This window comes from Equus quagga, chromosome 13, assembly GCF_021613505.1.
Source record: "Equus quagga isolate Etosha38 chromosome 13, UCLA_HA_Equagga_1.0, whole genome shotgun sequence".
Lineage (NCBI taxonomy): Eukaryota > Metazoa > Chordata > Mammalia > Perissodactyla > Equidae > Equus > Equus quagga.
The window spans coordinates 68,028,014-68,088,961 of NC_060279.1; the positions used below are offsets into that span (position 1 = coordinate 68,028,014).

General features: G+C 42.1%; 2 protein-coding genes across 3 annotated transcripts in view; one reads left to right on the forward strand and one right to left on the reverse strand.

Annotated features, from left to right (window-relative positions):
• The window catches only part of LDHD (lactate dehydrogenase D), a 5,866-nt gene extending 2,710 nt beyond the window's left edge, over positions 1-3,156 (reverse strand). Inside the window, exons 1-8 of the mRNA XM_046683984.1 lie at positions 3,035-3,156; positions 2,045-2,157; positions 1,663-1,804; positions 1,294-1,435; positions 1,005-1,164; positions 478-677; positions 255-383; positions 46-173 (exon numbers count right to left, since the gene is read on the reverse strand). Coding sequence (XP_046539940.1) covers positions 46-173; positions 255-383; positions 478-677; positions 1,005-1,164; positions 1,294-1,435; positions 1,663-1,804; positions 2,045-2,157; positions 3,035-3,106 — 1,086 coding nt within the window. The 5' untranslated portion in view covers positions 3,107-3,156. The remainder of the gene's footprint in view (positions 1-45; positions 174-254; positions 384-477; positions 678-1,004; positions 1,165-1,293; positions 1,436-1,662; positions 1,805-2,044; positions 2,158-3,034) is intronic.
• Positions 3,157-22,779: 19,623 nt separating this feature from the next.
• ZFP1 (ZFP1 zinc finger protein) lies at positions 22,780-46,752 on the forward strand. Of its 2 annotated transcripts, none has more exons than XM_046684233.1 (4): positions 22,780-22,999; positions 27,123-27,181; positions 41,961-42,087; positions 43,763-46,752. In XM_046684233.1, exons 2-4 carry the CDS (start codon positions 27,167-27,169, stop codon positions 44,836-44,838), a joined length of 1,218 nt encoding a protein of 405 aa, XP_046540189.1. In that variant the 5' UTR covers positions 22,780-22,999; positions 27,123-27,166; the 3' UTR covers positions 44,839-46,752. The 2 variants fall into 2 exon arrangements, with proteins under 2 accessions (XP_046540189.1, XP_046540190.1); XM_046684234.1 differs by lacking the exon at positions 22,780-22,999 and adding an exon at positions 23,162-23,518.
• Positions 46,753-60,948: the final 14,196 nt, after the last annotated feature.

Here is a 60,948-nt window from a genome sequence, read left to right on the forward strand (position 1 = left end):
CATGGGCTGGGCCGCAGGTCCCACCTCCACCCCAGCCCGGCTTACCTTGCAGCCCGGCCGCAAGGCCAGGACTGCGTACCAGGCGTTGTGCCGTGCTTGCCAGAGCCTGCTGCGCTCCTCAGCATCCTTGGCCCAGGAGAAGTGGGAGGCTCCATGGTGCTGGGTGATTTCCTCTGCGGGGGACAGGGGGTTGACACTGGACCCTACTCTGGGACAGCCCATCCTCGCCCCCTACCAGCCGCCCCACAGCACACCTGCCCGCTGCAGCTGCTCTTCCAGTGCCTTCTCAGAGCCGTGGAACTCAAGGAAGAGCGTGGGTGCCACGGAGCAGTTCAGCTTGCTGTATCTGTTGCAGGCGTCCATCGTGATTTCATCCAGGAACTCTGGGACCAAGGAGAGGGCAGGCGAAGTGAGGCCTGGCCTTCAAAGGGGGCTTCTTCTAGGGAGCCCACTTCGACTGCCCAGTCCCTAGCTCACCAATGCGGGCCACAGGCACTGCAGCCTGGAGAATGTGTACAGTGCTGTCCACTGCTGCCTGGACACTGGGGAATGCACAGGTGGCAGCCACCGTGGCCTCAGGGGCAGGGTGCAGGCGAAGGGTGGTGGCTGTGATGAGGCCCAGCGTCCCCTCGGAGCCCACGAAGAGCCCAGTGAGGTTGTAGCCAGCTGCACTCTTCCTGGGCCCAGGGACACACAAGGTAGGTGAGTGCCCAGGTCATGTGACAATGGATTTCTGGCCAGAAGCCTGGAGCTAAAAGCAGGGACACTGTCCCCCAGGCTCCTGCCAGGTAGGGAGCTGAGCCCGAAGTCTGGGTTGGCCCCCTCAGCCCAGACTGCCATCAAGGCAGATGTTCCCTTGCAAGGCCCAAATCAACCTCATGCGGGAAGAACAAACCCCAGTACCATCGGCCTTGGCCCACCTGACAGAGACTCAGACCCCTCAGAAGCTTGGCCCACTTATCCAGGAGGATAGGAAAATGGTAGAAATGATAGAGGGTGCTCACCGGAAGTGGCGGCCTGGCCCCGCGGTGTGAAGCAGCCTCCCATCAGGCAGAACCACCTCCAGGTTTAGCACGTTGTCCCGCATGGTACCATAGCGCACGGCGTTGGTGCCCGAGGCCCCAGTGGCAGCCATGCCACAGAGCGAGGCATCTGCACCTGGGTCTGGAGGGCAGAGTGCAGACAGAAGGCAGCCTGGGTTGGGCAGGCACCCAGGGACAGGGGGGTCCCCTTAAGTCCCAGAAACAGCCCTGCCACCAGGGTCCCAAGGAAGGCCCTTGAGTCCCAACCTACCCACAGGAAACCAGAGGCCGCTGTCCCGCAAGTGGGTGTTGAGAGCTTTGCGTGTGACGCCGGGCTCCACCACCACAGAGAAGTCTTCTGGATTCAGCTCCAGGATTCGGTCCATGTGGGTCAGGTTGACACAGACACCGCCCTGGCAGGAGGTGTGCCAAGGGGCCAGCTGCCCTAGGTTTCCTGCCAGGCCACAGACCCCAGGACCCTACCTCATGGCTGACATCCTAGCAGCCAGACCAGAGCCCTGGGATGACAGGTAAGGAGGGCCGGACCTAATTGACCAAGCTGTGTATGGTGGAGGAGGCAGGCACAAATGTGACAAGTGTGATGGGACCAGAACCTGACTAGGGGAGGGAGCCACCATACCTGCACAGCACAGACTCCACCCTCAAGCCCGGTGCCTGTGCCGAATGGGATGATGGGCACGCCTTGGCTGTAGCATAGGGCTGCCAGCCGGCTGACCTGCTCCACATTCTGGGGCCACACCACGGCGTCCGGAGGTTGGCACCTAAAACCAGACCCTCAGTGGTTTAGGGGTATGTGTAGCCCTCTGGATCTGCTCATGTTTCAAGGAGCCTGGAGGTGTTTCAGAGCCTGAGGCTGCACAGTGGGAGAGGGGCAGGGAGCACTCTTCTAGCTGGGTGTGGAGGTGAGGCAGAGCACCCCAAAACAGATGGGCAGGAAAGAAGACAACCCAGGACCCTCACTCCAGTCAGGGGTTCTGACCCGGGAGGGGGCCCCCCCACACCTGTGCACCGATTCATCATGCCCATGATGCTCTCGGACCACAGCAGCGGTGGACACGTGGGGGCTGCCCACAACTGCCTTCAGAGCCTCCACGAAGCCCTTGCTGAGTTCACCCTGCAGGGGAGAAACACATTGCTGGGGTCGATCAAAGACACCACAGCCCTGTCCGGTGGCAGGTGGGAGGAATAGGGGCTGGAGTGGGAGAGCGGCTGTCAGCACCTCTGGCCTCCTCCGCCTCCCACTGACACCTGCCAGGGCCAGCACAGCTGGGCCTTGCCAGTGGGCCCACTAGACAAGCCCACTCTACAGAAATGCCCCTTTCCAAACAGAATGGTCAGGGTCAGCGTTTCACTTCAGGAAACCTGCCACCCAAATGAAAATAAAACCAGACACACTCTACAAAAGGGGTGTGAGCAGAATTCCATAAAGTAGCCAAACTTGTCTTGTGACTTGGAAAGGTTACTCGTCTCTGTCCTTCCTCCAAGGCCAGCCAGGCACAGGAGGGGCACAGAGCTTGATAAAGAAAGGACAGGAAGGAAAAACTTCCGCTGCCCCTCCACTGAGTGCCCCTCCACTGAGGCACCCCGCCCCTGACTCCGTCTGGCAGCCTTGGCCTTGGCCCAGGGCTTGTAGGTCTCTTGGAGCCCTTCTGGGGATTTCATCCCATTTTACAGTTGGAGAGTGGAGGCCAGCAAGTTAAGAGGACAGAGCCTGGCCTAGAACCCAGGTCCTTGGCTCCCAGGCATTCTTTCAAAACATGTATATTCAGGAGCCCCAAAGGGGAGCCCTGGAGCCCACAAACCTTTCATTTGACAGCACCACCTGTGGCAGCTGTGAGGGACTCGTCCCACCTCACTCAACACCCACACTTGACACAGGGTGAGCTCAGTGTTCCTCTGCTCAAGTTCACATGGTGCTAGGGCAGCACGAGCTCGCTGGGAACTTGGCATCACGCACCACCTTCCGGGGGTCTCCCCCTACCCCAACCTACCTTCCTACCCCTGGAGCAGTAACCCCTCCAGGGGAACAGCCCCCAGGTCGCAGCCCTGAGCAAGGAGGCCATGGCTGGCAGCCGCCAGAGGAATGTAGTCACCAAGGCGAGGTGAGGTGGGGTGTTAAGTGGACGCACCAGCCCATTGGCTGTGCCGGGGGTGGGGCCTGCTTAAGGTAGTGCCGTCTTAAGGTGGTCCTGCCAGACGTTGCTGAGTCAGGTACTTCTGTGGGCACTGAAGTCAGTGCTTCTAAAAGAGAGGTAAGGCTTGTCTGACACAAAAGGAAACAGGATAGTGGCCTCTCCCTGGCTTAAAGCTCTGCCATTCAAGGACCTGTGGTCCTTGAAACAAATGCATACTCCTTGTCATGGCCTTAAAGGTCCTTCCGGTTCTTGCTGACCTCTCCATCTACCCCACATCCTTCCAATCTCCTCTTTGGCCTCCAAGCTCCAGCTTCCCTTTCAGTTCTGAACACCCTAAGCTCCAGCCAGCTCTGGGCCTTGGCACATACCCTCAGCCTGGAGCAGTCTCCAGATTCTCCTCCCAGTTGGTTCTTTCTCACCCTGCAAATCTCAGCTCCAGTGTCACAGTTACAGTAGGCTGTGACTAGGGCTGTGAGGAGGCAAGTGCAGGGAGCCCCTTCAGGGATGGAGGGAGTAGGGCAGTGAGGCAAGCCAGAAAGGCTTCCTGGAAGAGGAGAGTTAAGAATGAGCAGCAGGGGCCGCCTGGTGGCGCAGCAGCTAAGTTCACACATTCTGCTTCTCGGTGGTCTGGGGTTTGCCGATTTGGTTCCCAGGTGCGGACATGGCACCACTTGGCAAAAGCCACACTGTGGTAGGTGTCCCACATATAAAGTAGAGGAAGATGGGCATGGATGTTAGCTCAGGGCCAGTCTTCCTCAGCAAAAAGAGGAGGATTGGCAGTAGTCAGCTCAGGGCTAATCTTCCTCAAAAAAAAAAAAAAAAGAAGGAAAGAAAAAAGAATGAGCAGCAGTTCACCAGGTAAATGAAGGAAAAGTCTGTTGCATCCTTTTCATTTCCACTCTCCCACTGGGCAGGTCTTGGGACTATCCTGAAATGATGTGGCTGCTGCTCTTGAAGTTATTGCAAGCTCAGGTTTCCTCCCATAGCAAATTTGAAGAAACATATTGCTAACATTACTGAGATAAAGCTATTTCTAGGTTTATTTTTCTTCCCAATAGAATCAGGAATACAAACTCCTACTAGGGTCCTTCTCCCCAACCCCATTTGAATGAATTCATACTTCCACTCTCAATACGTTGCTTAACGGGCTTGTCTCAAAAAAGTCTCTTTTACAGCTGCTTATTTCAAATCAAGAGCCAGTGAAAGTCCACACAATGCATTTGGTTAATGTGTCTCGTAAATCTCTTTTAATCCACAACAGTTTTCCTCTCCCCATTTTTTTCCATGCCATTTATTTGTTAAAGAAACAGTCACTTGTTGTGTAGAACTTTCCACATTCTGTATTTGAATGATTGCATGCTTGTGGTATTGTTTAATATAGTTCTCTAATCTCTGTATTTCTTGTTAATTGTTAGATCTAGATGTGGCACTATCCAATACAACTTTCTGCACTGATGGAAACATTCTATATCTGCACTTCCCAATATGGTAGCCATTAGCCACATGTAGCTAATGGTACTAGAGGTATCTATGACTGGAGGAGAGATGCCAGCTAGAGTTTGTGGCAAACCCTAAAAGAAGAACCACAATGTAGATCCCTAAGGTTTGGAGCACGGCCATGATGTCTATGACAGAGAGCTGTACACTATTCAAAACACTTCCCTTGGCCTACTACTGGGTCCCTGTTAAGGTAGTGAGTGTGACCACAAGACATCAAGTGACCATGTGCCCAGAGCTGGCCATCATGAGCTGCATTCTATCAGACCCGCCAAGTCATAAAGTCAGATGGGTCCAAAACAATCCATTTCTAGACGAAAGGGGAACAAACAAAATTGGGCACCAGCAGGGCCAAGGGGCAAAGTAAGCTGTGTGAGTAGGTGGTCCCGACCCTCATGTCACCCACCATCGCTTGGCCAGCACCTCTCCCTCAGCTCACACCTATGGCCTTATGGGGGAACTTATGTCCAGGTGATAGAGGAGGAAAAAGTTCAAGCTTGGTTCACAGGTGGATTGGCTTAGTACAAGGGCGTAAGCTGAAAATGGACTGCTGCTGCACTGCAGCCTCACTTAGGGTGGCCCTGAAATCCTCCCAATTGACAGAGCTCCAAGTCATGCATCTGGTCACCCCCTTTTGTAGAAGGAAAATTGGCCTAAGAGAAGAATATGTGTGGGTCCATGGGCGATGGGGAATGGCTTGGCTGGTTGCTCAGGGATCTATGAGGAGATTGGAAAATCAGGGTCAAGTAGGTTTGAAGAGGGCTGTGGATGGATCTACAGGAGGAGGCACAAAGTGAGTTCTATCAGATGTATCACATGTTAATGCCCACCAGAGAGCATCCACCCTGGAAGAGACTAAACGAAGTAGATAACATGATTCAGCCACTTGTCATCAGCCAACCTCTATCAGTGACCACCCCAGAGCTGGCACAATGGTAGTAGGGATAGGGGCTAAAAATGGGCCCACCAGCATGGGCACCCACTCACTAAGGCTGATCTAGCTACTGCCACTGCTGAATATCCAACTTACTTTAACACAAACCAACACAGAATCCCCCACATGGTACTCTTCCTCAGGGAGACCAGCCAGCCACTTGGTGACAAGTTGATTAGGTTGAACCCCTTCCACTCTGGAAGGGGAGCGATTTATCTTGACTGAAATCGACACAGCACATGTTATGGATATAGGTTTGCCTCTCCTACCTGCATGGCCTCAGCCAACACCACTGTCTAAGGCTCACAGAGTATTTGATCCACCACATAACGTCACCTCATGCCAAGCGACTCACTTTTTAGTAAAGCAGGTGCAGTAGTGGGCAAATGATCATGGGATCCACTAATCCTAATGTATACCTCACCATCCAGAGGCCCGACCTGACAGAGCAACAGGAGCAATGGCCCCTGGAAGGTGCAGCTAAGGCACCAGCTTGGCGATGTATCTGATCAGCCCTAATGCCAGAAGAGGAAGATATTTTTATATGAATGCCAGATAAAGGGTGAATATCCAGATTACTTTCAACTTTTTATTTCTTTTTAAAGATTTTATTTTATTTTTTCCTTTTTCTCCCCAAAGCCCCCTGGTACATAGTTGTATATTCTTCGTTGTGGGTCCTTCTAGTTGTGGCATGTGGGACGCTGCCTCAGCGTGGTTTGATGAGCAGTGCCATGTCCGCGCCCAGGATTCGAACCAACGAAACACTGGGCCGCCTGCAGCAGAGCGTGTGAACTTAACCACTCGGCCACGGGGCCAGCCCCTTAACTTTTTATTTTGAAATAATTTTAGACTTACAGAAAAATTGCAAAAATAGTACAGAGTTCCTATAAACCCTTCACTTAGTTTTCGCTAATGCTTACATCATACATAGCCATGGTACAATTATCAAAATTAAGAACTGGTAAAATACAATTGGTCCAGTTAGAGAATTGGTACAATACTAAACTGCACATTTGATTTTGCCGATTCTTCCTCTTAAGTCCTCTTGCTTTCTGAGGTGTTTGTCCATTTGTTTGTCTGGTCTAGGACCTAATCCATCGTCCCACACTGCATTTAGTTGTCTCCTTTGCCTCCTATAATCTGTAACAGTTCCTCAGTCTTTACTTGTCTTTCTGATCTTGACATTTTGAGGAGTACTGGTCAGTTACTTTAGAGGATGTTCCTCAGTTTGGGTCGTCTGATGTTTTCTCATGAGTAGACTGAGGTCAGGCGTTTTTCGCAAGAATACCACAGAAGAGATGTGCCCTTCTCGATATATCGTATCAGCCGTATAAGATGTCACTATGTCTTATCATTGGTGATGTTAACTTTGATCAGTTAGTTTAGGTGGAGTCTGTGGGTTTCTGCACTGTGAAGTTACTATTTGTATCTTCATAATAAATAATATATATTGGGAGAGATACTTTATGACCATGCAAATTCTGCTTCTCTTCAAATTTTCACCCACTGTTTTTAGCACCCATTGGTGGATCTTGCCTGCAATGGTTGTTATTGTGGCTTCTAATGGTGATTTTCCATTTCTCTTATTTCTTTTATATTATCTAATTAGACTTATTCTCTAAAGAGGAGCTGTCCCTTCTCTCTCATTCATTTATTTACTTAGTGATTACGTATTACCAATATGGACTCATGGCTATTTATTTTATTCCATAGGTTATTATCTAATACTATCATTACTTATTTTCTTGCTCAAATTGTTCCAGCTTTGGCCATTGATGGCCTCTGTCATGTAGGTGTCTCTGCAGTTTAGACTGGCCTTTACCTTTTTTGGTGCACTGTCTTACTTTCTAGTACCTAAAGATGCTCCAGACTTATCTTGTCTTTTCTCTGCCCCAGCCCTGTAATCAACCACCTTTCCAAGGAGTTCTGGTTCCTTTTAGCAGAGAATAGTATTTAGAAACCAAGATCTGGGTGTTAGAAGCGCTTTTTTTTTTCTGGCTGAGGAAGACTAGCCCTGAGCTAACATCTGTGCCAATCTTCCTCCACCTTATATGTGGGTTGCTGCCACAGCATGGCTAACGAGTGGTGTAGGTCTGCACCTGGGATCCAAACCTGCAAACCCAGGTCACTGAAGTGGAGCATGCCAAACTTAACCACTACGCCATGGGGCTGGCCCCTAGATGTGCTTTTAAAGCTCCACCATTGGCCAGCCCTGGTGGCCTAGTGGTTAAGTTTGGTGTGCTCTGCTTCAGTGGCCCAGGTTCAGTTCCCAGGCATGGACCTACACTACTTGTCAGTGGCCATGCTGTGATGGCAGCTCGCATACAAAATAGAGGAAGATTGGCAACAGATATTATCTCAGGGTAAACCTTCCTTAGCAAAAAAAATCAAAATTAGAAAAAATAAAACTCAACCATAAGAAGACATGATTAATAAATGGGCAAAAGATCTGAATAGACACTTCACCAAAGAAGATATACAGATAGCAAATAAGCATATAAAAAGATGCGCAACATCATATGTCATCACGGAACTGTAAACTAAAACAACAAGATGCCACTACACATCTATTAGAATGACTAAAATCCAAAAAACTGACAATATCAAATGTTGACAAGGACACAGAGCAATAGGAATTCTCATTCGTTGCTGATGAGAATGAAAAATGGTATAGTCACTTTGAAAGACAGTTTCTTACAAAGCAAAACATAATCTTACCATTTGACCCAGCAACCACATTCTCAGATATTTACCCAACTTGAATTGAAAACGTATGTCCATACAAAAACCTGCATATGAATGTTTGTATCAGTTCATTGATAATCACCAAAAAACTAGAAACAACCAAGATGACCATCCAAAGGTGAATGGATAAACTAACTGTAGTCCATTTACACAGTGGAATATTAGTCAGCAATAAAAAGAAATGAGCTAAAGCCAGCCCCGTGGCCAAGTGATTAAGTGCATGCACTCCACTTTGGCAGCCCAGGGTTCTGCCCGTTTGGATCCTGGGCACAAACCTGGTACCACTTGCTCATCAGGCCATGCTGGGGAAGCGTCCCACATAGCAGAACAGAAGGATCTACAACTAGAACATACCGCTGTGTACTGGGGGGCTTTGGGGAGAAGAACAAGGAAAAAAAAAAGAAGAAGATTGGCAACAGTTGTTAGCTCAAGTGCCAATCTTAAAAACAAAAAAAGGAAATGAGCTATCAAGTCACAAAAAGACATGGAGGAACCTTAAATGCACATTGCTGAGTGAAAGAAGTCAGTCTGAAAAGACTGCATACAACTGTGTGACATTCTGGAAAAGACAAACTATAGAGATAGTAAAAAGATCAGCGGTTGCCAGGGGTTTGAGGTGGAGAGGATGAATAAATGAAGTGCAAGGGATTTTTAGGGTAGTAAAACTATTCTGTATGATACTATAGTGGTGGATACATGACATTAAGCATTTTTCAAAACCTATAGAATTTTACAACACCAAGAATGAACTTACTGCAGGTAAATTTTAAAGTCACATAGGACGTAGGCAGATTGCAGGAAAGAATGCAGGCTGTGACAAGAGAATCAAACTGTGTCTTTCTAAATGTATGAAACAACCTCACTGAAGGAGGGCGAGGAGGAGGCGCTGACCTAAGTAACTTTGGAAATGAATGGTGTCTGTAAGATTTAAGGCAAAAGGAGCCGCACCTAAGTTCTCTACTCTAGCCAGTGAAGTTATTTTCCACAGGGGTTCAAGTTAACAATTCTGATACGACTATGTGTGTGTACTGGATTGATTGACTAAATTAATGAATGAGGAGAAGAGACGAGCCTCTCGTGCAGAAGAATTCCAGGTAAATTATGTTAATATATGAACAAATTTTTCCACCCTAAAGGTAGGGGAGCACAACTTCCCACTCCTTAACAGTGGGCTGCTCATAGTGACTTCTTCCAAAGAGTGCAGTGTGGGAAAGGGAAAGAAAAAGAGTCACTTTAAGGTGGAGAAACCTGATAAACACTCCTTCTGCCAGATGATCAAGGGCAGTATCAACAGTCGTAAATCATATTGATAGTATGTAGCTGTACTGGGTTGGGTAGTATCCTCCCAAAATTCTTGTCCTTCCCAGGACTTCAGAATGTGACTTTATTTAGAAATTGGGTGGTTGCAGAGGTAGTTAAGATGAGGTCATACTGGAGTAGGGTTGGCCGTACTCCAATATGACTGGCATCCTTATAAGAAGAGGCGAAGAAGTGGGGCCGGCCTGGTGGCCGAGCAGTTAAGTTCGCACGTTCCGCTTCGGTGGCCCAGGGTTCACCAGTTTAGATCCTGGGTACAGACATGGCACTGCTCGGCAAGCCATGCTGTGGTAGGCATCCCACATATAAAGTAGAGGAAGATGGGCATGGATGTTAGCTCAGGGCCAGTCTTCCTCAGCAAAAAGAGAGGAGGATTGGAAGCAGATGTTAGCTCAGGGCTAATCTTCCTCAAAAAAAAAAAAAAAGAAGAGAAATAGACATGAAGGGAGAATGTCATGTGACAATGGAGGTGGAGATTGAAGGGCTGCAGCCACAAGCCAAGGAAGCCAGGCCAACAGCCAGAAGCTGGGAAGAAACAAGGAAGGATTCCCCCTATGGGTTTCAGATGCAGCATGGCCCTGCCAACGCCTGTATTTCAGACTTCCAGCCTCCAGAACTGTGAAAGAACACATTCATGTTGTTTTAAGTCACTGAGTTTGTGATACTTTGTTACAACAGCCCTAGGAAACTAATACACTACTCTTGATATGACATGATGAAAATGGCACTTTACCTCTGAGTTCTTCTCCCAAAAATCCATACCCCAGTCCAATCATGAGAAAAGCATCAGACAAAGGCCAGTAGAGGAGCATCCTGCAAAATACCTGACTAATACTCCTCAAAACTGTCAAAGTCATAAAAATAAGGAAAATCTGAGAAACTGTCACAGCCTAGAAGAGCTCCTTAGTCCATTCGAGCTGCCGAACCCATTAACAACAACATTTAGTGGCTTAAACATCTATTTCTCATAGTTCCTGAGGCCAGGAAGTCCAAGATCAAGGTGCCAGCAGATTTGGTGTCTGGTGAGAACTTGCTTCCTGGTTCACAGACAACCATTTTCTCACTGTGTCCTTACTTGGTGGAAGGGGCAAGGGAGTTCTCTGGGGTCTGTTTTATAAGAACACCCATCTCATTCATGAGGGCTCTGCCCCCCTGACCTAATCCCATCTCAAAGGCCCCCCCCTCCAAATACCATAACACTGGGGATTAGGTTTTAACATATGAATTTTGTGGGGTCACAAATGTTCAGTTTGCAGCAGAGCCTAAGGAGACATGAGGACTAAATGTAATGTGGTATCCTGGATGGAATCCTGGAGCAGAAAAAGGACCTTTGGTAAAACTAAGGAAATCTGCATAAACTATGGACTTTAGTTAATAATATACTAATATTGGTTCATTAATTATAACAGATGAACCACACTAATTAATATGAGATGTTAATAATAGGGGAAACTATGTGTGGTTGTAGGGAAAGATATGGGAACTTTGTACTGTCGGCTCAGTTTTTGGTAAATATAAAACTTTCCTGAAAGAAATTAATTCTATTAATAAAAAAATAAATAAAAATGAGGATCAGTGCAGGAGGATTGACTCCACTAGATAATAAAACATGCCACAAAACGTGATAATCAGATGTGTGGTATTGTTGCATGAATAGAAAGACAGACCAATGGACCAGAACAGAAAGTTCAGAAACACACCCAAATACACACAGAAATTTTATGTACAATAAAGGTGGCACCTTAAGTCAGAGCAGTAAAGACAGACTTATTAACACATGGTATCTGGGAGAAAAAAAAAGTGGATCCACATCCAAGGTAAATACTAAATAGACAAAATATTTAAATGTAAATATACGGAATCATAGAAGTGTTAGAAGAAAATAGTACTCCTTGGATTGATGTGTTGATCCAGTAGATTGCTAATCACAAGTACAAAATTTCAGTTATGCAAAATCAATAAATTCTAGAGATCTACTGTAAAACATTGTGCCTATAGATAATGATACTGTACAGTATGCTTAAAGATCTGTTAAGAGGTTAGATCTCATGCTAAGTGTTCTTACCAAAATAACAGGTTTTTTTAAATCTAGTAAAGAAGTAAAATGATGCAAGAATCTTTTTTTCTAAACAACAAGTATTGCTGGTGCTCCACTGTCACAGTCCTTAGAATTGGTGATGTTTGGCTGGTAGCAGTATGATGAGGAAGTATGTCATGACAGTTGTCTGCCTTGTGTTAAAGCATTTAAATATCAAAAAAGTAATCTTGGGGCCGGCCCCGTGGCCGAGTGGTTAAGTTTGTGTGCTCTGCTGTGGTGGCCCAGCGTATTCCCTGTTTGGATGCTGGGTGCGGACACCGCACAGTTCACCAGGCCATGCAGAGGTGGTGTCCCATCTGCTACAGCTAGAAGGACCCACAACTAAGAATATACAACTATGTACCAGGGGGCTTTGGAGAGAAAAAGGAAATAAATAAAATCTTTCTTTTTTAAAAAAAAAGAGTAATCTTGTTCCTCCATTTGCCACCCCACTGTATCAGCTAGCTATTGCTGTGTAACAAACCACCTGAAACTCAGTGGCTTAAAACAATAAACATTTACTCTTGTGCCTGAGTCTATAGGTCAGCCAAGTGGCTATTGTGCTCTTGGCGAGTCTCGCTTGTGCATCTGTGATCAGTTTTGAGGGTTGGGTAGGCAACTCTGCTGATGTCCTTTGGGCTTTCTCACATATCTGGGTGTCAGCTGGCTGTAGCCTGGTGTAGTAAGGACTCAGGTGGGACAACGTGCTCTCTTCCATAGGGTCTCTCATGTTCCCACAGGATTCTGAGAGAAAGCAGGAACGTATGAGGCTTCTTTAGTACGTCAATGTTTTTCTAGCTTTGTGGCCAAAGCAGGTCACAAAGCCAGCTTCAATTCAAGAGGCAAGGAATAGACTGCACCGCCTAACACAAAGACCTACAAAGCTGGTTCTAAGCAAAGGGTGTGGAGAGAGGTGAACCATTAACTGGGGCTACTAGCTTTTCATAATGACTTCCAAATTCCACTGACATATCAACTACTTCTGATAAAGAAAGATATTTCCTTCACACTATTTGGCAAATGTAGCCAACTGTTGGACACAAAGAAATGATTGCCTGTGTATGAGGAAGAAGATAGATATTACCTCAATGTTCTTCAGGGTTGTTTTTCTGGAAAAACAAAACAAAATAACCAATTTTGTAAGGCATAAAAAGAGCTTTGTAGGTCATTCTGCAGTAAAGGATTAACTCAACAAGTCTGGGTTGTCTAAGCCCTGTACCTTCCCGAGAAAGGTTGGACTGTGACCCAGCTCTTGGGAGGTAACCTCTAAGCTCTTGGAATGTCTTTACCTGGAAGCCTTGAACCAACCAGATAGTTTATGCTAAGAGTGTGATTTATGCTGAGGGCCTTGGGCCACATGATATCAGCTTGACCTCTCGAGGGGCTGGACACCTAGGTCAGCCTCATGGGCAGTCAGACATGCCTCTCTGACCAACCCCCAGTAAAAACCCTAGACACCAAGGTGCTGGTGAGCTTCTGGTTAGGAATACTCCATGTGTGTTGTCACACATCATTGCTGGGAGAATCAAGCACTGTCTACGTGACTCCACTGAGAGAAGAGAACTGGAATCTTATTGGACCCTGGCCTTTGCCTTTTTCCATTACTGATTTTAATCTGTGTCCTTTCACTGCAACAAACCTTAACTATGAGTATAACAACTTGCTGAGTTCTATGAGTCCTTCTAGCAAAGAATTGAACCTGAGCATGGCCTTAGAGACCCCCGAACACAGTCATATTATCATTTTTAAACCATAAACAGATTATCTTTGTCAGAATAAAACTTGTTGGCTTCTCCAGGCTTTAGTTTTTCCATTTGTAAGCATGTATTTGGACCAATAGACCCCTGATCCATTCTATGTCTGTATCTACTCATAAAATATGGGAAGCTTTGATTCAGCTGCTTCATTTTGTAATAACACTTTGCCCAATAATACTCACACCCATGCTTTTATGACCTATATGAAATTATCTCTAAATCCTCTATAAAGGCAATACATTCCATACTAAAGCTTATTCAGAATGACTGACTTTTTTTGTCCTCAAGGTGAGATAAATATTCTTTTTTTTTTTTTTTAGGAAGATTAGCCCTGAGCTAACATCTGCTGCCAATCCTCCCCTTTTTGCTGAGGAAGACTGGCCCTGAACTAACATCCATGCCCATCTTCCTCTACTTTATATATGGGACGCCTACCACAGCATGGCTTGCCAAGCAGTGCCATGTCCGCGTCCGGGATCCAAACCGGCGAAACCCGGGCCGCCAAAGCAGAACGTGCGCACTTAACCGCTGAGCCACCGGGCCGGCCCTATGGGATAAATATTCTTTAGGTATCTCTCCATAAGGAGGGGATAGAGCAAGGAACTAGCTGCAGTTCTTTGCAGTCCCAGGACCTGGCCAGCAGGAGAGATGGGCTGAAGGGGCAGCTGCCTATTCTGGCATCATGCAGGATGCAGGGGCACCGTTTGTTCCACTCAGGTGGTCAGCACAGAAAAGTTGGGTGATGCTGGTAACTGCCCACTCCAGCGGGATGCAGAATGCATAGGCAGCACTTGGTACACTCAAGTGGACAGGACTACAGAATTGCATGATACTGAGAGTAGTTGGGTTTCAAGCATCATTAGTTCTTGCCCAAGTCATTCATTCATTCCTCATCTATACCAAGCACAGGGTTGGGAAGGCAAAGATAAATGAGAGAGACAGTCCTCGTATGCCCAGAGGGAGCTTGGGTGAAAGCTTTCTAAGCTATTGGCCATGTAAGAACCCTTCACTCATCGAGGAGAAAGATGGCCTTGTCAAACACTCAGTAAGCTAACTGAATTTTGCAAGGTTCAGGCTGTTCCATTCGCCAGAGTTAATTTATGTTAAGAATAAAGGAAAAAGAGCATGAGATATTGGCTTTGCTCCTTATCAGGAGAATTTTTGCCGGCTTCCTTCTTTGTAATTTTTCCATGAGAAAAATAGATTGAAAGCTAATTCTCTGAGTCCCAAAATGAGGAGGGAAAAAGCTGCGATTAGGTATCATTCCTTTGCATCTTCTCAGGTGTAAAAGAGGAAGGCAAGTCGACTTGCTGGAAGGAATCGGTGACCAGATGGAGTGGTGTTGTCACATGCTGGAAATAATCCAAGGAGAGGAGCATCCACCAGTAGGAGTCTGATTATGGAGTCATGGGGATTATGGAGCCTAATAATCTGATTATGGAGTCTTGTTTCAAAACTCGCCTGTTCAGTAAAGCCTTCTCTATCCACTCTATTAAAAAATGCAACCCCCCAGCACTCCTGATATGACCTCCTTAGCAGTAAACACCCTCTGACACGCTATATATTTTACTTACTGTTTATTGCCTGTTTCCCCAACTAGAATGTAAGCTTGCATGGGGAGTGAATGCTGTGACTCACTCATAGCTGTGCCCTAGCACAGAGTCTGCAACCCAGCGGGTGCTTTACAAAACTGGATTATAGGAATGCTGAATAAAGGAGTAGAAAATGAAGATGCTTGGGGGGAAAACCTGAACCCGTCACTCAGTACCTTAGAAAAAGGATCATTTTAAGACCTCGCAAGGGGTAGGGAATTGCTGTTAATATTTGGCCCAAAATTCGTCTTAAACATTGACCTCAGGTTCAGAATCCAGCTGAAGAAAGAGAAAATTGATCATTAAAATTTAAAAGGTGTTCAGGAAAATCCAGACCATGTGGAAATTCTTCAGAATAAACAATCCAGTGTTTTCAATGTATAAATGGCAAAGAAAAAAAAAGATATGGAGGGGGAACCTATGTATGGAAAGACATCAATTGCAGGACATGCACTCATTTGGATCTTGAGTTTTAAAAATTTGAAGAAATGTATGATATTTTGGAAAAGAATTTGGAAATATGAACACCACCTGTATATTTGAATACTATTAAGAAAACACTGTTAATTTTTTAGGTGTGATAATGGCACACAATGATTGTGCTTTAAGTGTGATCTGCAGACCCCTGGGGTCTTCAAGATGCTTGCAGGGGATCTGGGAGGTCAAGATTTTTTTTTATTTTTTATTTTTATTTTTTGGAGGAAGAGTAGCCCTGAGCTAACTACTGCCAATCCTCCTCTTTTTGCTGAGGAAGACTGGCCCTGAGCTAACATCCATGCCCATCTTCCTCTACTTTATATGTGGGACGCCTACCACAGCATGGCATTTTGCCAAATGGTGCCGGGTCCCCACCCGGGATCCAAACCGGCGAACCCTGGGCCACTGAGAAGTGCAATGTGTGAACCCAACCACTGTGCCACTGGGCTGGCCCCAAGATTATTTTAATAACGATACTTAGATGTCATTTTCCGATTTCACTGAGTTGACATTTGCACTGATGGTGGAAAAGCAGTTGGTGGGGGAACCTGCTGATCCCATAGCAAGATTCTAGGCAGTGGCAGCCAACTGTACTAGCAGTCCTTGCATTCTGCACTGTCACACATTTGCCAAAAAGAAATCCTAGTTTCGCTTAAGAATGACCTTCATGGAACAGTAAAAATTATTAATTGTATTAAGAGTCAACCTTCGAGTGCATATCTTTTTAGTATTCTGTCTGACAAAACGGGAAGTATGCAAAAAGTACTTTTGCACACACAAGCTTGACAGTTGTCTCCAGGAAAATCGCTTGTACACTTCTTTGAGTCGTGAGCTGGGCCAGCTGCTTTTCTCATGGAACAGCATTTTTACTTGAATGGCTGAGTGAAGGCTGACATTTTCTCAAAAATTTTTGAAGTGAGCTGTCACTTCAAGGAAAACAACTGACTTTATTTGTTGCCCAATGATAAAATGAACTTTCAAGTGAAAATTAGAATTTTGGCAAAAACCTGTATCTGTTTCCCAATACTTAAACCTTTTCTTTCTTTCTTTCTTTCTTTTGAGGAAGATTGGCCTTGAGCCAACATCTGTTGCCAATCTTCCTCTTTTTTTTTTCTCCCCAAAGCCCCAGTACATAGTTGTATATCCTAGTTGTTAAGTCATTCTAGTTCTTCTACCTGGGATGCCGCCTCTGCATGGCTTGATGAGCAGTGTACAGGTCCACGCCCAGGATCTGAACCAGTGAACCCCAGGCCACCAAAACAGAGGGTGCGAACTTAATCACTTGGCCATGGGGCCAGCCCTGTAAAGCTTTTCTGACGAGAACAATGGGGATATTATTGTGGTCATTTGATACAGTGTAATAAAATATATTAACATTTAAAAGATCTGGAAGACTCAGTGAACCAGTACTTTTCAAATGACCCAGGCATGATGTTAGAAAATCATGCCAGGATAAATGATCCATTCAAAGGGCAAGAAAGACCAATGGACTTTAATATAAGAGAGTACAAAAGTTCACTGATAAGATCACGTGTGGTGATATATAATCTGTTCTCCATGGTGATGTCACTTGAGCAAATAAATAAAAATAGAAAATTTTGTTAATATTCTATGAACAAATCGCACTGTTATTTGTGTGTTCTGGGACATCTGCTCCACTTCAAACAGTCACTATTATTACAGTTAAAATCTCTTTCCATCCCATAGCAGTGCCACCAAGCACGTACTTAGTTGCTGCCAGTGCTTGTTGGAACAGAAGTGGACATTACAACACGCTCAGAAGGAGATCAGACAACTGCTAGGATATGGTGCATAGCTCACTGAGAAGACAGCACTCTGTGAAACCTTGGTGGAAAGTCAAAAAAATTAAAAGCTGGGTTTAAATAAAAATATGCAATGTGTTTTTCGAAAACATCCTCTACACTTTTCCTTTATTCCTAAGTGGAAAGTAATAGAAAATAATGTGATTTTGAATTTTGCAAAGTCTTCAGAAACACAGCCCATACACACGGTACCCTGTGTTGTTATGCACAAGGCAGTAGGGGAATTTATTTTGTGTGTCTGTATAGGGGGAGTTCTTCCTTCTTTTTGTACATTTCAGTATTTAGTCTTTTCAAAATATGCATGACTTTTACAAAAATAGGATCACACTCTACATATTCTTGTGTGATCTACACTTTTTCATTTCTCAATATTTTAGACACCTCCTCCATGTAATTAGTATATACTATCATTTTCAATGTCTCTCCAAATTCTATTTACATATCACCACAATTTATTTTACTTATACTTATTGGAAGATTTCTAGATTGTTTCCAATGTTTTTGCAAATATAGACTGAAGTGTGAGGAACATTCTTTTATATACATATCTGTACAAGATTAAAGGCTACGATAGTTTAAAAATTTTAAATTTTGATACAGTGAGGGCTTCAGAAAGATGTTATGTGTTACAGTCCCACCAGGATTGTCTAAAAAATACTTCTTCAGGGGCTGGCCCGGTGGCACAGAGGTTAAGTTCACATGTTCTGCTTCTCGGCGGCCCGGGGTTCGTCAGTTCGGATCCCAGGTGCAGACATGGCACCGCTTGGCAGAAGCCATGCTGTGGTAGGCGTCCCACATGTAAAGTAGAGGAAGATGGGCAGGGATGTTAGCTCAGGGCCAGTCTTCCTCAGCAAAAAGAGGAGGATTGGCAGTAGTTAGCTCAGGGCTAATCTTCCTCAAACAACAACAACAACAAAAATGCTTCTTCAAATTGTTCCAACCCTGGGTATCAATCATTATTATTTTAAATATTGGCCAAACTTATAGGTCAGAATGATATAACATATGTTATAGTATTTTCTTTGATTTTTAAAGAGAATTTTTTTTCCCCAGAGGAAGATTCACCCTGATCTAACATCTGTTGCCAATCTGCCTCTTTTTTGCTGAGGAAGATTCATTCTAGCTAATATCTGTGGCCAGTCTTCCCCTATTTTGTATGTGAGCTGCCACCACAGCATGGCCACTGAGGAGTGATGTAGTTCTGCACTTGGGAACCGACACCAGGCCACCAAAGCAGAGCACGCCAAACTTAACCACTAGGCCACTGGGGCTGGCCCATAAAGAGAAACAATTTTAAAGATTTTTAAATTTTTTAAAAAATTTTCCTTTTTCTCCCTAAAGCCCCCCAGTACACAGTTGTATATTTTTAGTTGTGGGTCCTTCCAGTTGTGGCATGTGGGACACCGCCTCAGTATGGCCTGATGAGCAGTGCCATGTCTGCCCCCAGGATCCGAACCAGTGAAACCCTGGGCCACCAAAGCAGAGCATGAAAACTCAACCACTCGGCCACCGGGCCGGCCCCATGAGAAATATTTTTGATAAATTTATTATTCTATGTATTTCCTCTTTAATTGGTTATTCATATCCCTAGCTTCTTTTTCTTTCTTTCTTTCTTTTTTTTTTTTTTTTGGAGGAAGATTAGCCCTGAGCTAACATCTGCTGCCAATCCTCTTTTTGCTGAGGAAGACTAGCCCTGAGCTAACATCCATGCCCATCTTCCTCTACTTTTTTATATGTGGGACGCCTGCCACAGCATGGATTGACAAGGGGTGCAAAGGTCCACACCCAGGATGGGGGCCAGCGAACCCTGGGCTGCTGAAGCAGAACGTACAAACTTAACCACTGTGCCACCAGGCTGACCCCACTAGCTTATTTTTCTTATTGGGGTTAAATTAACTTGTAAGAGGAGTTTTATAAGTTAAGGCTATCCTTTTTCTTTTGTACATGTACCACATATATTTTCCCAGTTTATTTGTCTTTAACTTTGTTTATAGCAGTTTTTTTCAGAGTTTAATTTTCTCCATAGTTGAATTTGTCATTATTTTCTTCATGATTTCTGTCTTTGGTGTCATACCTTCTCACCCAAAAAAATATCCCCATATCACTTCTTTATAACTACTTTGGTAACTTCTACTTTAAAAGTTTAATCTTTTTTTTTTTTAAAGATCGGCACCTGAGCTAACATCTGTTGCCAATCTTGTCTTTCCCCTTCTTCTTCTTCTCCCCAAAGCCCCCTAGTACATAGTTGTATATTCTAGTTGTAGGTCCTTCTGGCTGTGCTGTGTGGAACACCCCCTGAGCACGGCCTGATGAGAGGTGCCATGTCCGCGCCCAGGACCCAAACTGGCAAAACCCTGGTCCGCCAAAGCGGAGCGTGTGAACTTAACCACTCGGCCACGGGGCCAGCCCCTAAAAGTTAAATCTTGAATCCAGCTTATACTTCAGTACTCTAATGTGCAGTCTTAGGAATCTAACACTTTTATCTTCCAAATTTTTATTGAGTTGCTCAAGAACAATCGTGGAATACTCCAGTCTTTCACCAGTGCTGGGAAAAAGATACTGAATTAATAGATCTCCTGAGTTTTTGGGTTATTCTCTGGATCCAGTACTAAAAAAGTTTTCATTATTTTAGCTTTGTAATACTTTTTTTTTTTTTTTGAGGAAGATTAGCCCTGAGCTAACATCTGCTGCCAATCCTCCTCTTTTTGCTGAGGAAGACTGGCCCTGAGCTAACATCCGTGTCCATCTTCCTCTGTTTTATATGTGAGACGCTTGCCACAGCATGGCTTGATGAGCAGTGCATATGTCTGCAGCCAGGATCTGAACTAGTGAACCCCAGGCTGCAGAAGTGGAGTATGCGAACTTAACCACTATATCACCGGGCCAGCCCCATAACACATTTTTACATCTAATAGTTATTAGTCTCTCATTTTAAAAATGTCCCGAGTATTCTGTTTGTCTTTCTGATGAAGTATGGAATTATTCCATCAAACAAAAAAGTAATCAAAACAGTGCAAACAATAAATAACAAAAACACCTAGCTGAGACTTTGATTTTTAGTAATTTACAAAGTTATACAACCATCACTTCAATCCAGCTTATTATTTTTTTAAATTCTGGTAAAATATAGATAACATGAAATATACCATTTTAATCTTTTTTTGGTTCTTTTTGGGTTAGGAAGATTGGCCCTGAGCTAACATCTGTCGCCAATCTTCCTCTTTGTTTTTTGCTTGAGGAAATTGTTGCTAAGCTAACATCTGTGCTAGTCTTCCTCTATTTTGTATGTGGAATGCCACCACAGCATGGTTTCATGTATGGGTCTGCAGCTGGGATCCGAACCTGTGAACCCTGGGCCACCAAAGCAGAGTGTGCGAACTTAACCACTACTCCACTAGACCAGCCCCACCATTTTTAAGTGTACAATTAAGCACATTCACAATGTTATATAGCCATCACCACTATTTCTTTTCACAACTTTTTCATCCCAAACAGACACTCCATACCTGTTAACCACAACTTTCCATGCTTCTCTTCCCCATGTGCCTAGTAATCTCTATTCTACTTTCTGTCTCTATGAATTTTCCTATTCTGGATACTTCATGTAAGTGGAATCATATGATATTTGTCCTTTTGTATCTGGCTTATTTCACTTAGCATATCTTCAAGGTTCATCCATGTTGTAGCATGCACAGAACTTCATGCCTTTTTTGGCTGAATAGTATTCCATTATATGTATCTACCATATTTTATTTATCCATTCTTCTGTTGATGGGCACTTGGGTTGTTTCCACCTTTTGGCTATAGTGAATAATGCTGCTACGAACATAGGTGTACAAGTACCTTTTTGAGACTATATATTGTTTTAATTAAAAGCTAGTTGCTACCACTACACACCTATTAGAATGGCCCAAATCCACAACACTGACAACACCAAATGCTGGCAAGGATGTGGAGCAACAGGAACTCTCATTCGTTGCTGGTGGGAACGCAAAGTGGTCCAGCCCCCTTGGAACACATTTTGGCAGTTTCTCACAAAACTAAATATATTCTTGGTGCTGGCCCCGTGGCCGAGTGGTTAAGTTCGCGCACTCCGCTGCAGGCGGCCCAGTGTTTCGTTGGTTCGAATCCTGGGCGCGGACATGGCACTGCTCATCAAACCACGCTGAGGCAGCGTCCCACATGCCACAACTAGGAGGACCCACAACGAAGAATATACAACTATGTACTGGGAGGCTTTGGGGAGAAAAAGGAAAAAAATAAAATCTTTAAAAAAAAAAAACTAAATATATTCTTACCATATGATATAACAATTGTGTTCCTTGGTATTTACCCAAATTAGTAACTTATTTTATGTTGACACAAAACCCTGCATGTGGCTGTTTACAGCAGCTTCATCCCTAATTGTCAAAACTTGGAAGCAACTAAGATGCTTCAGTAAGTGAATGGATAAATAAACTGGTACCTCAGACAACGGAATATTATTCACTGCTAAAAAGAAATGAGCTATCAAGCCATGAAAAGATACAGAGGAATCTTAAATGCATATTACTAAGTAAAAGAAACCAATCTGCAAAGGCTACATACTACATGATTCCAACTATATGACATTATGGAAAAGGCAAAACTATGGAGACAGTAAAAAGATCAGTGGTTACCAGTGGCACAGAGAGAGGGAGGGAGGGATAAATAGATGGAGCACAGGGGATTTTGTAGGCAGTGAAACTATTCTGTATAATACTATAGTAGTGGATACATAATATTATATATTTGTCAAAACCCACAGAATATACAACACCAAGAGTGAACCCTAATGTAAACTATGGACTTTGGGCGAAGTGTCAGTGTTCATTCAGTTGTATCTGATGTACCACTGTGGTAGGCAATATTGATAGTGGAGGAGGCTATGCATGTGTGGTGGTGACAGGTGGTATACGGAACCCTCTATACTTTCTCTTCAAATTTTTTTGCCGTGAACCTAAACCTGCTCTAAAAAATAAAGAAAAAAAAAGCTATTTTCAGCTGCATGATACCTTTATGGCCAGCTTTATAAAAAATACATATATATCTCAGAAAGGTGTGAACTTAACATTACACATAATTATCTTTGAAAACTGAGATTGGTGATATTTGCTTTCTTCTTTTATTTTATACATATTTTATAACTTAAATACTTCTAACTTATCATAGATGACCTGTGCAATCTTTAAAAGCCAGATTTTTGTATCTGGGGGCGGAGCGGTTGTAACTCACAGCCCGTTCTGGGGGAGATGAACAATCCAGGCCAAGGGATTATCTTGGTCAGCGCTTATCCGACCCGCTAAACAAGGCGAAGACTTTCCTGAGAGTCCCTACGGTGCGGCCCCGCAGGCTTATGGGAAATGTAGTTCCGAAGTTCGATGGACCACCCCTCGAAGGACCCTGGGACGGCGAGCAGCCCCTGCATCTGCGCATGTGCAATGCTGCCAGCGCGCCGGTGGCCGCCCTTCCCCCACTTCCAGCCTTGAGTGGGTGACAGGGCCCCGGTCTCCGCGCGTCTTAGCCGTCCCGCGCCGTGACCCGGCTTGGCACTGAGCCACGAGTGGAGGCTGTGCCGCTCCAGGTATGAGGGGGGCGGCCAGGCAGCTCCGCGGGCTCTGGGGGCCGAGAGTAAGGAGATGTGGGACGGGCTGGCGCCCGCGCGGGATGCAATCCTAAACTTCGTCGACTCGCAGGCGGCGGTGACCCTCGGGGCGACGTCGAGCGACGCCCGGCCTCTCCTCGGCGTGGGGTGGCGGGGCCCGCCTGGCCGGACGTGCGGGGGCGGGGACGGCGGAGGGGAAGGGCTGCGGCGAGGGCTCGCCTTCCTCCCTTTGTCAGGAGAGGCGCTGCCGACCGGCCGCCAGGGTCTCTGGCCGCGCGGCAGCGCATCCGGAAGCCCGGCGGGCGCGCGCGTGACCAGGCCCGCCGGGCGGGGCGAGGCCGGGGGCGGGGCCGGACACACCTGGCAGCGCGCGGACGCCGCGTGCTGCGTCCGCAGGCCTCCGGGGTGCAGGCAGGGTTGGGGACGCCCGGAAGTTCCCTGATGCCCGCGACGTGCCGAAGGAATAAGAGCTCTGACCTCTTTGCAAGAGCCTTTGCAGTTAAGTGTACATCCGGTTCTCACACCTGTCCTGTGACTTTGCTGTCATCTCAAGTTCAACAGAAAGAAAAACGGAGGCTCAGATAGGTGAAGTGATTTACCCAAGGTCACACAGCCCGCTGGTACTTTGTTATACGAATGGCAAAGGTTTTTTCATTTGCCTTTTGATTTTGTTCACTGGTAGTTTTTGCCATGCAGGCATTTGGAATTTCTCTATAGTTGGCTTGACTCCTGTCCCTTTGGTGACATCCAAAAGCCTTCACCACTTTGAGATAATACGTTTACTTATGATTCCCACTGGTAGTTTAGAATCAATTGTATTTTTTTTCAAATCTGTTGATTCCTTTATTATGATCTCATTAAAGGTTACATTTAATTAGGGGGAATGGACACTTTCATGATGTTGGGTCTTATGATAGGCCTTGCCATTTGTTCAAGTCCTCTTTTGTTTTCTCCCCGTCAGCAACATTTTGTAATCTTCATAAAAGATTTGCATTTTTCTTAACTTATGTAGTATTTTATTGCTATTGAAGATGGAATCTTTTTTCCATTATTTCATCTTTTTTCTCTTGTATTTGTTCATATTTCCCACTTTTCTTATTTTGTATATTTGGAATTTCTCCTTTAATTAGTGTAGCCAATGGTTATCTGTTTTTATTGTTAAAGAATAACTCTTTTTAATGTCTGTAGCATCTGTAGTAATGTCTCCTCGAACATTCTTGATATTTGTAATTTGTGTCTTCTTTTATTTTTTTCCTTGATCAGTTTGGCTAGAAGTTTATCAATATTATTGATCTTTTCAAATAACCAGCTTTTGGTTTCATTGAATTTTTCTGTTTTTCTGTTTTCAGTTTCGTTGGTTTCTGCTCCTCTGTTTATTTTTGCTTCCTTATGCTTCCTTGGGTTTTTGTTTTTGTTTTAGTTTCTCAAGGTGAAAGCTGAGGTCATGGATTGAAACCTTTTTCTTTTCTAATATAAATAGTTTAATACTGTAACTGTCCCTCTAAATACTTTTTAGCTAAATCTCTCAAATTTTGATATGTTGTGTTTTCATTTCCATTCAATTCCGTGGGTTTTTTTTTTTTTTAACTTCCTTTGTGACTTCCTGTTTCACCCATTGGTTATTTAGAAGTCTGTTTAATTTTTAAATATTTGGGGGTTTTCCACATCTCTTTCTATTATTGATTTCTAGTTTAATTCTATTTTGATCAAAGAGTATACTTTGTTATAAATTTCAATTCTTTAAAACTTGTTGAGGTTTGTTTTATGGCTAAGACTATAATTTATCTTGATGAGTGTTTTACATGTAGTTTAATGACTATTGTGCTGTTGGTGGTGGAGTCTTCTGTAAATACTAAATGGGTCAGGGTAGTTGATAGTGTAGCTCAGTTCTTCTGTGTCCTTAATGGTTTTCTGTCTACCTGTTCTGTCACTTACTGAGAAAAGAGTATTGAAGTTTCCAGCTATAATTGTGGATTTATCTGGTTTTTTCTTTCACTTCTCTCAATCTTTGCTTCTTGTATTTTCCAGTTCTTTTGTTAGATATCTATACATTTAGGATTCTTGTGTCTTCTTGGTGATTTGACACATTTGCTATTATGTAATATCACTCTTTATCCCTGGCAATATTCCTTCTGAAGTCTACTCTGTCTGATACTAATATAATCACTACAGTTTTCTTTTGATTGATCGTTGCAAGGTATGTCTTATTTTTATTCTTTTACTTTTGATCTAGCTATGTTTTTACATTTAAAACAAACTGCTTATAGACAGCACATACTTTGGTCTTGCTTTTTTATCCAATTTGACAACCTCTGTCATCTACTTGTCCCATCTGGTCTTTGTTCCTATTTTCCTCTTTTTCTGACTGCTTCTGGATTTAGCGGGTACTTCTTATAATTCCATTTCTTTCTTTGCTATTGGCTTATTGTTTATATCTCATTAAAAAATTTTTCTCTGGTTGCCCTAGGGTTTACAATAAACATCTTGAGTTAATCACAGTGGGCCTTTAAATAGTGTTATACTGTTTTATGTGTAATGTAAAATCTTACAACAGTATACTCCCAATTTCATCATCCCATCTTTTGTGTATTATTGTCGTATATTTTACTTTTACATATGCTATAATCCCACAAAACTTGGCTGCTGTTTCCCTTTAGACAGTCAATTATCTTTTAGAGTGGTTAAAAGTAAGGAAAAGTGTCTTATATTTATCTTCGTTTTGACCATTACCAGAGATCTTTATTTCTTTGTGTAAATTCAGGTTTCTGTCTGGTATCATATTCTTTCTACCTGAAGAACTTCTTTAAATATTTCTTGTAGTACAGGTCTACAGTAACAAATTCTCTGTTTTTGTTTGTTTGGAAAGGTTTTTATTTCACTTTCATTTTTGAAAGATATGTTTGCAGGGTATAGAATTCTAGGTTGATAGTTTTTTCTTTTTTGGGGCACCTTAAAGATGTCAGAACATTGTCTTCTGGCTTGTATAGTTTCTGGTGAGAAGTTGGTTGTAATTCTTTATCTTGGTTCCTCTGTGTATGATATGTCTGTTTTCCTCTGGCTGCTTTCAAGACTGTCTGTTTAACTTTGGTTTTCAGTGGTTTGATTATGCCATGTCCACGTGTGTCTTCATTTTGTTTTGTTTTTTGGTATTTAGCCTGTTTGGATAAATTATCTGAGCTTCTAGGACATGTGGTTTGACATCATTCATTATTTTTGGAAAATTCTTTGCCATTATGTCTTTAAATACTTCTTCTGTCCCATTCTGTCTTCTCCTTTTGGGATTCCGATGATGTTTGTTAGGCCAGTTAATATTGTACTACAATGCTCTGTCCTTTTTTTCTTTTTTCCTTCCACTTTCTCTTTGTTTCAGTTTGGATAGTTTCTTTTGACCTATCTTCAGTTTTACTGAAAATTTTCTCAGCTCTGTTTTTTCGACTAATGAGCCTGTTGAAGGTATTCTTTCAACACTTTTTGGGGGGGGCAGGGGGAGGTCAGGAAGATTGTCCCTGAACTAAAATCTGTGCCCATCTTCCTCTATTTTGTCTGTGGAATGCTGCCTCAGCATGGCTTGATGAGCTGTGTATAGGTCCACACCCAGGATCCAAACCCTGCGAACCCTGGGCCACCAAAGTGGACCTTGCGAATTTAACCACTATGCCACTGGGCCAGCCTCCTCTTTCAGCTCTTACTGTGCTTTTCTTTCTCAGCATTTCCATTTGATTTTTTCTTGCAGTTTCCATCTCTTTTTAAATTCCGTATTCATTCATGTTGTCCCCCTTTGCCGTTAAAACCTTTAATTTATAAATCATAGTTGTTTTAAATTCCCTGTTTGATAATTTCATCAGTTGAGGAGTCTGTTAATTGCTTTGTCTCTTATTACAGAGTTGTTTTATTCATGCCTTTTCGGGTATCTCTTAATGTTTGATTGAAGGTGAATGCTGCCCGCACGATCCTTTCTGCTCCTTCTGAGGAGGCGAAGGGACTATCCCAGGAGGTGGTATTTTCCTAAGTGATGCATGGGAATTTCTAAACAAGTCATTCTAGGAGTTCTGAGGCAGGTCAGATCTTGAAAAACAGTATCTTCCTTTTTCCTCTATTCCAGGTCTGCCTTCATAGTTCTCTGCCTTTACCCAAAAACTACAGAAAATGAACAAATCCCAGGTGAGTTGTTTGTTTATTCCTTCAGTACATTTGAGGAAGTTTATACTGATCCAGAAAATGGAATAGAAAAGTATAGATGAGTAAAACTAAGGGAAAAAATAGTAAGAATAACTGATCAATACCAGCAGCCAAAAAGCAAACCAGGTTAATTGAATGTCTTGCATTGATTGTGAATACCATTTCTTTGGTTCTCTAGCATTAGGTCTGAATAAAGTCTATGGACCTTTGTATAGATGTTTTGTACAGCATTCCCAAAACAGCCTAAGTTAAACGGGTTATCAGTTTGTCTACAGTTACTTCATATAGCATTCTTCAGCACACTTGCAGGGTATTATTGTGTGTATTTTGTTTTTCCAGTCAGATTAGCATGATGCCAGAGAGCTCAGTAAATATCTGGGTATGTGTTTAAATTCTCTCCCTGACTGCCACAAGTACCATTGTCATTACTTTCTTGAGTAGCTTTCCAGAGTTTATTTGTACATATTTACGCAAGTACAAATATAGGTTATTAGAAGATAGCATATTAATCATACTGTTCTGTTTATATATGTTTCGTTTTTAATTCATAGACTTTTTTAAGAGCAGTTTTGAGTTTACAGAAAATTGGAGTGGAAAGTACAGAGAGTTCCCATATACTCCCTCTACACACACACAGTTTCCTTTGTTATTAACATCTTGCATTAATGTAGCATACCTGTTACAATTGATGAACCAATATTGATACTTTAACTAAAGTCCATAATTTACATTGGGATTCACTCTTGGTGTGTACATTCTATAGGTTTTGACAAATATATAATAAACATGTATCCACCATTACAGTATCATACAGAATAGTTTCAGTGCCCTAAAAATCCTCTGTGCTCCATCACTTCATCTCTCCCTCCCTCTCCCTGAGCTCCTGGAAAGCACTGATCTTTTTACTGTCTCTGTAGTTTTGCCTTTTTCATAATGTCATATAGTTGGAATCATACGGTATATGTAGTCTTTCCAGATTGGTTTCTTTCACTTAGTAATATGCATTTAAGGATCTTTCATGTCTTTTCATGGCTTGATAGCTCATTTTTAGCACTGAATAATATTCCATTGTCTGGATGTACCACCATTTGTTTATACTTTCACCTATCGAAGGATATCTTTGTTGCTCCAAGTTTGGGCAGTTATAAATAAAGCTGCTTATAAACATCATGTGCAGGGTTTTGTGTGGGCATAAAATAAGTTACTCATTTGGGTAAATACTAAGGAGTGCAATTGCTAGATTGTATGGTAAGGATATGTTTAGTTTTATAAGAGACTGCCAAACTCTCTTCCAAAGTGGCTGTAACATTTTGCATTCCCACCAGCAATGAATGAGAGTTCCTGTTGCTCCACATCCTTGCTGGTATTTGGTGTTGTCAGTGTTGTGGATTCTGGCCATTCCATTAGCTGTGTAGCAGTATCTCACTTTTGTTGTAAGTTACAGTTCCCTGATAACATGATGTGGAACATTTTTTCATGCCTTTATTTGCCATCTGTATATCTTCTTAGGTGAGGTGTCTGTTAAGGTCTTTGCCCCTTTTTTTTTTTTTTGGAGGAAGATTAGCCCTGAGCTAACATCTGCTGCCAATCCTCCTCTTTTTGCTGAGGAAGACTGGCCCTGAGCTAACATCCGTGCCCATCTTCCTCTACTTTATATGTGGGACGCCTACCACAGCATGGCTTGCAAAGGGGTGCCATGTCCGCACCTGGGATCTGAACTGGTGAACCCTGGGCTGCTGAGAAGCAGAACGTGTGCACATAACCGCTGCGCCACCAGGCAGTTTGGCCCATTTTTAAATCAGGTTATTTGTTTTCTTATTGTTGAGTTTTAAGAGTTCTTTTATATTTTGGATACCAATTCTTTATCAGATATGTTTTGCAAAGATTTTTCTCCTCATCTGTGGTTTGTCTTTTCATTCTCTTGGTTATGTATGCTGTTATCAGTCTATAACATAATCTTCAAAGTCTTTCCATATCAGAGCATAGAGTTTCCTCATTTTTTCCCTAAGTTTTTTATTGTGTAATGTAACACATATCCAGCATTATACTTTAATACTCTTTATACATGTTGTATACAATATGTATAACAAATTTGTATACATTAAAGAATAATAATAAAATGGGCACCTATGTACACACCCAGATTAAAAAATAGAACATTATCTGTTCTTTGTGATACATTCTCTTACTGAATCCTCCTAGTGTTACCAAAGTTCAGTCTCTGAACTCAGTGCCAATCCAAATAGCAAGAACAGAGTTTTGGGTGAAAAGGAAAAACAGCTTTGTTTTCTTTCTCAGGCAAAGGGAGCACACAGCAGGCTAGTGCCTTAGGAAGTCCTGGCTCCCCATTAAGAAGTGATTAAGGGGCTTTAAAGGTTGTGAGGAATGTGGCTGCTTGTAAGGAGGGGGAGTGTGTGTCCTTGCTAGTTGGCACTTTCCTACCAGCCTGCATTTGGCTTTGTGAGGCTGTTTGCAAGGAGGAGGATGGTGAGATAAGGGAATCTGCAGACAGGTATCCTTGGTTGTCTGCCTCTGTGGTGGATAGTGGATTCTGGTGCCAGGAAGCTTGTCTGCCAACACAGAGGTTTTTCTTCTTTATAGTCGGTAAGGTGCAGGACGTGGTAACCAGACCCCTTTGTTGCAAGATGTTACTCAGACTCCCTGGAACCAGGGTTATTCTTAAGTCCTGAGGGAGGGGAGCGTAAGCAAAGGAATGTGAGGAAGGAAAGATTATAGCTTTGACTTGCACACCTCAGTTACTGGGAGTTTTACTTCAGATAAGGAAGACATTGCTAGTCAGGTTATTTAACCTGTATACTTCTAATTTCAGATAGAAACAGCCCATAACGTTAGTAGGTAGCTACTATCTTGATATTTCTGTTAATCATTCCCTTCCTTTACTTAAAGATTTTACCACTTATTGGGGCCAGCCCCGTGGCACAGCGGTTAAGTGCGCATGTTCTGCTTCCGCAGCCCGGGGTTCACCAGTTTGGATCCCAGGTGCAGACGTGGCACTGCTTGGCAAGCCATGCTGTGGCAGGCGTCCCACGTATAGAGTGGAGGAAGATGGGCACAGATGTTAGCTTAGGGTCAGTCTTCCTCAGCAAAAAGAAGAGGATTGGCAGCAGATGTTAGCTCAGGACTAATCTTCCTCAAAAAAAAAAAAAAGATTTTACCACTTATGTATGTATCTCTAATCACTATAAGTTCAGTATTGAAAAACTATAACTGGAATTTATATTGCCTTGTTTTGCATAATTTTCTGTCAGATTGGTAGAGGCTTTTTTTTCTGTTAGACATGTAAGATCTGAAAGATATTTTTTCATGCACCTGTGTTCCCTTTATCAAGACTTAGGTTTTTTATCATTGTTTTTTCAAGTTAACAGTAGCCAGTGTTAGCTAGAGAGGTGAAGCCACTCATGCATTTCTGGTAGTATAAAGTAGTATAAAGTGGTGGTAGTATAAAGTAATACAGTTTTACTGGGGAGCAGAAGTTTGTGGCAAAACTTATCAAGCAAGCACAAGTCTAGTTGTGTCTAGAAATTTTGCCAGTATTGGACAAAGGCTCCTAGGAGAAGAAGAGCTGAATATAGGGTTGGGGAAGTCATTGGCAAGATCATGAGACACATAGGAAAACATAGGGCTCAACATGGCTGGGCCATCTGGCAGGGTCAAAGTGTAGATCGGGTATTGAATGTCTGGTGGGAATATAATTAGAGCATGTGGACTGCTCTGTATTCTCTGCTTCTTAGCTGTCTGGTCAACTGCCAACTCTGAGTAGTAGATCAAAGCAGAACACGTCTGTGTGATGAAATGTGTGTCCTCATCTGATACAAGGGAACCTGGTGTGGAGGGGAGAGAGAGATGTCATCAGCACATGTTCCAGACAAGCCAAACCAAGTACAGATAAGAATCTAGGTCTGGCTCACCCAGGCATTCTGCCCTCAGGTTAAAAAGGTGTTACAGTGGCAGTAGGCATTTTGTTGGTGACATCCCTCAAAGTGCCTGCTTCTGAATCACACTATTCCAGGTGATGTGGCAAACAATTTGGTATCAGTAGAGAATCATTGCCATCTGCAATCTCCTTCAAACTCCACCTGGGGATTTCCTTCAGCTCTCATATCAATCTTTTGTTTGCCCCTTTCCATGTCTTTGTCTTTTGGGATTGCTATTGTTTCATTGGAGTACATTGTTCAGTAACTTCTTGAGAAAGGGTATATGAGAGAGACATTTTTTTTGGACTTTGAATTTCTGAAAATGTCTTCATTCTTTTCTGATAGTTGATTCATAGTATGAATGTGGATTTGTCCATTCCTCGCTTTAGTTTAGCTTAGTTCTGCCCATTTTTTTTTTTTTTTGGAAAGGAAAGATTTGCCCTAAGCTAACATCTGTTGCCAGTCTTCCTCTTTTTTTTTCCTCCCCAAAGCCCCAGTGCATAGTTGTACATCCTAGTTGTAAGCCCTTCTAGTTCTTCTTTGTGAGCCTCCGCCGCAGCATGGCAACTGACAGGTGGTGTGGTTCTGCAACAGGGAAGCAAACCTGGGCTGCTGAAGTGGTGAGTGCCAAACGTAAATCACTAGGTCGTCGGGGCTGGCTCTGCTGATCACCTTGAATTAGTATTATACCACCTCAGTACAATCCAAGAATAGTATACAATATATTGCAGTATGTCCTTGCGGCTTTTGTTTATGTGTGTCTTTAAAGATTTTATTTTTCCTTTTTCTCCCCAAAGCCGCCTGGTAGATAGTTGTATATTTTAGTTGTGGGTCCTTCTAGTTGTGGCATGTGGGATGCCACCTCAGCATGGCCTGATGAGTGGTGCCATGTCCGTGCCCAGGATTCAAACCGGCAAAACCCTGGGCCGCCAAAGCAGAGCGTGGGAACTTAACCACTCGGCCACGGGGCTGGCCCCTATCTGTGTCTTTATATTGCCTTCATTTTGCAAAATATTTTCCCTAGGTACAAAATTCTCAGGTTTGCTTTTTTTCTTTCAGTATTTTAAAGATGGCATTCTGCTTTTTATCTTGCTTCTATAGTTTCTGTTAAGAAATAAGTCTTCATTTTTATTGTTTTTCCCTGAAGGTAATGTATCTTTTTCTTCTGTCTACTCTTAAGATATTGTCTTTTTCTCTAGCATTCAGCGGTTTGAGTATGATGTGTCTAGGTAATAATTTTCTTTGTATTTATTCTCCTTGGACTTTATTGCATTTCATAGGTTTGTGGTCAGTGCCTTTTATCAAATTTGGAAAATTCTCAACTGTTATTTCTTCAAATGTTGTTTCTATCCCATTCTTTTGTCTCCTCTTCTGGGACTACACATTATCCTTTTTTGTTTTTTCTTTCAGCATGCTAAGCAATAGTGCATTAGACTTTTTGGCCATTCCTCACGTCTCTTTTATGTCTTATTCCCCCCCTCCCCGTTTTTTTCTCTCTGTGCTGCAGTTTGGATATCTTCTATTGACCTGTCTTCAAGTTCACAGTTCTTGTCTTCAGCTGTGTCCACTCTCCTATTAAGTCTATACAATGAGTTTTTAATTTCAGTTACCACATTTTGCAATTCTAGAATGTCCATTGCTTCCTTTTTGTAGATTCCAGTTCTTTGTTGAAATAGTCCCATATTTTCATCTGCATTGTCCATCTTCTGTATTCTTTTACATATTACTTAACGGTTAATCTGAAATTTTTGTGGGCTAGCTCTAATACGTGGATTATCTCTCCATCTACTTTTGACTGTTTTATCTCTTGATTTTTTTGTCTTTTCATTGTTTTGTCCTTTTTCATATGTCTAATAATTTTTGTTTGTATGCTGGACATATTGTCTAATCCATAACTTCTTTTAAAGAATGGTAAGTTTTTTTCTGCCAATAATTTAACTATCTGGCAGAACAGAACTGCTGCTCTCTGCTAGTTCTCTGAGAGGCTTGGCCTCCACCTACACATTTTAGGAACCAGCCAAAGATCTGAGGTGAATTGTTATGCAGAATTTTAGAGCCCCTTCTCTATGGCTTCCTTGTCTCCCATAACCCTGCCCCCAAATTCCAGTTGCTTTGCATACACAAGTGCCAATTTTTATTTATTCCACGTGGCATACAGTCACTTTCTGCTTGGGCTCTATTTCTCTGCGCCATGGTTTAGAAGATATTTTTAGGGACGTTTTGCTGGATATAGAATTCAAGATTGATAATTTTTTTCTTTGAGCACTTTCATCATCAATGTGAATCTAGGATTTTCCTCATGTTCACCCTTCTTTCAGTAATTGTAGCCCTGCAATGGTTGCTCTCCAGTGCCTGCAGATTGTTTCATTTGTTTTGTCAGCTTTATTGTTATTTTTCTCTCTCAAAGTTTTGAAGTCATTACTTTTTAGTATTATAGTCAGGAAGTCCAAAGGACTGTGTCTACTTATCAGAGTGTGACCTGTTCAGTTCTCTACTGCAACTTGTAGGCTTTTCTCTTTGTACTCAGTGTTGTAAAATTTTCTGGTGATTTGCTTTTTTCTTACTTTTTGCCTGATACTTCATAAGGTTTTTTTTTTCTTTCTTACCTTTTTTTGTTTCCTTTTGTGAAGTGTGAAAATGCAGGGAAATACAAATAAAAGCACATTAGGTTTATCTATATGAAATTGCCAGTTTTGTATATCAAAACAGTTGAATGTCATCAATTTCAATATGGTTCAACCGAAGAACTAAAAACCTATTACACCATCCAGTAGTCAGTAGTTAACATCTTGACTGATTTGCTTCCATACATTATGTATAGTAAAGTTTTTCTCTTTGTGTTACACAGTCCGTACATGAATTCTGTCTCTCTCTTTCTCTCTGTTTTGAATCTGCCCTCTCTAGCATGCTGTCACTCTTGATATTAGGTCACCTCACTCATTGCTAAAACCCTCTTGACCATTAAAGCCAGTCTTCTTACCTTAGAGGTAGCTGATATTATGTTTTCTGTGGGTGTATCCAATCCCCTTTTTAAAATGCTTTTGTATGCATTAAATAGACTGTGGAGGCTGTGGTATATATATACTTTTGGAATTCTACTTTAATTATGTTTCTGTGCCAGCTTTTCTGTGTCTTTTAGAATTTTCAGGTTTGGTTTGTTCGCCATAAAAATTATTTTTACAAAAAACTTCTCTGAAGGTCTTAATCTTTTGTTAAACATTTATTCCATTTTAGTTTATTTTGATTACTGATTTTCTTGATCCTCTTTTCTTTATCTACTGGTCTGTCAGAATATATTCCCATCCTTCTAAAGATTTATCTTACTCTTTTTCAGTGTTTACCTAAATGTGTATTTCAAACAAAATTTAAGTTAATCACAATTTATATTTTCCTCCCAAACACAGTACTTTCTCTCTGCCACAACTCCCAGGTTGTTGGCATCCAAAAATATTTCAGCTTATTAGTTAACACCTCCTTCCCCTGTTCCATATATACTTATTTTGACTACGTTTTGCTGATTTATTTGTTCCCTATTGCTTTTTGCATCCAACTGATTCTCACTGGGTTTACTTTTGTTCTTTTTGGAGTACATCCTTTTATAGTAGTAATAATACCTAACACTTACATGACATTTGCTATTTAGTAGTCATCATTTTAGATCAGGTTGTCAAACTATGTCCCATGGGCCAAATGACCTGCTGCCTTGTTTTTGTATGGCCCACAGCTAAGAATGGTTTTTACATTTTTAAATGGTTTGAAAAACATCAAAAGAAGAATACTGTTTCATGATATGAAAAATATATGAATTTGAAATCTCAGTGTCCATAATGAAGTTTTATTGGAATGCAGCCATACCCATTTGTTTACATATTGCATGTGCCTGCTTTCCTTGGTACAATGGCAGAGTTGAATAGTTGTAGTAGAGACTACATATGGCCTGCAAAATCTAAAATATTTACTACTGGGCCCTTTAGTGAAAAAGTTTGCCAACTCATATTCTAGTATTTTTAGCACTTTGATGATATTCTGTTGTTTTCTGGCTTCTATTGTTTCTCTTGAAAAGTTAGCTGTCAGTTTTATTGTTTTGCCATTGAAAACTGCATCTTTTTCCCTCTGGAATTTCTAGCAGTTTTATTATGATATGCCTAAATGTGGTTTTCTTCATGTTTATTCTTCTTGGGGTTAGTTATGTTTCTGTGATCTTATGTAAGCTGTTTTGGAAAATTCTAAGTCATTGTCTCTCAAGTATTGTTTCTGTTGCATTTTGCCTCTCCTACTGGGACTCCAATTACAAATATATTAGACCTTTTTAGTTTATCTTATGTGTCTCTTAGGCTTTTTGATGTTTTCCATCCTTTGTTTTTTCTGTATTCAGTCTGGATATTTCTTACTGGCCTATCTTCCAGTTCACTAATCATCTCTTCAGCTCTATCTAAGCTGCTGTTAAATTCACTTCTGTATTTAAAAAATATCTTTTCTGGGCCAGCCCTGTGGCCAGGTGGTTAAGTTCTTGCACTCTACTTTGGCAGCCCAGGGTTTTGCTGGTTCAGATCTTGGGTCTGGACATGGCCCTGCTCGTCAAGCCATGCTGAGGCAGCATCCCACATAGTACAACCAGAAGGCCTACAGCTAGAATATACAACTATGTACTGGGAGGCTTTGGGGAGGAGAAGAAGGGGAAAAAAAAGGAAAAAAGAAAAGAAAAGATATGTATCTTTTCTAACTTTTTTTCCTGCTCAGTTTTACTCTGTGCTATTCCTTTCTTTTATGAGAGATTATTTGGCAATGACTTATGCCTGTGTGATGATGGGTCACGTTGTATGTGGCTTACATTATCCTGACAATGTGGAAATGATTTCCCTTATACTTACTCCATAAAATGGAGTGACCATATCCTGGATGCTAAAAGCTGAATGGCCAATAATAAGACTGATATCCAGTTTATGCACATAAATTGTCAAGTATAAGCACAGCCAGAATTGATCTGAGAATCTTATAGATTACAAGGTGATTAAAAAGCATTTTTAATAAAGAGACAAGCAGGGCAGGCCCCGTGGCTCAGTGGTTAAGTTTGCATGCTCCACTTCAGCAGCTCACGGTTTCGCAGGTTTGGATCCTGGGCACAGACCTAGCACCGCTCATCAAGCCGTGCTCAGGCAGTGTCCCACATAGCAGAACTAGAAAGACCTGGGGGGCTTTGGAGAGAAGAAGGAAAATTAAATAAAATAAAAAGAGACAAGCATACTAGAGCATGCATGACATCTCAGAAAAATGAGCCAGATTTTAGGATTCAGCAAGTATTACCAAAATTTTTATACAGTCTGAGTGTGAACAGTACAGATGCTACATTATTTTAGCTAGCTATTTAGGATGTTGGTGTAGGAATTACGTGGCATGTCTCTTCAGGAAGTAAGAAGATAATGAAAAACAACTTGAATACTGAACTCTATTCAATTTGGCATTATTATTTTTTTGAGTACCTAACATGTTTTCATGTACTTGGTGCTAACAAGAATACAAAGATGAGCAAGGTACAATTTCTGATCTAAAAAATTTTTAACATCTAATGGGGAGAGTGGGAGGAATAGACACATTTAACAAAAGAAAACAGAGTAAAATAAGTGCCACAAGAGAGATACAAAAAAATACTCCAGGTTTAAAAGAGAGCAGGCACTCAAAATATAAGATGTGATCTATGTGGGAGGATCTGTGCATAGAGAGAGGAGCCATGGGAAAGAGAGATGGGACAAGAAATTTGGATGATGTTGAATACTGGCCTAGTCATTAGTTTATCTCAGTAGATAATGAATGACCGTTTCTAATCAAGGTGATCATATAATTAGAGCTATACTTTAGAAAAATTATGTTAGCTTTAGAATGTGGGGTAGAAGAGAATAAGGGGAGACAAGAAATAAGAGTTAGGAGGCTTTTCTAATACCTGGGGTGGCAGTGGAAGTAGGAAGCAAAAGAAAGACTTGAGGGGTTCTATAGCATGCCTATCAGAGTGAAGACTGGTCTTGGTCTTTGTGTCCCTAGTACTTAATTTAGTCCCTAAGAAATTTCCTAGTGATCCTGTTTTTTGAATTATAATTTCAGAAGTGACCTGAAAATGGGAATAAATACTTACTATTGGGAAAATCTTGACTCTATGATTGTTGACCTCAACAGCATTGATCTCAGGCATGGATGACCTGCCACCTGTATTCTCTGCTCCCATTCCAAGTAGCTAAAGATTCCTATATCATGAAATAATGTTGATTACATTAACTGCAAATTTGTGCAATATAACTAGGTCATTTGTAGTACTCAGACCATTGTAGTACTCATCTTTTTTTTTCTTTTTTTCTTTTTTTCTTACTTCCTATAATTTTTCCTATGGCTAGGATATATGAGTGAGAGATGGTGGGAAGTTACTGGGGCAAAAGTTTTGAAGATAGTGACCAGCATAATCTAGATTTTGGAGATGTGCGATCTTAGAGAGGCAATGACAATTTGGAAGAAGTAGGAGGGGTTAGGGAATTGGAGGTCCTAACTGAAGATGAAAGATACGTAGATTCAGGGGAGAGAGAGCGTGAATAGGTAAAAAAGGATTCTTGTAATCAGAGAGAAGTAAATTTAGAGGTGATGATTCTAGATGTACAGCCAAGCACCACATAATGATGTTTCGGTCACTGATGGACAGCATAAATGACAGTGGTCCCATAAGATTAAGGCCATATAGCCTAGGTGTGTAGTAGGCTATACCATCTAGGTTTGCAAGTACACTCTGTGCTGTTCACACGGTGATGAAATTGCCTAATGACACATTTCTCAGAAAATATCCCCGACATTAAGTGACACAAAACTGTATAGCAGTTTGAAGAATTTGAGGTGCTATTAAAGATGGTGTGCTCATGGGGCCAGCCCGGTGGCACAGCGGTTAAGTGTGCAAGTTCCGCTTCGGCCGCCCAGGGTTCTCCAGTTTGGATCCTGGGTGCGGACTGGCACCACATGGCAGGCCATGCTGGGGTAGGTGTCCCACATATAAAGTAGAGGAAGATGAGCACAGATGTTAGCTCAGGGCCCGTCTTCCTCAGCAAAAAGAGGAGGATTGGCAGCAGATGTTACCTCAGGGCTAATCTCCCTAAAAAAAGAGAGAGAAAAGAAAAGAAAAGATGGTCTGCTCAGGGAGTCACATGTGCTGGGTATGCCTCTACTCACGGCTAGGGTTTCTGCCCAGAACACCAAATTCATTTCACATTGAAACTGCATCTGTCATGACAAAAATCTTTGAAGTCAGTCATGTTTAACATCCCTTTTAATGCTGTGCTTTTAGAATTGTGTTTTATCAACAGTTTTTTGTTGTTTTTTTTTTGAAGATTGACACCGGAGCTAATAACTGTTGCCAATCTTCTTTTTTTTTTCTTTTCTGCTTTTTCTCCCCAAATCCCCCCAGTACATAGTTGCATATTTTTAGTTGCAGGTCCTTCTAGTTGTGGCATGTGGGACGCCGCCTCAACGTGGCCTGATGAGCGGTGCCATGTCCACGCCCAGGATCCAAACCGGTGAAACCCTGGGCCGCTGAAGTGGAGCACGCGAACTTAACCACTCGGCCATGGGGCCAGCCCCTGAAGCAGTTTTTGAGCTTTTGTTTGTATACAATATGGAGAGCAGCATTATGAGAAAAAATACAGAATATTTTCATATTTGATGGTAGAGTCATTTCTAAATCAATGTAACTGAGCCAGTGTAATGTGGCACAGGTTTACCCCCTTGTTCGTCTGGCAGTAGTACAAAACTTCTTATTGTACTTATCATTTGGCCAGGTGGACTAGATGGTTTTGAAAGTTATCAAATGGGCTTCAGGGTTTTTTCCTTTCTTATAATTTCTTATTGTTTTTTATTAAATGGTTGGTTTTCTAGGTGTTTTTGTGGCTCTTTTCATATTTATATGCTTCAGCATTTCCTTTGTTTCATGGGGATTGTTTATTATAGTGAAAAGAATCATGTAGAGAGAGTATTTAAAATATTTAAAATATACATGTGATATATATATAACCCATGTAGCCACCATTCAGGCCAAGAAGTAGAAATTAACCACGTTCTTGAAGCCCTTATGAAATCCTGTGTAGCTGTAATTGGTTCATTTTCGTTGCTTTATGGTACCAAATCTTTTAATATACCACAAGAAATTAATCTGCTGATGAACATTTTTCTTTCTAGCTTTGGGCTCTGATGTAAGATGCTGCTATGAACATTTTTAAATAATCTTTTTATTTTAATTTTTTATTGCAATATAATTGACATTTAACATTAGTTTCAGATGTACAACATAATGATTTGATATTTGTATATATTGCAAAATGATCACCATAAGTCTAATTAATATTCCTCACCATACATAGTTACAAGATTTTTTGTTGTTGTGGTGAGAACTTTTAAGGTTTACTCTCTTAGCAACTTTCAAATATGCAGTACAGTGTTATTAACTGTAGTAACCATGCTGTAAATTACATCCCATCCCACTGACTGATTTTATGGCTGGAAGTTTGTACCTTTTGACCGCCTTCACCCACGTCCTGCCTCTGGCAACATCAATCTGGTTTGTGTATCTATTAGCTCGGTTTTTGTTTGTTTGTTTAGATTCCATGTATAAGTGAGATCATATAGTATTTTTCTTCTGACTTATTTCACTTAGCATAATGCCCTCAGGGTCCATCCATGTTATCACAAATGGCAAGATTTTCTTGGTTTTTATGGCTAAATAATATTCCGTTGTGTGTGTGTGTGTGTATATATATTTTCTTTATCCATTGATGAACGCTTAGATTGTTTTCATATTTTGGTTATCATAAATAATGCTGCGGTGAACATGGGAGTGCATATATCTTTTCGAATTCATCTGTTTTCTTCAGATAAATACCCAGAAGTGGAATTACTGGATCATATGGTAGTTCTATTTTTAATTTTTTGAGGAACTTTCATACTATTTTCCATGGTGGCTGCACAATTTATGTTCCCACCAACAGTGCACAAGGGTTTCCTTTCTCCACATCCTCGCCAACACTGTTCTTATCTTTTTGATAATAGCCATTCTAACAGGTAGGAAGCGATATCTCATTGGGGTTTTCATTTGCATTTCCCTGTTGGTTAGTGATATTGAGTGCGTCTTCATGTACCTGTTGGCCATCTATATATCTTCTTTGGAAAGATATCTATCCAGGTCGTCTGCTTACTTTTTCTTTTTTTACTGAGGAAGATTCACCCTGAGCTAACATCCATGCCAGTCTTCCTCTGTTTTTCAGTATGTGGGCCACCAGCACACATTCGGCCGCTAGCAGAATGGTGTAGGTCTGAGCCTGGGAACTGAACCCTGACCACTGAAGTGGACTACTAGACCACCAGGGCTGCTGGCCCCTTTGCTCACTTTTTAATCAGATTGGTTTTTTGCTGTTGAATTGTGTGAGTTCTTTATATATTTCGGATATTAACCCCTTATCATATATATGATTTGCGAATATTTTCTCCCATTCTGTAGATTGCCTTTCCTTTTTTTTTTATTTTAAAGATTGGCACCTGAGCCAACACCTGTTGCCAATCTTCCTCTCCCCAAAGCCCCATCCTGTCCCCCCCACCAGGGTACGCAGCTGTATACTATAGTTGTGAGTGCCTCCGGCTGTGCTATGTGGAACACCGCCCCAGCATGGTCCGATGAGCAGTGCCATGTCCATGCCTAGGATCTGAACCAGCAAAACCCTGGGCCACCAAAGCAGAGCATGTGAACTCAACCACTCGGCCATGGGGCTGGCCCGTGCCTTGTCATTTTTCATCATTTTGTTGATGGTTTCTTTTGCTGTGCAGAAGCTTTTTAGTTTCATGTAGTTCCACCTGTTTAGTTTTGCTTCTCTCCCATTTTTATAGCTTGGATATGGTGGAGAGATCTTTATTTATGCCTGATACTTTGTCTTATGATTGGAAGTTAATCTGCTTTTTAATATTCAAATCTTCAATTAATTCTTTAATATCATCTAGTTTGATACCACAAAAATACCTATATGAGCATTATCACTGCATTAGTAACATTAAATACTGCATATTTATCTTTATGTGTTTATCTCCCTATATACATCTTCAGAGGAGAAACAGTGTTTTATTTATTTTAGATACCTGTCAAATATGACAGTGCCAGAGATTTAGGGGAATCTGAATAAATGTTTTAACTATTTATAAAAATATTTTTGGGGGCCAGTTCCGTGGCCAAGTGGTAAAGTTCACACACTCTGCTTCAGCAGCCCAGGGTTTCAGGTTCGGATCCTGGGCGCAGACATGGCACTGCTCATCAAGCCATGCTGAGGCGGCATCCCACATGCCACAACTAGAAGGACACACAACTGAAAATATGCAACTGTGTACCAGGGGACTTTGGGGATAAAAAGGAAAAATAAAATCTCTAAAATATATATATATTTTGGCTGGGGGGGTGGGATGGGGGGGAGCCGGCCCCATGGCCTAGCAGTTAAGTTCAATACACTCTGCTTCAGTGGCCCAGGTTTGCAGGTTCGAGTCCCGGATGCAGACCTACACTACTCGTCAGCCATGCATGGTGGCGACCACATACAAAATAGAGGAAGATTGGCATAGATGTTAGCTCAAGGCTAATCTTCCTCAGCAAAAAAAAAAAAAAAATTGGAGACATGACAAAGCATAGTGAAGGTATAAGTTGGTGTCATATGTAAATTTTCATAGTGACTCTTTTACAACAAAATGGTAAGAGTAAGTTTTTATATGTCCTTTCTACATCACCAAATGCTGACCATTCCAGAATGAATAGCAATATGCCATTTCAGGGATCAGTTTCATTCACGGATGTGACTGTGGACTTCACCCAGGAGGAGTGGGAGCAATTGGACCCATCTCAGAGGATCCTATACATGGACGTGATGCTGGAGAATTATAGCAACTTACTATCAGTGGGTAAGGACACCTTTCAGGAATAGCTCGATATTTGCCTAGTAGCGTTTATATCCTTTCTCAATTACCAAAAATTATGAGCTTCTGAATTACTAAACTAAAATTAAGCTTGAATGGCCTCAAGCTTCGTGTGTTAAAGCTGAGAGAGAGTGCAGACTCTGAAATTCTCTCTTTATTTTCAGGATTTCTGAAGTCCCAGCAGTTAGAGGCTACATTCTGTTAGCAAGTTCTCTGATATTATCAAACCAGATGTGATTTTGAAATTAGAGCAACAAGAAGAGTTGTGGGTACCAAAGTCAGAAAGAACTTTCTAGGGAAGATGTGGAAGGAGGGATGGAGAATCAGGTAGAAGCCAGTGGAACTAATATCCAAGGGATTATCAGTGGGTTGGTACCTTTGAAATATTTTTTAGGAATCTATTTTTCAAATCCCTAAAGCTTTAGAGACAGCTGAGAACAGATGACCTGTATACCTCAGATCTTCTAATCATGCCTCCAAATATCAGTCTCGCCCTGCTGAATGCTCTTACTGTGTAACTGTTACAGAGATTTTCCTCTCACACTTGAGCCTGGAGACCTGTTACTAGCCTAACAAGTCTTAAACCTTTGTTATGTGATTAGTTGCCCTTTCGTTAGTATTCTCAGTTTGCCAGAATGGTGACTTTTATATTTTAGCTCATGGGAATTGATATAGCGGCCTCAAGGGAAATACAGATTTTTTAGTACAAGAGTGACATCATTGTTGTGGACACAAATGGCAGCAGCAATAACCAGTAATACATAAATGAAAGTAAAGATTATTAAAGGCCTCGGTTGAACCTGGGTAAATTTGACCCTTGAGATCCCTTCAAATAAAAGCAGGGACAAGACTGGTTTGGGAAGAAATTAAACGTATTAAAATGAGAAAAACAGGAAATGATGGTGAAAACACTCTGTTTCTCCAACAACCTCAAGAGAAGAAAAGCAGTGAAACCAGCAGTAGCAGTGAGTGATTCTGTCAGAAGGATGTTGGATCCTTGGATTTATTTTATATTTCCTACAGCATACATGGGCTTTCTGGATCTTGCCATCCATTGCAGAAGTCTTACTTTAGAGATTCAGAGCGCTGCACTAGGATTATCTCCGCAAACCTGTGAGAAATGTTGCCCTTAGGAAGGTACTTTGTATAGATGAGCAGAAGAGAAAAAAGGGGAAAGAGCCTAGAAGCATGTAGACGAGGTGCTGGTCCAACCACAGTAATTCAGAGTCTAAGTGCTGGTTGCTAAACTCAGATCTGCCTAGGTTTCTCTCCTAACATCTTCATCTACTTATTTTCTTGGTCTGTGCTGTTTGATGTCCTTGAGGACACTGTGACTGTCCTTCATCCCTGGAATTGCCAGCCTTCCCACATCCTGTGTGCCCTCTGTTTTTATTTCACTTTACCCACTTTTGAAGCTCATTTTGTAATCCGGCAATGCTACTTGTGTCTGTTGTCAGTTTCTACTTCTTGTTTTGTCGCAGGCTTTTTTTGTCTTTTTCTTTCAAAGTTTAAGAGCTAGGAAAAATTTGCACTGAGGACTTTAATACTGGAAGACTGGGTCTCAAACTAAAGAGGCAGCCCTACGCTGGAGGGTTTGTGCTTCCCATTCTGTAGCATAGCGAAAGGGTCGATAAAGTGTATTTCATGTGCTCTTTCCTAGAGGTGTGGAAGGCTGATGACCAGATGGAGAGGGACCACAGAAACCCAGATGAGCAGGCAAGGCCATGCATAATCTTTAAGAACCAAACCCCCATTGAGGAAAAAGATAATCTCTTTGGAAAAACATTTAATCTGAGCACAGACTTTGTTTCTTTAAGACAAGTGCCGTATAAATATGACTTATGTGAAAAAACCTTGAAATATAATTCAGACCTACTTAATAGAAGCTATATAAGAAAGAAAGCTGATGAGTGTAATGGATTTGGAAAAGCACTCCTCTATCTGAAGCAAGAGAAAACCCATACCGGAGTGGAATACTCTGAATATAATAAAAATGGAAAAGCCTTCGGCCATAAAGAAGCCATTTTTAAACATCAGAAAATTAGAAATTTAGTGCAACCTTTTATTTGTAATTACTGTGACAAGGCTTTCCCCTTTAAGTCACTCCTCATTAGTCATAAGAGAATACATACTGGAGAAAAACCTTATGAATGTAATGTATGTAAGAAAACCTTCTCCCATAAGGCAAACCTCATTAAACATCAAAGGATTCATACCGGGGAGAAACCCTTTGAATGTCTTGAATGTGGAAAAGCTTTCACCCACCAGTCAAACCTCATTGTGCACCAGAGAGCACACATGGAGAAGAAGCCCTATGAATGCAGTGAATGTGGCAAGACATTTGCCCAGAAGTTTGAACTTACTACACACCAGAGAATTCATACAGGAGAACGACCGTATGAGTGTAATGAATGTGCAAAAACCTTCTTCAAGAAATCGAATCTCATTATACATCAGAAAATTCACACAGGGGAGAAACGCTATGAGTGCAGTGAATGTGGGAAATCCTTTATCCAGAACTCACAACTCATTATACATATGAGAACTCACACAGGAGAGAAACCCTATGAATGTACTGAATGCGGCAAAACATTCAGCCAGAGGTCCACTCTTAGGTTACATTTGCGGATCCATACAGGGGAGAAACCATATGAGTGTTCTGAATGCGGGAAGGCCTTCAGCAGGAAGTCCCGACTCAGTGTTCATCAAAGAGTTCACATAGGGGATAGACCCTGAGACGTCAGCCATTGTACTGTGGAAAACCCTTCCACCAAACCCTTCCAGTGGGGGAGAAACCTCATGACGGTACTGAAGGAACATGGGAATTCATACTGAGATACAGTCTGTTAACTCAGAAACGTATAAAAAGAGAGTCCCATAAGAACATCATTATCCTGAAAGTTAGGTATGACACCCAGCTGAAGAATACATATCAGAATATATCCAACTGTAAATAGACATACTTAGCTGTAGTACGATGAGCTTTTTAAAATCTTGAATAAATTATTCAAGAATGAAATTCTGCACAGCAACATAAAGGACTACAGACAGTACCTTAGGAATTTACTAGTTGTATGTGAGATTATGCCATAAAACACAAATTGTATATTTTAGCTCTGCACATGTGAATTTAACACAGTCACTGGGAGTTTGAAATTCTTGTCCTCTGATAATTAGGACACATCGAACAAGATTTTCCATAGTAAACATCGCATGTGTTTTTCAGTACCTTTACAGCCCAGTATGCATTCTAAATGCAATGTGGAACAGATTTTTAGTAGCCTGTAACATATGTCTCCTCTTCCTGCGGGCTGGCATATATAAGTTGGTGTGACCATTGTTACTGAGCTGCCTCTTAATAATAGAAGACACGGTTCCTGAAGTTCTAACCTGCTTCTGGGTTTGCTGAAGATTTTTTAGAAGCGTTATTTACATAAATATGCAAGTGAGAGATAATTAAGAGATTTAGAGAGTGAAGGAGACAGATGTGGGTTCTGTTACTCAGTATGCACCAGAGACTAAAAATGGGCTTTTCTCTTTATGAATATCCCCACCCACCATGCCCTTGTTATTTTTCAGTGAGGTATTTACATACAAATGCATGTCTTTTACCAAAATATTGTATAACCCAGAAACTACTTGTATTTTTGTGTTTCCCTGTTTCTCTTAATATTTGATGAATTCTTGCAAAAAGTAGGATGTGTGTGTATACAAATGTTACATTTCAGAGACTTTAGAGGAAAAATTATTTTAAGAAACTATCAATAAATGTCTTATTGCTTTTTAAAATTTCCGTATGCATAGCCCACTTTAGAAAAAAATTTTTGCAGTGTTCTGTTTAAAGGAGGCATTTCTACTTTCTTGAGTTTCATTGTCATCAACCAAAAGCATTTTCCTTTGGAACCTGACTTCGTATAAATGATGCCTTCCCTTTAAAGGTTCACAACACTTCATGAGTTAGACTTTTCAGTGATCTCTCCATATATTGTTTGATGATTAACCCCAAAAACTTCTCTTTTTTTTGCATAACTCAAAGATAAACCATTTTAGGCTTTACTTCAAATTCACAAGTTCCCTTCCCTGTCAGTCACAAATCATGCATTAGGATTGTAAATGGCAAATGTAACTGGCCTTTTTTTTGTTATTTTTGAAGATCATTGATATACTGTGACTGTACATGAATGTGAGTGACTTTCTGAACAAATTTACCAGAACATCCATAGACCAATGAGTCTCTGTCTTGCTAAATTGTCATCTGTTAACGGCAGGGAAGCAGGGAAAAGTTAATTTCATACACTGCTGTTAGAAATGTAAATTGTGACAGCCTCCTTGGAAGTCACTGTGACTCTATCTTTTAACATTAAGAATAAACATACTCTCCAACCCAGGAGTCTCACTCCTAGGAATCTATCCCTAAGAAAAAAAATAAAGTGCCAGTACTGAAGATTATATGTTTATCAATGTATATTGTATTTTTTGGTAAGGACAAAAAAGGAAACAATGTGAATGACCATCAGTAAGGGAATGATTGAATAAACTGTGGTAATAATAGACATAATAAATAATCATGGCTGGATGGTATTCTATGGAAAATATGGTGTGTGTGTGTGTGTGTGTGCGCGTGTGTACCAAGTTTTGTAAAATAAAAGATCTAAGAACCTTATATATGTGTGTATTTGTATATGATTTTATGGGCCTAGAGAATAGAAGTCTCCTAAGTAAAAAATATTACAGTTAATTCCAATGGAAAATTTTCCATGCATTTGTTAGTCCCTAAATTAACTCATTTATACTAAAACAACACCAGAACCCATTAAAATGGACACAAGTAGTTAAATAACATTAGTTAACATAGCACAACATAAGGCAGGTTCTCTTACACTATGAAATATTTGTCTTCTGTTCTTGGGCTCTAGCTTTCACAGCTGTATTGTATGCTTGAGCCAGTTTTATCAATGAAAGCACATATTTGACATGGATTGTTCGAGTAATGGAACCTTTAATACCAAAAAAATAGGAAAAACAAAAGCCAATGAAAAAATGCAAGGAATGCCAAGGTTATTGTTACTGTAAATTAGCAAATTACAAATGCTTTGAGAAAACTTAACATAGCCACCTTTATAACCACAAAGGTGGCCGTAAGGGTGACTGTCCTTTTATGAGCTGTTGGCTCTCAAGGCCCTGGAAATCCAGACCCGAACTCAGTTAAAAAAGAAAAAAAAAAAAGCACCTTGTAATCCTCATAAACCAAAGGGGTTTTAAGTGAAATTCCTAAAGACAGGTCCTTAGATCCTGGGAGTGTGGCTGCATTTCGCTCACCCTTGCAGCAGGCTGGGAGGCAGCAGGCCAAGAGGCAGTGCAGTTTGCATAATAAAACCCGACTAGGAGGGAGTGTTTCCAGGTTCAGACCTCCACCTGTCTGACTCCCAAGCCCATGCCCACTGCACTTGGCCCCATGACATGTCTTTATTCCACTGCTATCTTAATTTCGGAGATTTTCTTTCCGTTTTCGTAGATTTTTCGTTACTGAAGTGCTTAAATACTTTAACTTTTTCACGTTTTATGCTTTATAAATCTGAAGTTGGGGATCATCATCTTGGTATAAAGCTGGCTTAGATTAGTGTGTGTCGCTCTACTGTTGGTAAATCTAAGGACTAGTCAGATGGGTCCTCAGGGTGGGGTGGGAGGGACTCTGGGATGCAGCCACCCCTGCTGTCTCCCATGTCACATTTGCCACCATTGGCCACAGTCTGTCCTCATTCTCTTCAGCTGTGTGACCAGCACAGAGCCCTGTCCCTCACCAGGCAGCTGGTCTAGGAAGTCAAGAGCCTGTGCCATCCCCAGGCCTTGTTTAGCTGTAATTTTTCTCGGCTCAACTGCTTACCTGATTGTCCCATCAAGTCCTCTGGCCAAAGTACGGTGGACTCTTGCTACCTGGTCTCCACTTGACAGTCCTCTGACTTCACCTGGTCTCTGCTCTAGGGCTTTTGAAAAGACAAACTCCCACAGCCCATCCTGCTGAGGAGTGGTCGGTGGAACATGTCTGGGACCCCTCTGCTTCATTTTCCAGCTCTTAGTTCATTGTTAGTGGCCTTCTTATCCTCAGGTCTCATCTCTCCTCCTGCCTCTGGAAAGAGCCTGCCCTTCTACCTCAGGCACACACATTGAATTATTTCGTGTGAAACATGGGTTTGGATAAAGAGGAACCTACCTCTCTGTTGGTATAACGACTGTCAGAATGTTAAAACATAACGACAAACAAATCAAAACATAACTGTAAAGGTTGGCAGGACTCGTGAAAGAATCCAGAGATGGGCACTGAAGAACAAATTATTGGAGAGTAAAGGAACCATAAAAACCCATGAGAAGTCCAGACCACGTCTATTGTCAGGAATCATGGCGGTGGATGTCGGGACATTCATTCATTCCAAAAACACATCCTGAGCACCAACAAGGGAACAGGCATTGGGGGCTGCTGGGGCTACGATGGTGAACAAGATTACATTATGATAGAGGGCTCCTGCCCTTGGGGTATTTACATATTAGTCACATCCCAGCAGCAGACAGAAAACCTGGGCAGAGGCCAGGCTATGTGATGAAGCTGGAAACATAGATATGGGCTAGGCCTGTCCCTGAGAGAAAAATGTGAAGCCACAGTAGGATTTTAAATGAGTAGCATCATCTGCTTTTTTAAAAGCAGATGTGCTTGATGCTAACTGAGAGGAGAATTTGGGTAGAGTTGCCCAGAAGGAGAAACCCCCACTTAGGAAGAAAAGCCTAAGAGATGAAGTTCTGCCAATTTGTAGGCCCCATTTCTATTGCTTTCAACGAAACTGCTTCAGAGGCTGGCCCTGTGGCTGACTGGTTAAGTTCACGCGCTCCGCTTCGGCGGCCCAGGCTTTCACTGGTTCAGATCCTGGGCGCAGACATGACACCGCTCATCAGGCCATGCTGAGGCGGTGTCCCACATGCCACAACTAGAAGGACCCACAACTAAAAATATACAACTATGTCCTGGGGGGCTTTGGGGAGAAAAAGGAAAAATCTTTAAGCACAAAACAAAAAACTGCTTCAGAAAGCACCCAAGGGCTTCCTTCTATCTGTTACTGATTGTTGACAATTCGTGAGACATCTTGCAAGGATCCAAGTTCACTTGAATTCTTTCTGCTTTCCTAGATCTGTTCCTAGGGTCTTCTGGTGTTTGCCCCATTTCTCCCACCTCCAGCCCATCCAGACTCCTGAGAATTACCCATCCCCACCTCAAAACTCTGGAATCCACGCCCTGAAAAACATTTAGAATAACTGTGCAGATTGTCTGGGGGTGGGGCTGACAGTAGCACTTTTGCTCTATCTGGTTGATGCTGAATGTGAAAAGAGGAAGTTATTGGAGGCCTGTGTCTCTTGCAGGTTGCTGAGGCCATTACTGAAAGTGAGAAAAGGAGGGGCAGCAGATGGAGATTGATAGCTCTTAGGGAAATGAAGAGAGGCCAGGACTGAGCAGAGGCTGCTCCCTTGAACTAAGGAGGGACTGACTGAGATGTGGTGAGTCCTGTCATGCTGGGAAGTATGCATTTGAAGGCAGCAGGAGGTCTGTGGGACTGTGGCCTCAGATCCTCTTGCTGTAACGTTGACAAATAAAGCCAAGCTCAGTCTGTGATGAGGACCAGGCTTCGTCTGCGATGAAGAAAGAGCTCGGGGCCGGGGAGAGGCTGAGACTGGCTATGGTCAACTGGTTCGCTGTACTGAGTATAGGAGCAGCCTGAAGAGTGGGCACACGATGGCCAGGGCTGGGCAAAGAAGGGGCAGCTGAGGGATACTCTGAGACATAAACTCATTGATGGAGCAGGCCATCTAGGGTAATGGGTGATAATAGGTATTGCTCTTGGCAGTACACTGTTTGCTTTATATGCATTAGCTCATTCAATAGTCAAATAACCCATGAGACAAATTCATTATTCTTGTTTATAAATGAAGAAACTGAGGTTCAGAGAAGCTAAGGAATTTTCTTAAGGTACATGAAGTGGTACAATACTAACTCTGAGAAGAATATGAAAAGTTAAGCCTGTGTATTGTCATCTAGAGCAACCGCTGAAATAATCATGGAAAGAGGTATATCTAAAAAAAGCCAATAGATAAATTAAAGTGGAACTCTAAAAGTATTTTTAACCCAAAAGAAGGCAACAAAGGAGAGAACGACAACAGAAGGGAAGGGGGAGGGACAAATGGAAAACAAATAGTAAAATGGAAGATCTAAAATTCAACCACATTAATAAAAGGCAGAAGTTGTCAAGTATGTATAAAAAAATAAAAAGACAAAATTATATGCACTATAGGAATCATACTTTATTTATTTATTTATTTATTTTGAGGAAGATTAGCCCTGAGCTAACATCTGCTGCCAATCCTCCTCTTTTTGCTGAGGAAGACTGGCCCTGAGCTAACATCATGCCCATCTTCCTCGTCTTTATATGTGGGACACCTACCACAGCATGACCTTCTGAGTGGTCCCATATCCACACCTGGGATCCAAACCGGTGAGCCCTGGGCCGCCAAAGTGGAACGTGCGCACTTGACCGCTGCACCACTGGGATGGCCCCAGAATCATACTTTTAATATAAAGACATGGATGGAAAGTAAGTGGATGGGAAAAATAGTACATGTAACCAGGAGTCATAAGAAGCTTGGAGTGGCGCTCTTAATATCAGATAAAGTAGACTCCAAGACAGTATTACTAGAGATAAGGGTAATCATGATGATAAAGGGGTCAATTCAAGAAGATATAAACGTGTGTGCCTAATAACACAGCTTCAAAATAGACAAAGCAAAAATGGACAGATTTAAAGGAAGAAAAGGCAAACCCACAAGCATAGTTGGAGATCTTAACACTTTCTCTAAGCAATTGAAAGAACTAGACAAAAATTCAACAAACACGTAGAAAATATGAACACTATTAAGCACCTTGATCTAATTGGCATTGATGGAACACTTCATCAGCAGCTGCAGAATACACATTCAAGTGCACATGGAACATTCACCAAGATAGACATAGCTGGGCCACACAAGTCTTAATGCGTTTAAAAGGACTGAAATCATATAGAATGTGTTCTCTAATCACAACAGAATTAAATTAGAGGTCAGTAACAAGATCACTGTAGTATAAGCACCTGACAATTGTTTTTGGTTTTTTTATTGTAATGCAAGTGCCTGACTTAAGCTTTTGATTGCTGAGGTTTCCACTTCCAAGATGGCTATCTTGAATAAACACATTGCCAGCCACACGACTAGATACAGAGCCAGGCTGCAATCATAATAAGAACCACAAAGACAGGTCCAGCCACAAGACTGGTTCTGAAAGGGGAGATGTCTGTGGGGAGCTCACTGCAGGCTCAGGCGAGTGCCCCATGCATTTCTAGCAATAGCATTATTATCAATAGGCTGAGACCTGCACAAAACGATTGGCATAGTTGGCAGGATTGCATGATTGCCTTGCAATTAACCAAGGGAAATGCCCTATAGCTGCAACTGACCAACCCTGGTGGGTTACACCACCTGGGAAGGAAACACTGCTTGTTGGAGATTTGTTGCGCTGTTATGTGAGCTTTCTTTCTTTCTTTTTTTTTTTTAAGGAAGATTAGCCCCGAGCTAACATCTGCTGCCAATCCTCTTCTCTTTTTGCTGAGGAAGACTGGCCCTGAGCTAAAATCCATCCCCATCTTCCTCTGCTTTATATGTGGGATGCCTGCCACAGCATGGCTTGACAAGAGGTGTGTAGGTCCACACCCGGGATCCAAACCAGTGAACCCCAGGCTGCCGAAGCGGAACGTGTGAACTTAACCACTGCGCCACCAGGCTGGCCCCAGTTATGTGCTTTCTTATATTGCCTCTGTTGTGTGTTGCCTGTGGCATCCATCCCAGAATGTCACTGCTGCCGTAATAATCCAACAATCTCCCCAGAGTAGCATGATGAAGACCATATAGTTTAACGAGACAATTAGGCCACTAGTAATAAAGGTCTTAATGAACTATTAATGTATGTGAGGGTTCTCCATGCCTCAAGGCCAAGGAGGGCTAAGGAGAGTAGACTGGATTGCAAGGCTGTTATCACTGCCCAAGGAAAGGCTCTGGGCCAACGGCAGGAGGAAAGGATATTCCTGTAGGTAAGGAGGACAGGAGACCTCCGCCTGCGACCACTGAGTCAGTGGGTCATGCCTAGACTACATGTCCTAACCCAGATGAGTGAGATAGCTTTACAACAGGAAGCCAATGGCACCACAAAAGGAGAAATGCAGCAGAGGCCTATGGTCTCTGTGTCACCACTTCATTCACTGGTGTCACTCTTCATCCCCTGGTCCAATGGGATATCATGGGTCCCATCCCTGGTGCAGTGTTGCTAAAAAATTAATGGACAGAGGCTGGCCCGTGGCCAAGTGGTTAACTTCGTGTGCTCCGCTTTGGCAGTCCAGGGTTTCGCCGGTTCCAATTCTGGGCGCAGACATGGCACTGGTCATCAGGCCATGCTGAGGCAGCACCCCACATAGCACAACCAGAAGGACCTACAACTAGAATATATAACTATGTGCTGTAGAAGAAGAAGAAAAAAAGATTGGCAACAGATCTTAGCTCAGGTGCTAATCTTTAAAAATAAGTAAATAAATAAATTAATGGACAAATCTAAGTGTCCTGAACTTCTGGTGCCAGCACCTCCTAAGAACCCTGAGGAAGTACATGAGCTCTTTGATAAATGCAAACCCCAATGGAAGCTTCCTGGGCATTGTTGAGTGCTGCAGCATGCCAACCATGTTCTGGTAGTACGCTTCAGAGGCCTCGGGGCTTTCCCCAAAGACCCTGTGAGTATTGTGCTAGTGGAGGCAGACCCCAATCCCAGAGAGGTCCTGGAAAGGAAAGCAGTTGCCTAAGAAGAAGGCTCACAGGGACATTATCCACAGATTTTTCCCGTAACGACACATAAGATTAAGGTAACGGGAGAAAATCATGTAGCAGAAACTAAGATCAGAAACTATGCCTTAACTGAAATTCAAACCTTCCTTAAAGATTTTGCACAGCAGGAGAGAAGGGAGCTGATGGACTATTGCAGGTTTTTGGAACCAGCTCAGAATTGTTACTGCTACCAAAATATGCCCACTGGCCAGTGTCTATAAAGACCCTACAATCCATAACCTTCTTAAAGATCCATCTGGGCTACATGCTTATTTCCTCTGAGATACCACAGATCCTGAGTGCCCTTGGCTTTCCCCTGAATGAGACAGAACCAAGAAACCTCATGAGCTGTCCCTGCTACCAAGGGAAAAGCTGACAGGGTTATCAAGGCCTCTAGTGAGGAAGAAGAGGGAGAGAGGAAGGCAAAGGCCTCTGGAGTCACTGATACTCGTCTTAGGGCCCTTGCACTCCTCACTTGGATATTCATTGCCTGGCACCATGCCCATCCTTCCATCACGGTGATCACTGAGAAGGCTCGTAGTGAGTGGTGACAAGAGAGTTTCACATATTGAAGTATTTGGTAACTAGTTGAGTTCAAAACTGATTCAGCTTGAACTAAAAAGCCTGACTTCGGGCCTATCACACATACATTGTACATCTGCGTATCCATTAATGTACAGAAAGCACTCTCTTAAGAATACATTCTTCCCCTCCTACCCCTAATGGGAATGCCAGATCAGTCCCTTTCCTGACATGAGGGTCATGTTGACCTGCTAATTTATAACTGAATACCTCTTTGAAATTTTGATGGAAATGTATCCTGGGTGTGTTTAATGTATGTTCTTTCTTCTAAAAAGATACAAGAATGTACTGAAACCCATGCTTCTCCAGAAGGCCTTCTAAGGCCTTACCGGGTTAGAATCCTCACTCTGGCTCATAGTAAACTCACCCCAATTTTGATTTATAGGTTGGTTATGGATTATTTGCATCAACAGTAGAAAAGACATTAGGCCTGTCTCCTGCTGTGCAAAATTGGTATGGTCCAATGGTAAAAGGGGTCTGCACCCAATTCTACTGTGTGTGTATATGGGAGAGAAGGTTTCCCCAACACCAACAAGCAAGTCTCAGACACCCGTTGTGTCCTAAAATTCAACTCAATTCTGACACTATCTACCTGGAGATAACATCAGATTCCACAGATTAAGGGTTCATTCCTACGAGACTGCCCCACCCCCCATTTGAGACACCAGTCACAAGCCTGGGTTGTTACCTGTGCTTCTGACCAGCCGGCTCTAGGACAGAGGTTCCCACAGCCTCCTCCTTGGGTTCAATTAATTTGCTGGAGCAGCTCACAGAACTCAGAAAACCCGTTTACTCACTAGATTACCAGTTTGTTATTAAAAGATATAACTCAGAACAGCCAGATGGAAGAGATGCACAGGGCAACGTATGGGGAAGGGGCCCAGAGCTCCCATGCCCCCTCCAGAGGCACCACTCTCTCTGAATCTCCATATGTTCACCAACCCAGAGGCTCTCTGAACCCTGTCCTTTTGGGGTTTTTTTGGAGGTTTTACTACATAGCATAACCGATTAAAGCATTGGTTATTGGTGATTGAATTCAATCTCCAGCCCTTCTCCCCTCCCCAGAGGTCATGGGGTGGGACTGAAAGTTCCAACCTTCTAATCTCACGGTTGGTTCTCCTGGCAACCAGCCGTCATCCTTAGGTGAGGTCCAAAAGTCACCTCATTAACCTAACAAAAGATACCTTTATCACTCTCATCACTTGGGAAATTCCAAGAGTTTTAGGAGCTGTGCCAGAAACAGAGGCGAAGATCAAATATATATTTCTTATTATAAATTACAATATCACAGTCCACCCCTGGTGTTCAAACATGGATCCCTTATAGCAAAACAATGTTAAAAGTCAAAAGATATTGGCACATTATTAGAATCCCATTCAGTCATTAATAACCATCCAGTACATCATCATTTCATATGAAAATATCTCCCATGGTGAGGACACTCAGGTTTTCAGGCTTCCATTCAGCCTTGTCAGGTTCCCAAAGCAGGAGTAAAACCAGGGGCCCACTTGCTTTAACTGTACTCAGTTAGTTGTCTGTTTGCAAAAGTAGTTAGATGATGCATCACGAAAGCCTACCCGGTAGATAACAGCTGACGCTTCGGTCACCATGGTAATGGGTGGGGTGCTTAAGTTTTTCAGGAACTGAAAGTTGACTCTTTCTCCAGTTCAGGCTGGTTAAGACCACGGGCTCATCAATTGGGCCTGCAGTGATGACCAGTACATGACCCTTTGATGTCAAGGAGCTGAAACACCACCCTCACATCATCACTCTCTATGCTTCTCTTCCATCTGGCTGTTCCTGCGTTGTGTCTTTTAACGCCACCATTTTGTGAGCATGCATCTTACAAAGAGTCCTGAAGCTTGACTATGCTTGTGCAGATCAGCAATTACTTCACATCTCCTCTGCTCCTATCATCTATTCCCACACTTCAGAACACCCCCGGCCCCTTATCCCATAAATATCCCTAATCCCCATTTTTCGGGGAGGCAGATGAGATTGATTCTCCCACCTCCTCACTTGGCTGCCTTGTGATTAAATCCTTTCTCTTTGCAAACTGTCATCTCAGTAATTGACATAATCACGCAGCAGGTCTTTTGATCAGGTCCACTCAAATACAGCTTTCTTTCAGGTGATCTTATAGATGGGATGGGAGCTAGCAGTATTTCCAGATGTGGAATATGCAATTTCCAAAATCCAAATAAACCAACCAGACGCTGGGCTTCTTGTTTGGTCCTAGGAGTGGGTAGTGACAACAGTTTATTTTTAGTTTATTGTGGAATTTCCTGGATAGCTCCTGCCCAGGTTATTCCTAAGAATTTCACTGCTTGGGCAGGCCTTGGCCCTTGGCTGGGTTTATAAACCAGCACCAGTTGGTCATGTGAGTCACCATCGCATTCAAGTCACTCTTAGCCTGCTTTTTATTTTCCAATATTATTATAATGTTATCAATAGAGTGTATCATTGCACTTGAGACCTGCTTCAAGTCCAAAGTCCTTCTATATGACCTAATTATGACAAGTTGGTAAGTTCAGATAACCGTGTGGTGGCACAGTCAACATAAATTAGGATCCTTCCTGTGTGAAGGCAAACTGCAATGGCCTCTTTTTAGGGAGAGGGAGAGAAGAAAGCATTTGCAAGATTAGTCACTGAGTATCAGCCTCCTTTAGCCTGCTGTATTTTTTGTATGGTTGAAACCATGTCTGGAACTGCTAAGGCTATGGGAGGTACAACTTTATTTAAGCCTCGATAGTTTACTGTCAGTTTCCATGAGCCATCTGCCTTTTTCACAGGCCACACAGCATTTTTGTACAGAGAATTTGTTGATACCAGTTTCTAGCATGTCATTAATTAAAGCGGTAATCTCTTTTTATCCACCAGGTATTCTATATTGTTTTAAGTTGTGGGGGACTGGAATTGGCCACCCCAAGATATGTCTCTTTGGCATGAGGATTATTTGGGGCTGGTTACTTTTAAAAACTGCAGACAGGAAAGAAACTGAAAAGGAGAATTTACTTACCTTTTGTTAAGAGACATTTACATTGTAAATGAAGTCTCCATCTGTAAAGGTGCCTCCCTTTCTGTACCAGGAGGAAGGAGGGATGACCTTATCTCTAGAAACTCTTAATCAATGTGGAAGGCAAGGACTTAAATCTGCATAATAATCTTTCTCTTGTTTACTGTACTTGTCTGGTAATCTTCTGTAACTGACTCCCCCCACCCACAACATCCTCCTTTGTCTTTAGCTGAAGATGGTGGCTTCATCATTTAAGGTGATTCATTCATTCATTTAAGGTGGTGGCTTCGGCCATTTTGGCAAGTTGCTCAGGTTGCCTGGGCCTCTCCCATGTCTACATGTTATAAAGCTTTGCTTAATTTTCTCCTGTTATTCTGTCTCGTGAATTTAATTCGTTCTCCGGCCAGAAGAACCCACAACAGATAGAGGAAATGTCTTCCTCCCCTACAAAGTTAACCACTGTTTGGGCTCAGGTAAGACTGGCTTGAGGTGGACTTACATGCCTTCTGTTTTACAATGTTAGGTGGGGGAAGTAATCCTCAGTTGGACATAATATCCATCCCAATAACACATTCAGGTAAAGGAGATGTGACCATTTCACAGAAAATCTATTCAAAAGTCCCAATTTTCATCCAAACTTTTACCTAAGTCCCATCAACCATTGCATCTCTGTATCCTCCCAGTCTAACCTCAGTCCCTGTTAAGATTTCACAAACAGGTTTTGGAATCACAGTGCATTGGGCTCCTGTGTCAAGGAGTTCCAGAAAAGTTTCTTCTTCCCCTTCTGGCTGTTTTAACCACACATGTGCATATGCCTAGGGTCTCCACCCAGGGGTGGGGCCAGAAGACCCTGGCCTCTAGGTCAATCTTTAGCTTAATTCATCTACCTAACCATCACCTCAGGGGATTCCTGGTCAGGTTTCTCATCATAATCCTTGCCTTCCTGCTTTTTAAATTCTCCCAAACTGGGGTATATAGAGCAGACTTGTTCAGGACCCTTTAATGTTGGGGGGTCTGGTAGTTAAGATTTGTTAATCTCATCACTGCAGCCTGGGTTTGTTTCCCAGTCAGGGAACCACACTACCCATCTGTTGGTTGTCATACTGTGGTGGCTGTGTGTTGCTGTGATGCTGAAAGCTATGTCACCAATATTTCAAATACCAGCAGAGTCACCCATGATGGACAGGTTTCAGCAGAGCTTCCAGACTAAGACAGACTAGAAGAAGGACCTGGACACCCATTTCTAACAAAATTAGCCATGAAAACCCTATGAATAGCAGCAGAGCATTGTCTAATAATAGCGCTAGAAGGTGAGAGAATGGGACAAAAAGACCGGGCAGGCTTCCAATCTGCTATTCACAGAGTTGCTAGGAGTCAGAATTAACTCCACAGCACTAACAACAACAAAGCTTGGAGGACCACCAAGGGGTCCCGTTGGCCCACTCAGTCTTTAGTAGTGCTGCATCAACACCTTTGTTTCAACTCCATCAATGTCCCCTTTACCCATCCCATTTCTGAACAACCATCTGACGACTTCCACTCTGCTGGATTGAGTCCCTTGATTCTCCCCCATTTTCTTAATTACTTTAATGTTCTTGGCATCCATAAGACCCATACAGGGAAGCTGAGATCACAAATCCAATAAGACTTCTCTAACTGTTGTTCAGTTTTGTAGCAGTAAAGTTACATGTGGTGCCCATGCAAAAAGGGCCCCCTTAATCACAGCATTTACCATAACCTGGGTAACAAGCATATTCAGCAGGTGAATATCCCCATCATCACAAAGCCAGCCCCACATGGCTTGCATATGAAGCATATCAGATGCTTCATCTGGGGTGTTCCTTTTGGCATTTATAGTCATGTTACTGAACCAGGTTCATTTTTGCCCCTCACCTGGTAAGTCAAACACTGAGATGACAAGATTGCAACAGAGAGAGTGTTTAATCACAAGGCAGCCAAGTGAGGAAATGAGAGAATGAGTCTCAAATCTGCTTCCCCAAAAATAGGGATTCAGGGATATTTATGGGGTAGAGGGGCAAGGTCATCTGAAATGTGGAGATAGATGATTGGAGGTGAGGTAATTGATCATCTGTGAAAGTGTAGTCAGACTTCATGGCTCTTCATAGCACACATGTTTTCAAAATGATGGTGCTAGCATGATCTGAGGGTGGACTTTTTAGCCACTTGATGTCAAAAGGTCACTTATCAGACATCTGCATGGGCCCACTTGATGGGTTGGTGATCTCAATTGGCCTGAAGTTGCCAAGGGCTTCTAATTCCTGAAAAACAGCTCAAATACCCATTACTGTGGTGACCCAGGCTCCAGGGAGATGTTATCTATAGGAAACTAGTGGGAGTCAGATAGCATATTGCCTAAACAGCACAGTTAACATTGGGTGAGTAAAGAGCTAGAAGCTATAATCAGTAATTGTAAAAAGGAAAAAAAAAATTTAGTTCCTAGCTACTTAAGCACCAATGGCTAACTGCTTGCCAGTTTCAATCCCACCTATTCTCTGGTCATTCCTCATTCTTGAGGGATTTGGGGTGACAGCCAATCTAGCTACTTCCTACTGGATTTGGGCATAGATCTGGGTTAGAGGAATGAAACTGTTTAATACTCATGTGGAAATATTTTCTTGTTCTCAGCTTCAGGTTGACATTTTGCATTATTAGAGTTTTTGTACTTTGCTCAACAGTTTTGGAGCAATATCTAAAGGCACATTTTACAATCAAGTATCTAACTAGAAGGATAAGAAGTATAGACAACCCAAATTTTAACAGTCCCTGAAAAATAGACCTAATCCCTTGGAGAATCCAAGAAAACAGTCCTGAAAACCAGTCTGGACAGGGTGCCTCTGGGGATATCTACTGATAAGGAGTGTAGGTCATTCCATCTCATTGAACCAGTCTCTTAGTAAGGCGGTGATGCAGGTGGGCTCCCAAAATTAGCTCTATATTGTGTAAGCAAGTAACCAAGTAGTCAATAAGAGGCATTTCTAGAGAAACAAAAAGAAAAGCAAGGTTAATGGTTGGAGCAAATTATAAACCAGTTCCTGAGCCCAGGGGGAAGCAAATCAAGAAGATTTCTAGATGTGAGGGTAAAAGCATCTTTTGCAGTTTGATATGTCTCTGTTGATGTCATCAGGCATTCAGGTATCTTTCTGAGTGGTTTATACAGCAATAGACATGAATCTCTCCTAAGTTTATATCCAGTTGTCCAGCTTAAGTTTACAAGGCTTCAGGGAAAAGGGCAGATTCCGTTCTCAATGATTCCAAATGAAAGTGATGGAAAAAATTGAAAATGTTAGTTTGGAGATATTTGTAGCCAGATATTTCAGGAGACTAAAAGAATTCAGGATCTAGTCCAGTTAACAGATATAAAACAAAAATCTCAAAGACACTTATCAGAACTAGAACCTAATATCTGTGAATGTGTACTATAGTTTCTATTGAAACTTAGTTTCTCTCTAAAATCATCCTCATTTTTTATAAAAGATAGCCAAATTAAGACTAAGTGGTTTGCAAAATAAGTTTAGTTTCAATAAACTTGACCAATTATTTATATAAGTATGGCAAGAATAGCCATTGATCATATAGGTTCTTTTAAATCTGCTTTGCTGGGGCCAGCCCCGTGGTCAAGTGGTTAAGTTCATGTGCTCTACTTCAGTGGCCCAGGATTTTGCTGGTTTGGATCCTGGGCATGGACATGGCACTGCTGATCAGGCCATGCTGAGGTGGCATCTCACATGCCACAACTAGAAGGACCCACAACTAAAATATACAACTATGTACTGGGGGGATTTGGAGAGAAAAAAGCAATTTAAAAAAATTTAAATCTACTTTGCTGGAACTTCTTATAAGGAATCCCAGATTGAACTTTCTTTCCCTCCTTCCTTTCCTTCCTTTCCTTCCTTCCTTCCTCTTTCTTTCTTTCTTTATTTCTTTCTTCTTTCTTTCTTTCTGAGGAAGATTGGCCCTGAGCTAACATCCATGCCCATCTTCCTTTACTTTATATGTGGGACACCTGCCACCGCATGGCCTGATAAGTGCTGTGTAGGTCCGTGTCTGGGATCTGAACCAGTGAACCCTGGGCCATGAAAGCAGAGTGTGTGAACTTTAACCACTACACCACCAGGCCAGCCTTCAGATTGAACTTTAAAGGCTTCTCAAGGCCAGGAAAGCCAAGCCAAAGATCTGTCATCAGGCTTCACCTGCAATACCTTAGATTTGGGTGAATTCTTCTCTTCTCTTGAGGTTCCTCAAAATATTGAGTTTCCTTGCACCTGTCAGATAAGTGACCTTCTTTACTT

Coding starts and splice junctions, on each gene's coding strand:
- ZFP1 (XM_046684233.1), top strand. Junction 42,088..43,762: donor TAGCAACTTACTATCAGTGG/GTAAGGACACCT, acceptor GCTCTTTCCTAG/AGGTGTGGAAGGCTGATGAC.